This window comes from Miscanthus floridulus, chromosome 2 (genome assembly GCF_019320115.1).
Source record: "Miscanthus floridulus cultivar M001 chromosome 2, ASM1932011v1, whole genome shotgun sequence".
Classification (NCBI taxonomy): domain Eukaryota; kingdom Viridiplantae; phylum Streptophyta; class Magnoliopsida; order Poales; family Poaceae; genus Miscanthus; species Miscanthus floridulus.
Genome location: NC_089581.1, coordinates 13,952,343 through 14,022,407, shown reverse-complemented (window position 1 = coordinate 14,022,407; position 70,065 = coordinate 13,952,343). Strand labels below are relative to the sequence as shown.

General features: G+C 44.3%; 4 protein-coding genes and 1 pseudogene across 7 annotated transcripts; 3 read left to right on the top strand and 2 right to left on the bottom strand.

Moving 5' to 3' along the window:
* Nucleotides 1-4,053, bottom strand: part of LOC136536117 (COBRA-like protein 3) — a 5,077-nt pseudogene extending 1,024 nt beyond the window's left edge.
* A 3,784-nt stretch (nt 4,054-7,837) lies between these two features.
* On the bottom strand, nt 7,838-8,563 carry LOC136536116 (uncharacterized). The gene has a single exon (XM_066528516.1). The coding sequence runs from the start codon at nt 8,561-8,563 to the stop codon at nt 7,838-7,840; it is 726 nt and encodes a 241-aa protein (XP_066384613.1).
* Nucleotides 8,564-37,678: 29,115 nt separating this feature from the next.
* LOC136517621 (cleavage stimulation factor subunit 50-like) lies at nt 37,679-47,549 on the top strand. Its single transcript, XM_066511248.1, has 17 exons — nt 37,679-37,942; nt 38,225-38,606; nt 38,735-38,931; nt 40,686-40,827; nt 41,493-41,602; nt 43,425-43,451; nt 44,203-44,299; nt 44,512-44,595; nt 44,678-44,764; nt 45,171-45,241; nt 45,401-45,452; nt 45,545-45,602; nt 45,991-46,085; nt 46,194-46,348; nt 46,847-46,955; nt 47,214-47,270; nt 47,352-47,549. The coding sequence occupies exons 1-17, from the start codon at nt 37,878-37,880 to the stop codon at nt 47,505-47,507; spliced, it is 1,944 nt and encodes a 647-aa protein (XP_066367345.1). The 5' UTR covers nt 37,679-37,877; the 3' UTR covers nt 47,508-47,549.
* Nucleotides 47,550-48,284: 735 nt separating this feature from the next.
* On the top strand, nt 48,285-57,473 carry LOC136517590 (serine/threonine-protein kinase 1-like). Of its 2 annotated transcripts, XM_066511204.1 has the most exons (18): nt 48,285-49,195; nt 49,306-49,394; nt 49,600-49,707; nt 49,843-49,950; nt 50,050-50,140; nt 50,255-50,307; nt 52,147-52,209; nt 52,633-52,677; nt 52,783-52,818; nt 53,071-53,126; nt 54,720-54,801; nt 54,909-55,025; nt 55,108-55,210; nt 55,797-55,947; nt 56,059-56,293; nt 56,431-56,631; nt 56,732-56,817; nt 56,919-57,473. In XM_066511204.1, exons 1-18 carry the CDS (start codon nt 48,352-48,354, stop codon nt 57,016-57,018), a joined length of 2,568 nt encoding a protein of 855 aa, XP_066367301.1. In that variant the 5' UTR covers nt 48,285-48,351; the 3' UTR covers nt 57,019-57,473. The 2 variants fall into 2 exon arrangements, with proteins under 2 accessions (XP_066367301.1, XP_066367308.1); XM_066511211.1 differs by lacking the exons at nt 56,732-56,817; nt 56,919-57,473 and having other exon boundaries at nt 56,059-56,349; nt 56,431-56,627.
* A 6,095-nt stretch (nt 57,474-63,568) lies between these two features.
* Nucleotides 63,569-69,671, top strand: LOC136517603 (ABC transporter B family member 25-like). Of its 3 annotated transcripts, XM_066511221.1 has the most exons (17): nt 63,570-63,816; nt 63,903-63,950; nt 64,082-64,117; nt 64,204-64,278; nt 64,681-64,805; nt 65,092-65,191; nt 65,278-65,449; nt 65,679-65,797; nt 65,992-66,102; nt 66,181-66,325; nt 66,501-66,633; nt 66,732-66,807; nt 67,565-67,630; nt 67,732-67,839; nt 68,688-68,795; nt 68,872-69,069; nt 69,228-69,671. In XM_066511221.1, exons 1-17 carry the CDS (start codon nt 63,751-63,753, stop codon nt 69,495-69,497), a joined length of 1,956 nt encoding a protein of 651 aa, XP_066367318.1. In that variant the 5' UTR covers nt 63,570-63,750; the 3' UTR covers nt 69,498-69,671. The 3 variants fall into 3 exon arrangements, with proteins under 3 accessions (XP_066367329.1, XP_066367318.1, XP_066367336.1); XM_066511232.1 differs by lacking the exon at nt 64,681-64,805 and having other exon boundaries at nt 63,569-63,816; nt 64,204-64,282; nt 65,097-65,191; XM_066511239.1 differs by lacking the exon at nt 64,681-64,805 and having other exon boundaries at nt 63,769-63,816.
* Nucleotides 69,672-70,065: the final 394 nt, after the last annotated feature.

The following is a 70,065-nucleotide window of genomic DNA, read 5'->3' as shown; positions in this document are numbered from 1 at the left end:
GTCTTGGGCTGCGTCGGCGCGGGTAGGGAGAGGGAAGCGAGGAGAGTGGAGGAGGAGTAAAGGGAGAGAAGGAGAAGGAGGACAGAGGAGAGCACAGCGTATAGTAGAGGAAGATGGAGCTCAGTGAGGCACTCCTAGATGCTGGCTTTATAGCTGCGGAAGGTCGGTGCATCGGAGATTTTTACCGACCGCCATGGCAGGTCCTCTTCCACGAACTTCGGCAGCGGGCGGAGGCGAAGGCGTGGGAGGAGGGAACAGCTGGCGGGACAGCGCGGCGGTGAAGTGGACGTTGTCGAGCCCAGCATCCGCGGTGGGCGCGGGCCCCACATGTCGCTGAGATGCAGGCCAGCGTCCTACGTGGCGGTCAACGCCAGTGTGGCGTGGTCAAAACCGCTCAACGTTGGTCAAAACAGCCTTGCCCCCGTCCAGGTGTTAAAAGTGAACGGTTTTGACAGTTGGGTTACCGATACTAGACGGTTTTATAGCTGAGGGTTAAAATTAGACCAACACAAAAGTTGAGGGCCCAAAAGTGAACGTAATCCTTGTTTAAACGTCTGCGTGGCTGAATGTATCAGGAGATGGCGTGTGCCATGGCTACGTAGGGAGGCAATTAGTTTGTAATTATATAGTAGTTTCTCAAGGAAAGAATAGATCATGATTGAAGGGCTTCGTGTCCAATACATGAAACTGAAAAATAATAGAATTCTCTTAGCAATACCCAGCACCAAATTTATTTTTATTTTCTGCTGCAAAGCTAAAAGAGTGAGTGAGCTCAGCTGTGTACAATCCCCGGATAGTAGAGGCAGGAATTTTGTTCTTTTATCTTAAAATGAAAAGAGCGAGTGAATTAACATCGGTGAATTTCATGTACCACCGCTAAGAGAAACACGCCGAATATCTTCCGTTTGTCACCGGTACTCGCTGGATGTAAAATAATTGGATGTAATAAACGCTCAATGATTTGGGACAAGAGAATGAGTTCCATAAGTCCCCTGTGGACGTTCTTTTTTTCAATATATAGAATTAGTCTTGTCCAACCCAATACATTCTTCTTTTCTCTGACTGAAGGGCACCTTTACCTGAGCAACCAGAGCCACAGCCACCCTTGTGATGAGCGTGGAACATATTGAGCCACCCTTTACGCAAGCACGTGTGTGAAAACGTACTGAATCTGAATGCACACGTCGGTATATAATTTTGGGTAATTTGTTGATACGAGATGCTGAGAAAAGAAGCCAAAAGGTAGGAAATGGTGGCGCGGATATGTTTTCTTACGGAGATGTATCTGTATTTTAAGCAGAGGAAGACTTGAAAGGTTTAATAACTCGTACAGTCGTACTATTGAAATAAAGCAATCAGCAATTCTTCAGTGTGGGAAAACACTAACAGAGTAACACTAACGCCATATTGTTAGTGTGACACGACACAAGTAACACCGACAGAAAAAATGACAACATATCAGATGCAAACCAATCAATATGTGTAAACTTAGAAACTATCAATCAGTGGTGAGAGGGTTTAAGCGCCAAAAAAGACCTATGGGTGAGGGGCTTAAACGTAAAAAAATCCCACCTCTCATCCCATCCATTGGATCAGCATCTAGTGGTTCTAATTGGTAATTTCTAAGTTTACGCAGGTTGATTGGTTTACACCTGATACGTTGCAAAAAAAAAAATGGCAACGGTACGTTCCAAAGATCCTAGGACAATTTTGATAACACGGCTGCCATTCTCTCAAACCATGATGTGCATTCGCACGGCATGATGCTATTCGTGAGGCTACCCCAAGATTAGCACTAGTAGTATTAATTTTACCAATACCAAGAAGTTTGCTAATCATAGGTTGTTGCCTCTCTCATCTTTCAGAGGAGCTAACCTGCATTTCACGTCACGCCAAAGGAAAACGAGTACGTGACGAAGACCACATGGCCACATGGGCCATTCGCCAGAAACAAGCGAGCGGGCTTCCCAACTGAGCCCAATAACGACCACGCGTTTCGGCCTAATCCGGGGTATCAATGGTGCATTGTTCCAACCAAACAAATTCACATCATTTTAACTGGGTACCTGATGAACGCATCGCAATTCATAATCATTATTAAATTCATAGGCAGGCAGAAGCAGCCCTTTGGCCTACATACAAACGGTCTTAGTTAGCAAAAGTGGAGCTCCAGGCCAAAAGTAGTACGACTTAATATTTTTTATTTATATTAAGAGAGAGATTATATAAAATTCTTGTCATATATGTCTATTAATATCTTTTAGATAATATAATCATACAAAATACAACTAGATAATAAAATTATCGTAATAAAAAAGACCGAGCCGGTCCCCCTAAGTATAATTTCTGACGGCCGGCCCCCCTAAATATAAATCCTGGCTCCGCCACTGCCTGGCATGACATAGTTATCACCATTGAAGTACACTCGGCGTGGGAAGGCCCATCCCTTTTAGAAGATGAAAGTCCTCGAGTCTTTACGGAGAAGGAGCTCTGACTGCACCGTCCCAAGCTTACCGTCTTGCATCAGCACATCGTTGTAGGACTTCACACCCCAGAACATTGCCGTGTTATCTGTAATGGCACCAGAAAACAACATCAGAGATTCAGAGAGGGAGACTCCATTTCCCCATATGTAAAGAGACGCAAGTTTACTCACTTATGTCACCCCCATATGGAGTAAGTGGTTTGTAGTTGACACCAAACAACTGAGTGATGTTATCGAAGTTTGGATGCTGAACAACTAGGTTCCACTCCGTGTAGTTCATTCGGAAGTTGAGGTTTGTGATGGTGATCTTCACTCTCCAGTAATCCTTGTTGTTCTGCTTCACATGCCAGTTGATTTTTATGGGACACATGTGGGAAGTGCACTCCACAAGAGGCCCTCTACTCCATTTGCCAGGGCCATCAATCACAGATCGTAAACGAGGCGAACCCTTACTGTCAAATGCACCAAGCTTATTACAATGTATATATGCAGGGGAAAGAATATATAGCTAGATCAATGGAATCCTAACGTGAAGAGTGTTTCTACTCACTTCACACAGTTTGACCCACTTGGGTTCTGGCAGCCACAGGAGCATGTCGGGCAGTTCACAGTAATTATAAAACGATGAGAGAGATACACGACAGGACGGAGTCTTCGGAGCAAGAAATTGGGAATACGTGCAGGTCACATTCCATGTCACTGCAGAAATCAAACGACATTTCATTAAACCTAGCACACTCGACAACAATAAATAAATTCTAGGTGAACAAATCTCTCTTGCATTTTAACTATACTGACAAGTAATGTAACCTTATATTTTAAAAACATGATTAAGTAGTAGGGGCATGTTGAATAATACAATGATTTTAGTGATAGAATAAAACAAGATCACTAGCCATAGATCTAGCATGTATACTTATATTTAGAATAAACACCGAGTCCTAGAAGGTATACTAGTACGGGATTAACATATATATATATATATATATATATATATATATATATATATATATATATATATATATATATATATATATATATATATATATATATATATATATATATATATATATAGAACTACTATCCTGTAGCTGGCTACAGAATAACTTATTCTGTAGCCACTTTGAGTTATGATAATTACTATGTTAATTTATGAGATTATAGTAACTCCTTACTAAGTGGTTTAATATAACGTTATGGTAAATATCCCCATGTGTTATAGTAACCCAACTATCGTAAATATGTATTGACATTATGGTAAATTAGTATATAAAATTATAGTAAATGGAGGTGGCTACAGAATAACTTATTTTGTAGCCGGCTACTGAATAGCCTCTCCCTATATATATATATATGTGTATATATATATATATATATAGCCTCTCCCTATATATATATATGTGTATATATATATATATATATGTGTGTGTATATATATATATATATATATATATATATATATGTATATATATATATATGTATATATATATAGAGAGAGAGAGAGAGGGGGGGGGGGGTTTGAGGAGGTGCAAACCATCGGCCGCCTTCGTAGAAGACGAGCTGGCCATGGGGTTGCTGACGGTGATGCGGGGAAGCCCAGCGGCGTAGGCGCTGTCACAGTGGTGACGGTGCAGAGGCGGCGGTGGCTGGTGGCGGAGCTTCTTGTCGCTGACAACGCCCCCTCTCTAGATCAGCTAGGGTTTAAGGACTGTAGGTGGGGCGTCGGGCGGCTCAGGTGAACCTCGTGTCTTATGCCCCGGCCCCCACCTCACTTTTTATGGCACTGGGCAACGGGAGCCCACCAATCATAGAACGGTTGGGCGCCCCCGATCAGGGCGCGAATCCAAGGGCCCAAGTTGGGCCAATTGGAAGAGACCAATCTAACATTCTCCCCGTTGATCTCACCTTATGACTTAAACTTAACTTACTTTATCTTGTTCCCATTCCATCACAGATCAGTGCATAGAGCGTGCCTCATCGTCATGGTCAGTTGCCATTAGATTAAACAGTTACAATGCACCTCTCTGTTTTGAAACAGATTCTCAACTAGGCCCTTATTGTCCATGAATCATATTCTTTCCCTTAAACCTATGCCGGCTAAGTGTTCTCTGAACACGCTGGGTGGTAAGCCTTTTGTAAGCGGATCCGCGAGCATCTTTTCCGTTCTTATATGCTCAAGACTAATTATATGATCCTGAACTTTGTCTTTCGCAATATAATACTTTATGTCAATGTGTTTGGCAGCACCACTTGACTTATTGGTGTGAGCATAACATAATGTTGGATTATTATCGTAGTATAAATTGAGTGGTTTATGTACGTCGTCTACCACTTTCAACCCGGGCATGAATTTCTTCAGCCAATTCACCAGCTCTGTGGCCTCATAACATGCTACAAACTCGGCATACATTGTGGACGATGTAGTGACGGTTTGTTTCGAGCTTTTCCACTATATAGCTCCTCCTACGAGAGTGAATATGTATCCTGACGTGGATTTTCTGTCATCTCCCGCATAATCAGAATCTGTATACCCCTTTATGTGCAGGGACTAAGATCTTATGTACGTTAGAATGAGACCCTTCGTACCTTGCAGGTAACGCAAAACTTTCTTTACTAATTTGCAGTGTTCTATTACTGGATTACTCTGATATCTGCCAAGTAACCCGATAACAAATGCTAAGTCAGGGCGAGTACACACTTGAGCATACTGTAAACTTCCGATAGCTGAACTATATGGAACCGCTTTTATTTGATCGATCTCATATTGGTTCCTGGGACATTGAAATTCCCCATATCTGTCGCCCTTGACTATAGGAGCAGGTAAAGACTTACAATTTTGCATACAATATTTCTTTAGAACTTTTTCTAAGTATGCCTTTTGTGATAATCTTAAACCCCCCATTTCTCTATCTCGGTGAATCTCTATTCCTAGAACGAACGAAACTTCACCGAGATCCTTCATATCAAACTTTGAGAACAAGAACTTCTTTGTTTCTAATAGTAGATTAACATCACTGCTAGCGAGCAAGATATCATCCACATACAAGACTAGAAAAATGTATTTTCCATTCTTGAACTTTGCATAAATGCAATTGTCCTCTATATTTTCTTGAAACCCAAACTTTCTTATTGTACTATCAAACTTTAAATACCACTGTCTTGAAGCTTGTTTTAATCCGTAAATGGATTTCTTCAGGCGGCATCCCATATGTTCTTTTTCTTCCACAACAAGACCTTTCAGTTGTGCCATGTAAACATTTTCCTCTAGATCCTCATTTAGGAACATCGTCTTTACATCCATCTGATGTAATTCTAAATCGTAATGTGCTACAAGCGACATTATGATTCTAAAAGAATCCTTACATGAGACTGGAGAAAATGTCTCATTGTAATCTATGCCTTCTCTTTACGTGAAACCTTTCACCACAAGTCGTCCTTTAAACCTTTCTATATTCTCTTTGGAGTCATGTTTAGTTTTGTAGTCCCATTTATAGCCTACCATCTTGGCTCCTTTAGGAATTGTTTCTAAGTTCTAAATACCGTTGGTTTTCATTGATTTCATTTCATCTTCCATGGCTTCAAGCCACTTGGATGAGTGAGCGATTCTCATAGCTTCTTCAAATGAGGTGGGATCACCCTTCATTTGAAATTCCTCACATTCATAAACTTCGTAGTCATCAAGAATGGCTGATCTCCTAACTCTTTGAGACCTTCTAAGGGCCTCATTAGATGATGCTTGTTCTATATGAGGCTGTTGTTGCTCTCCCTCATATGTGACAACGGGTTCTAGAGGGTCCTAAAGGATAGGTTCCTCATGTTCATTCATTGTTGCCATAGGAGAACTAACAACAGGTACTGTTACTATAGTGCCTTGTACTGTTGGTACAACAACAACAGGTAGCGTGAAGAATGGCTCCTGAACCATAAGAGTGGGCACGTATATCTGCTCACCTTCAAAACTAATTTCTCGCGCTACCATGCTCTCCCTGATCATATCATCCTCCAAGAAGACAGCATGTCTTGTTTCTACAAACTTTGTTTGTCTGTTAGGACAATAGAAATGATAACCTTTTGACTTTTCTGGATAGCCAATGAAATGGTAACTAACTATCTTGGAGTCTAGCTTCCCTATGTTTGGGTTAAATCCTTTTGCCTCAGCTGGACAACCCCACACACGTAAATAGTTAAGTGAGGGTTCCTTTCTTGTCCATAACTTATACGGTGTTTTGGGCACCGACTTACTTGGCACTCGACGCCTCCATCCATAAATTTATCGGTAAGGTACAGTAACTTATCATGCTTCTCACCATATCTATTACAGTACGGTTGCATCTTTCAGATACTCCATTCTGCTGAGGCTCGCCCGATGTAGAATACTAGGCTACTATGCCATTTTCCTATAAGAACCTTGCAAAAGGTCTAGGAACTTAGCCATATGAGGTGTGTCGACCGTAGTACTCTCCCCCATGGTCAAACCTTATTACCTTAATCTTTTGGTTGTGCTGATTTTCTACTTGAGCCTTAAATGTTTTAAATTTATCTAATGCTTCCGATCTTTCCTTAATTGGATAAATATAGCCAAAACAAGAATAGTCATCTGTGAATGTTATAAATGAATCATAACCATTCAAACACTTCATAGGAAAAGGACCATAGATGTCTGTGTGAACTATTTCTAAAATTCCTATGCTTCGTTTGGCATCTTTCTTTATTTTCTTAATATACTTTCTTTTTATGCAATCTATGCATTGTTCTAAATCTAAAAGTTCTAAAGGCGGAAGAATTGATTTCTTAATCGATCACTCTATTCTTCCCCTTGAAATATGGCCTAAACGACAGTGCCATAATTTCAAAGATACATCATGCACTTTCTTCTGCTTATTTGTTGCATTCATAGACGAGGAAACATTCTCATTCTCAGTGCTCACAGTATTCACATTCTCAGAAAGTGATATTAAATAAAGCTTGTCTTGTCGGAAGGCAAGACCAACATACTTATTATTATACACAATCCGACATTTGCCATTACCAAAATGGCAATCATAACCATCATCGTCAAGTCATGAGACACTTATTAAGTTTTTATGCAAAGAGGGTACATAAAGAATATCTGTAAGCTGAAGTCTAAATCCATCATCTAATTCTAGAGAGAGATCTCCAATGGCTTCAACTCCATTTGCTACTTTAATCCTTCTTTCTCCTTTTTGTAGGGTTCTCCTTGTACGGAATCTCTCTCTTTAGAAGGCTCTTCAGGAAGTTTGGATAGTTCCTCTAGTAATGTCCATGCTTCTTGCACCATTTACACTGATCCTTTTCAACTTGAGCGTTGTTGTTCTTCTGATGGTGGTTATTTTAAGGGGCTTTCCCTTGAGGTTTGACATTCTTATTGAAATTCTTCCTTTTGTTGTCCTTCACAAGGTTAGTAGATTCACCCTGTAAGAATTTCAGCCTCTCCTCTTCTTGAACACATATTGCGATGAACTTCTCTATATCCCACTTATCGGGCTGCATATTGTAATTTACAATAAAAGTTTTATATTCCTTTGGTAAGGAAGCAAAAACCAAATGAATCAGAAACTTATTCTTGAGCCCCAAATCCATTGGCTTCAGCTTCGAAGCCGTGTTGCTCATCTTTAGTATGTGCTCTCTGATACCGCCACCAGTATATTTCTCATTGAACAATTTCTTAATCAAAGTACTGGCATAAGCTTTTGAAGAGTTAGTGAACTGACTCTTCACCTTCTTAAGATACTCTATGGCGGTGTCACAATCTAGGATAGACCCTCTTATTGCATCTGAAATTGTGGACTTAACCACCATCAAGCACTTGCGGTTTGAAATGTCCCATTTCTTGTGTTTGAAATCATACTTCATCCGCACTTCTGCATGATCTCGCTGCCGAGCAGTGAAATCAGCATTAGTCTCATTATCTTCCCTCACCGGGTCCGCTGTCTCAGTCAGACATGGGGAGGTAAGCGCTAGGTCATTTTTAGACAGCGCAAGTGCTAGTTTATACTTCTCTTGCCATACCCTGTAGTTGCCCCATTCAAGAGGCGGTATGTGCGAGATAAAAGCCATTGGGTTGAGTCCTGAAAAACACCGTCAGAGATAGTGAGAAAATATGATATCATAATTGCATGCTTTAATTTAACGTTGGTCAAAATTAAAACATACAACATTCTTATACACTAATTCTACATCACTGTTGAGAAGAAATAGAATTAATGCACGAAAAACTTATGAATAAATATTATAATATTGCTATTATCAACGTTGGTCAGAAAAATAATAATATTATAATTTACTGACTAAAAATGACTACTCTTCAAATTAAATTCTTCTGTTGGTTTGAATTTAATTAGAAGATGATAAACTTTAACTTATAGCGGAAACATGAAAAAATTATGTATCTACTTTTCAGAAGCATTTAACTATGCTAATCTACTCTCTGAAAAAATTATCCTGTTGGTTCAAATTTTGACGGAGATTAAAACTGGACAAAAAATCATCAAAATTTGCTTCTAAAAATAAATAAAACAATAACTCAGTGTTTACTATTCATATAGCCCAGCCCGTTGAAACAACGAAATCCGGCCCGGCTTGCACTGTTCTCGCGCGCACTGCGCCTTCCCAAGCCACAACCTAGACCTAGGCCAGCACAGTCGCCCACTGCGCGCGCTCGCCTAGACCAAATCTAGGTCCAGCAAATCGTAGCCGTTCACTGAGATCCGATGGCCAGGCATTGATGTCGCGTGATCAAAACCTCGGCCACGGCCTCGACCGAGAAACCCTAGCTCATTCATGTTTTCCCTTTCCCTCTCTTCACTGCGCCCCTCTCTTCTCCTCAGCGCAGCAGCCGGTAGAGAAATGGAGTAGCGGAGCGGCGCCGCCGCTGGTCCCCTCATCGGCGTGCGCGCCCTAGACTAAGTGCACCGTAGTCGAGCAGATTGGGCGATGGTGCCCTAAACCCCACACGTGCTATGGTGGGCTCACCCGCAACCCTAGATCCATCTGGCACCGCCATGGGTCCCCTCGTCGACACGCGTGCTTGCCCAGTGGGTGAGCACGCCATCGTCGAGCGGTCCTGTGATGGTAGGTACTTCCCCTCTATTTCGATAACCTTGAATGGGAACTGCGTCCCACCAATATGTCTTCTTTGGACACTATGTAACATTAAAAGGAGAAACATTAGAAAGTGATATGTGTGACTAGAAAATAATAGGTTATTAGGATCGCTTACTAATCTAGCACTGCCACCAGTGCATCCAAATGATAAAATGTTTTTTTTCTTTGAGTCCCACACCTCGATAAGATTTTTAGCAAGATTGACACAAATGAAGACGAAATGGTTGCTGCAATCACAGAATCCTAATTATCAAATAATCTTAACGAAAAAAGCATAAAATTAAAAGCCGAGAACACATACTCACAGTTGTAGGCTAGAAGTATGTGGGTTTTGTTCTTCATCTTGAATTCATCGAAAACAACAATCAATCTCTCTTTCAAGTCTTCCATGTCACATCCATGGACGCCTAAACATGTCTTCTCATTGACTCGCAAGGGGTCCAAGAAGCCTATGTTATCCCATTTGCTTTTTAGTATGCAAAATTTTGCTATACACCTACATAAAATCATGGGAATTGGTCAAAAGTTAACAATTTGTGTCTCGAGAGAGTAGTTAATTATAATATCGTGCGTGTAGGATGCTTACATAGTCCACAGCGTCAACATTTGTGAATTGAGATAGCATTTCTGGTATAGCTAGAACAAGCACTCCCACTCGACATCGAACTTCTCTTCTTCAGGATAATGAAAAACATGTGGCGAATAGATAATAACCTCAAAACCAAAGTCATCCATCTTTGTTGCTTGAGCCATGTAATATTCATGCATCTGACGCATATATGTTGTCAAATTTTTATACTCGTCATCGAGAACCAAAAGATTGCCTATTTCATACTTCATTGCCGGTGTTCCCATCCCTTGTACATCATCGATGTTCACGGCTGAAAGGATCAAGATACCCAAGAGGAGGGTGAAATGGGCTAATTCGAAATTTATTTGCAATAATTAAGTCCTATGGTTAGCCCAATTAACCCCTTGTGCCTAGAAAGTGTTTCTATTGATCTACCGCATAAAAGTTTAGCAACCTATGTTCTAATCCTACTCTAGCATGGCAATTCTATGAATGTAAATGACAAGAATTGAATTGCTCAAAGTAAATGCTCAAAGTAAATAGAGAAGGAAGAACACGACGATGTTTTGCTGAGGTATCAGAGAGTCACCACTCCCCACTAGTCCTCGTTGGGGCACCCGCGCAAGGGTATAGCTCCCCCTTGATCCACGTAAGGATCAAGTGCTCTCTATAGGTTGATTCTTTGATACTCCGTCGTGGTGAATCACCTACAACCGCTCACAACTTGAGTTGGGTCATCCATAAGCTTCGCCAGATGATCACCAAGCTCTCAATCACCACCAAGCCATATAGGTGATGGCGATCACCAAAAGTAACAAGCACAAACTCTCACTTGACCACGACAAGCCTAATGAGAAGGGTGGATGCACACTTTGCTACTCTTGCTTTCACTAATGAGGGCTCTCTTTGGGATTCTCAAATCTCAATCACCTCACTAGGACCTTGCTCTTCTTGGCACTCTCAAAGGTGTTTTTTAGCTATTGGAATGAGCAAAAGTACCTCCACACACGAATGGAGGAAGTATTTATAACCATGGCTAAAAAATGAACTGTTATGTGCCTCTGTGGGGTGACCGGACGCTCCGGTCAGTTCTCTCTGAACTCTAGTGTTAAAGTGGTGACCGGACGCATCCGATCATGATTTTCCCTCTCTAGAACCTTACTGGAGTCGATCGGACGTTAGGACTCAGCGTCCGGTTACTTCACCTCTCAGCGTCTGGTCGTACTAGATGATTTCATCTTGATCAAATGAACTGATTGGACTCTGAGCCAGCATCCGGTCACCCTAGAGCTAGCATCCAGTCAGTATTTGACCCTCCATTCACTTCCAACTCTTGATCATATGTGAATGAAGTTTGCTCCAATGGATCTAAGGGCTTTTTAGGAGCTACCTAGTGTAAGATTTAGCAAGTGTGCACCACACCTAACTCACTAAACTCACCTAGGTCAAGCTACCCGTCCATACCCCCCTTAATAGTACGGTCAAAGGAAAAACAAAGTCCTAAACTACTCTAAGTGTCTCTTCCACTCCAATTGACACTTAGAACTAGTCCATCCTTAACCTTATCGTCCATCCTTTGAAAACCGAAATGATTTCCATTGTAGGAGCATGACCATAATGATAGCCCAATCGATCTCCATTACCATGACCTAACTTAATTGCCTCTGCAAAACACATGTTAGTCATAGTAATCACGTATTGTCATTAATCACCGAAACCCAACTAGGGGCCTAGATGCTTTCAGTGGCCTCTTCCATGGTTAATTTAGGGTTGTCTTCGACGTACTTCTGTATCTTCCTTAAATCTTCATTATGTATTTCATCGGCTCTTATTGTAGCGTACTAATTCTATGTTTGCCTTTTGAATTCAGACTTCAACAAACATGAAGGCAGTGAGGCATAGAGATTGAAGAAACTAACACAATCTTCCTTTGAGATATGTGCTTTTAATTTTTCTTCCATCAAGTTTGTAACGCTGCCACTGAACGATCTTTTTCTTTTTTATTGGTCCACTTTAGGAGCATCAGCAACCGAATCCAAGGACCTTTTCTGTGACTATGAGGATGCCTTTGATCTTAGTTTGGGCTGAGGTGGAGGAGGATGACGATAAGAATTCTATTTTTCTGGGGCTGATGAAGATGGAGGAGGAGGAGGATGAGTCTTCTCTTTTCTTGGGGCTGATGAAGATGGAGTCGGACGAGGAGGAATAGAAGGAGACCTCTATCTTCTCGGGGGTGATGGTAAGGGATGAGGAGGGGAGTGATCTCTATTGGGAGATGGTGAGTGATCATCGTGGGTGGTGTGAAGGCTTGCAGTCGTCCTCATCATCAGTGGACAATTGATGGTCAAGCTTAATGAAGCGCTTGCGCTAGGCCACTTGAGAGCCATTGTTATGACCAAGTTTCAACTTGTCTTCCACTATGGGGTACTCAATGTGTATCTTGTTATACTTCTTATCAAGTATTATATCAATGGTGACGCGAGCATACCCCTATGGAATTAGGTGGCCATTAATGGTCCCATCTCCTGCAGGCTAAGCCTGGCCGAGTGCCACCTTGTCCTTTGTCCTTTCCTGACGGATGTACAACTTCACATTGATGGGTTCAGTGATGCTGTCCACTAGATGAGACACATTCGCATCTTTTTCATCGAGCGGGGTCGATCTACAGCTGCTGTGACCCCTAAACTATGGGCTAAAGGCAGTAGGAGTAGGGTTTTGTAGTACTCCTAATGCCTTGGACAACAAAATTTGCTAGACTCATGCTTCAATAGTTGCGTCAATCCGTGCGTCCATTCTATCTTCTATCTCTTTTAGTCGCCTCAAATACTCTACCTCCTGATCCACTCTACCCCTCGAGCAGCTCCGATAAGTGTTAGATTCTTGGAGGAATACTAGTTTCGAAGGAACAACACCGGTTCCTCTAGTGCGACTAGGGTGCTCCTTGGTTCTGAGTGCTTGGGTGAGCATGTCTTTCTACCTATTAGAAGTGCGAGTCCCTTGCCTCACCTCCTTAGTTACCTAGGAGATCCTCTGGATGAGTTCGCTGATGGGTTGATTTGTGGAGCTAAAGCTCCCGTCCTTGGCGTGACGTACATTCCTCCCCATATAGTATATTACCGATTTGGGCTCCTAAATGACGGTCTCAACTTGAACACCTTCCTCAGCAAGGCAATCCATCTTTTCAAGTTTTGCTTCAAATTCTGGCATCTTTTTGGCGTAGCCACGAGAGCCAAGATGATGAGGATTCATCGCTTTCTGCGAGTTCTCCTTATTCTTCCTGCTCAGTTCTAAGTACTCCTTAGATAACCTATATTCCTTGAAATCCTGCCAGAAGTCCTTTTGCTTGCTAAACTGTCCACCGTCAAAATCTAGCTCTTTATTTTGGAGGACAAAATTCTTGCACAATGTCCCCTTGAAATTCTTGAAGCATGTCCCCATGGGAAAGTAAAATTCTTGACTAACTCCTTGTCATACTCCATTGGGAAAGTAAAATACTTTAGGATCTTGATATCCCATATGTAAGCCTTCTCACTTTTGAGAACCCTCCATGGGTCATTATCTTTCCTAATCCACTTCCTGTACCTAATCGGGATGAAGTCCCTTACAAGTAACCCGAGGATAGTCTTGTATTTGGTCAAAGCTATAGGCGGTGAGAGTGGATCCTTGAATTCATTGAACTCGGTGATATGCCAGTGTGCATTCCTACCAACAGGAATCTTTAACACGCCTCACTTGAATCTAGCCTTCCTGCTACCTGACCCTCTGCCTCCTTGGTCAGCGGAGGCTCCCACTGGAGACACCAAGTAAGCTATGACCCTCTCAATTGATTAGCGTGTGTGGCTACATAGTCACATGATACCAAAGTTACCTGGCCATCTTGGTCATTTTGACCCAGATCGAGTAGGCCGGACAGGGTCCATGGCTGCTCATTCTCACTATCTTGATTGACACCATCACCGTTTGTTGGATCATGCGGCTCTCCTATCCCAGCGATATCAGCCGCTTCTTGTTGCTGATCTGTTCTTCGATGATGGGGTAACAGGCAACGACGAGTCATGGCTGTGACACGATCGTGGTTAGTTTTGGTTGTGGACAACTACTAATAGCATATGTGTCGGTGCAGAAAGTGACCAACTAGTGAATATTTATAGTTTTGTTGTGCGTTGTGATCAGAGGTGGCCTAGCACTCAATGACATAGGATTTATACTAGTTCAGGCAATGTGCCCTATGTCCAGTCAGGGTCGGTCGGTGACTTTATTCCTGAGCCTAGGTGAAAGGTCCTTGTTTGGTTTTGGTAATTGAGTGACAACTTAGGTGGACTAATTGTGTTTATGTGAGATACACAGGTGATTAGTCCACAGGTACATGTGTGTGAGCAACATATGCCATGAAGGTGAAAATGGCTTGGAGATGTTGCAAAGCTCACACATGTGATGATGAAGGAGCTTATTGCACATGAGACATGACATTGAGTCATGTGATCAAGGTGGAGAAGATCAAGACAACACTTGGCTTGATGGACTGGTTGCAAGCGTGAAGGGCAAGTCGAAGGCTTTGGAGTGATGGACTGCGTGGCGGTGAAGCTTGAGCAAGACTTGGCACCGATGGACGATGGCAACGGTGAAGAGCAAGTAGAGTCAAGATCGATGAACCAATATGATCATATGATGATATGAAGTGGATCATATCATTGTTGATCGTGTTGGTGCATGTGTTGCATCAACATTGAAGGAGATGGAATGGAATACGCAAGGCAAAAGTATAACCTAGGGCATTTCATTTCACCGGTCATAGGTGTGTAGAGAAGTTTATAACCAGGTTTAGGATAGATGGCCGTACTATCAAGAGGGGCAAACTTGTTTGCATATCGGTCATCTAGTGCCACTCGAGTGATCTAACTTTGCATTATCGCTAGGATCGAGTGGCGTGGCAAGTTGAGTGGCTAACATCCTTTGGGAAATGATTGTGAAAATGCTAACACACATACACATGGATTCGGCGCTTTCGGGAAAATGGAATACCTATTTTCTATTGCGCCGGATGCAAATTCTGGTGGTTAGCACATTAGTGCAAGGGTGAAGAAGTTAGAAGTGAAAACGAGTTGGTCGCGAAGACGCTGGCATCGGTCAACTAATCGGACGCTGGGTCTGAAAGCACCGGACACTGGCTGGCTGCGTTCGGTCAGGCTGACGTACGGTGACGTAGTAGTTGGAGTGTGACCGGACGCTGGCTGCATCCGATTGCGTTCAACCGGACGCGTCCGGTCATGCTTGGGAGCTTACTGGAAATGACCGGACGCTGGGGGTTGAGCGTCCGGTCAGTTGAAGCTACTGCGTCCGGTCAAGTCAAGTGACCGTTGGAACCGGGACATGTGGTCGTCTGCGAGTGACCGGATGCTGAGGTCCAGCATCCGGTCAACACGACCGGAGCGTCCGGTCGGCCCGACTGTTGCCCAGTGAAGGGGTAACAGCTAGTTTAGCCCTTGGGGCTATAAATAGAAGTGGCCCTCGGCCATGGCTGGTGTGGAGCACCTTGGGGGACTTTGTGTCCATGCTTAAGAGTGCTTAGGAGCCCTCCATCTCACACATACTTGATAGTGATCATCTGATTGTGTGAGTGAGCGATTCTAGTGCGATTGCATCGTGAGGTTGCATCGAGTGGCACTAGGTGATCGAGTTGCAAGCCGGTGGTGCTTGTTACTCTTAGAGGTTGCCACCTCCTAGATGGCTTGGTGGTGGTCTCCGTCGAAGCGCGCAAGAAGCTTGTGCTGCGCTCCGGAGAAGTGCTTGTGAGGGGCATTGTGCTCGCCCCGCGGGAGCCGCGAAGAGCAACTCTAGTAAAGTGTGTCATTGAGCTACCCTCACTCAAGGGGTAGGTTCTTGCGGCGCCCGACGTGCGGGCTTAGCGGGTGATGCTAATTAGCCGCCGAACCACCAAGTGAGCGGTCGACACAACGGGGACTAGCGTGTTGGCAAACACGTGAACCTCGAGAGAAAAATCATCGTGTCAACCTTGTTCTTCCTATTGGTTTGCATCCCCATTACACAAGCTTGTGTTTACATTCATATACATTAAGCTTGTGTTGTTGCTCTTGTAATTGGATAGCTTGTGTAGCTTGCTAATTACCTTCTTGCTTGTGTAGCATAGAAGTAGCTCCCTTGCGTGGCTAATTTGGTTTTAGTAACCTTGTTAGTCACATTGCTTAGTTTGTGTAGCTAAGTATTTGCGCTCTCTAATTAGGCATTAGTTGCCTTGTTATTGAGCATTGCTAGTGAGCTTAGTTAGCTTTGTGCTTTTGCTTACTAGCATGTGTAGGAGCTCCCTTGTTGCTTAAAGTACTAGTGGCATAGGTTTGTGTAACCTTGCTCCTAGAATTGTTTAGGAGAGCTCTAACTAGCCCGGCACCTTTGTTGTATAATTGTTATCTTTGCAAGGTGCTAGTGAACATATATAGTGGGGTATAATCTTGGCTAGACCGATAGTTTTAATTCCGCATTTATATCGGTTAGCCGATGTGATTAAGTTTTAGAAAAGACTATTCACCCCCCCTCTAGTCGCCATCTCGACCCTTCACTAGGTGCTTAAAGTTTGCAGTGGGGTTACAAATAGGAAGGAGAAAGAGGGGTGTACAAGAGGTTTGGTCGGCTCCGGTCGGAAGGGTAGAGAGTGACTGGAACTTCGCTATGAGCTAAGTGTTCAAGCGGGTGTTTGAGGTCCGAACCTGGTGATTCTGTGGTTGTGAGCTATTGATCTAAGGAACTCTCGCCTACTGGAATTGGTCCTCCATGTTGGAGGAAGCGCCCCCCATTTTATAGATGAATGGGATAGCTTTACAAGTGAGAGGGTGAGGGTATGTATGCTGTCGAGCCTTATTGCCCATGCCTTTTGAGCCTTGTTGCCCACACCGGTAGGTACAAGATAGTGGTTGGTGCCTACAACACTATTACTATCACTGTAGAATGTCAGATGCACATAGGAGGTCGTGCTGCCTTTTTTCAAGGATGGTGGACATTGGTACCTGCAAATACTATTTGATGCCTAGAGGCATGTGAGGAGTCTCGCTATGTTCATCTAGTACGGTAAATCCTAGTGCCCATACCACTATCGATGCCTAGAGACACGTGGGGCGCCTTTCCAAACAGGAGGTTTAGCGACCCTACAATACCATAGAGGGAGATGTAGGTGCCTATAATACTGTTTGTGTCAGGATAGTTGCAGAGTACTATTTCATGCAGGGTATGGTCCTTGGTACAGTGGTTTTGATGTGTGAGCCTTGTCTTTGCCTTTCTCCACATGTCTTCTAGTTCCTACCGAGCGAGCATCCCTGGTTGGATGGCTCTAGTCGGCTCTAAGTGCGCCAGTCGGAGAAGAGCGGTGAGTAGGGTTCCTGCGACCCCTGGTCGGAGACGCGAGGTTAGAGCCAGAAGTAGTGTTTTAGGCTAGGCCTTCCGATCAGAGATGCTATCTAGTGGCGGCTGGAGTCGAAGCGAATGCTCCGGTCAGAGAGGTGGGCCAAAGTAGCTGATGAGAGGGCATTGTTCCTCTTCAGCTAGTCCTTTCGATCGGTGACTAGGCCACCCTTCTAGCCTGTTGTTCTAGACTCATGGGTTGAGCCTTGGTGTGGAAGCCGGTCCCTAAGGGACCCTGGGTTTATGAACCCGACAGGAGCCCCCAAGCTCCTGGGTGATTCGGGTAGAATCATCCGGGGGATTTTTGCCTTGCCTGCGGGTGTGCGCGAGCGCACCCGTGGGTGTAGCCCCCCGAGCCCTTGGGTGGTTTAGGCAGAACCGTTGGGGGATTTCTGTGTTGTTAGTGGGGGAGTTTTTTCGTTTTTGAGATAGAGTTTTGTCGACCAAGGCGTCGTTGTGCAGCTAAGGCGGTTTTTAGTTATTTTGAGAGATTGGGCGAGAGGGAGATTATGGATCCTAGCGTTGGTGCATGCCATGGATCGAGCGAGGGAGTTAGTCAAGGGTTTTGGACAAGACGAAGCTTCACTGATCCTGGCGTCGATGCGCGCCGTGGGATCGAGTGAAGCAGATAGTTTTAGACAAGACAGAGCTCACTGACCCTAGCGTCGATGTGCATCGTGGGATTGAACGAGGGAGTCATTTTTGGATGAGTCAGAGCTCACTGATGCTGGCGTCGATGTGCACCGTGGGATCGAGCGAGTCAGAGTCATGTTTTCGATGAGACAGTGCTCACTGATCCTAGCGTCGATGCGTGCCATGGGATCGAGTGAGGGAGTCAATCTTGGACAAGACAGAGCTCACTGATGCTGGCGTTGATGCACGCCATGGGATCAAGTGAGTCAGAGTCATTGTTTTGGACAAGATAGAGCTCACTGATGCTGGCGTTGATGCACGTCGTGGGATTGAGTGAGAGAGTCAGTCTTGGATGAGACAGAGCTCACTAATGCTAGTGTCGATGCGCGCCGTGGGATCGAGTGAGTCGAAGTCGTGTTTTGGACAAGACAGTGCTCACTGATCCTAATATCGATGTGCACCATGGGATCGAGCGAGGGAGTCAGTCTTGGACGAGACAGAGCTCACTGATGCTAGCGTCGATGCATGTCGTGGGATCGAGTGAGTCGGAGTCATTGTTTTGGACGAGATAGAGCTCATTGATGCTGGCGTCGATGCATGTCGTGGGATCGAGTGAGTCAGAGTCGTTGTTTTGGATGAGACAGAGCTCACTGATGCTAGCGTCGATGTGCACCATGGGATCGAGTGAGTCAGAGTCATGTGGCGAGATCAGGGTCACAGACCCGGATGTTTGGAGTGCAGTCGAAAGCGTAGCCAGATGACGTGAGTTCAGAGTCGATGTGAGTTCATAGTCACGGTCCCTAGTTTTTTGGAGCACAGTCGGAAGTGTAGTTAGTTAGTTAGTTTACAGATCGGACAAGGCGGTGCTCATGGATCCTAGCGTCGGTGCATGCCGTGGGACTGGGTGAGTCGGAGTCGTGGATCCTAGCAAGTTCGGGGTCATAGTCCTTGGTGTTTGTCTTAAGCCCTTGAGCCCTGTTGGGCTTTAGTAGGGGTCAGTGTGAGTTGTGTGCGTTACCCCATCCTTGGTTCCTCACAACCGGAGGGGCTGAGTCTTGTCGCCAGTCCCGATCGCTTGGGCTCGAACGACATCGCTCGGTGAGTTCGCTAATGGGTATGATCGAGTGGAATCTGGGTCCATCATTCATGATGTGGTCGGCATAGCCCTCTTGTGACATTCCACTACTCCTTTACCTGCAACCCGATAGATACCTGGGTCGTTCCAGAGACCAACCCAAGTGGCCTAACAGCCTCCCCTCAATGGAGATTCTATGGGCTTGGCGAGAGGTTCAAGATCAAATGAGAAGGTTGAGATGACCCGGTCTGCCTGATCGAGCAAGGGCCGCACGGGGCTCATCTATGTTTTTCTCCCCTGGCTCTGTTGGTTGCTCATGTCGAATGAGGCAACCATCGCTTTGTGACGCAACATGGAACATTGTGATGCATTTCACTACACGTGCGATGCTTAGTTCCTGAGCCCTCGGGCGGTTCAGGGCCCGAATTGTCCAGGAGGTTTGGGCATATGGAATGAATGTGCATATGGATGTATGAAATGATTGTAAGGAAATAGAGGGGGTTGGTAGTGCTCACCTTGATGGCTTGAGTGATGGGGTTTGGAGAGCTTTTAGTTAGAAATGTCCGATCGGGACCTACGCTCGTCGATCGGGGATGAGCCTTTGTGTGAACAGTTTTTGTATTAATGAACACATGCTCACCTTGATGACCTAAGTGATGGGGTTTGGAGAACTTTCAGTCAGGAATGTCCGACTGGGACCTTGATGACCTGAGTGACGGGGTTCGGAGAGCTTCAATCGGAAATGTCTGATCGGGACCTGTGGTCATCGTTCGTGATGGAGTCGGCATGGCCTACATGGGGCGCCCCTTCGCTTCCTTACCTATCATTCAATGTCTATCCTAAGTGATTCGATTGACTCAGGGGGTCGGATGGTTTCTTCCAGCGAAAGATTTCACTTTGGGTTCTTCTAGGTCTGGCTTGGGGAAGCAGGGAGCCACCCACGTGCGGTGGCGCTTCAGTTCCTATGTCCATCGTGCGGTAGTGGTTGGTCGTGCGGTAGTGGTGGGCCATGGCTAGGCCACATCCCTTCTGATCAGGAGCCATCCCATCACACAGGGCACGTCTCATTGGTCAGGGCGTGTCTTATCTGCATTAAATGGGAAAGAGAGAGAATTCCTCGCTCTGCCGTTCTGTCTTTCCCGATCGGCGCGCCCTTCCCTGACTGCTGTTTTCTTTTCCTTAAGTAGGAGAAGGGAGAGGGTTTTTTTGCCCTGTTCTTTTGCCTGTTCCTCATCTGCCACCTCTTTCCCTCTTCCTTCTTGCCGTGAGCGTTCCTGAGAGCTGTGGAGGTTTCTAGGAAAGAAAGGGGAGACAGTGAGGGGAAGAGAAGAACTCACTAATCCTCTTGCAATCCCAGAGCAAAATGTCAGACCGAAGGTCATCCACCGTGAGGAAGTCAGTGCTGGAGGCCTTCATCAAGAAGGGGTTTCTACCATCGTAGGAGGTGGCGCATTAGAGGGTTTCCGAGAGGGAGGAGTTTCCATATCCTCAACCTGATGAGGTGGTGTCCTTCCTCACCTTCCATGAGCATGGGTTGGGATACCCCATGCACTAGTTTTTGCGCGGGCTCCTTAATGAGTGGGGTCTAGAGCTGCAGCACCTTAATTCGATGGGGGTGCTGCATATTGCTAGCTTCATCACTGTCTGTGAGGCTTTCCTTGGGATGGAGCCACACGTGGATTTCTTCTAGTGGCTATTCTCTGGGAGGACCCTGACGACAGAGAATTTAGCTGAGACCGCGCTGGTGGGAGGTTTTGCCTTATAGAGGAAGCCGAGCATGGGAGGTTCATACCCTGTGTACACCCCCTATGATTCCAACCGAGGGTGGCACAGGGAGTGGTTTTACATTAGGAATCCGGTGGCGGCGCTGTTCCCGACATTCACCGGTGGGAGGCCAGAGAAGCGGGATAGCTGGTCATGGGGTTGCTCCTGCACAAAGAAGCACAAGGTGGGAGTCATTGAGGAGGAGCTCTACGAACTCGTAAAGTGGGGCCTTGATAGGGTGCGGGTGTTCCACACCCTCTACCGCTACCGGATTGTGTCGTTGGTGGAGAGGATGCGGCTGATGTGGAGGTATAGTGGTCAGTCGGACCTGGATCATGTGTCACCGGAGGACCTACCAGACGATGAGGTCTAGAGTCACCTAGGCCAGGTGCTGTAGCTGAGGCCCAAGGAGACGGTTGTGGGGAAACCCATACCGTTCAATGCCTCGATTGTTTCCCAACTAGTATGATCCCTTCTTTTTCGTTCGTGTCCCTTCCTCTGCTTTTCCTATTTCCTGATTTTGGGTCATCCATTTCATAGGGGCTTGAAAAGTACAAGTCCTAACTGCACCTTCCTAAGGGACCGGAGGGCGCGGCCCGACAGGCCGCCCAGAAGGAGGCAACAGATGCTAGGAAGAAGAAGAGGACTAGGGAGGTTCAGTGGAAGCAGGAGAAGGAGCAGGAGGTCTCCCGATGCATGAAGGCCGGGGAATGTAGGAGCGATGTCGAGTCAGAACTTGCATCGGAGGATTCTATGGATGTGGATAGCATGGTCTTCTCTAATGAGGAGGAGAGTCAGGAGGTCATGGTGACCTTGGTGGAGCGTTGTGACCCTACAGCAACATCCGCTAGTGAGGAGCATGAGGAAGTGCAGCGTGCGGTGGTTCCTGCGCCGAGGAAGCGTGCGGCGAGCGCGAACACCGTTGGCGGGCGGGTGGCAAAACAGACGCGGTCACCATGCCCCTTAGCGGTGTCGCCGGTCCTATCATCGCCTGTGGCGGACGCGGTTGAGCAAGTCAGGTGGTCCAAGGAGCAGACTGGTGCCCGTACATCATGTGACTTGCAACCAGCGGACGCTCCGCCCGTTGCTTCGGTCGAGGAGTCCTGAGCCAGAGGTCGTAGCGACCCGGAGGCTAAGCAGGAGCCGGTCAGGACGACTCCACCCCCGTCTGAAGTGAGGGGGCATGGGTCATAGCCTAGGAGCGATCTTCATCCGTACGTCCATCATCATTGGGGTCTGCCTTCAGAGTCATGCCGCTCACCTCTCGGTGTGTTTCCCTTTGTTGCTCTTCTAACTTTTGCTGGTTGAGTCTTTTTGGAGTGCGACTTACCTACAATTTTTGTTAGCGTTCGAGGGATGACGGGGCTGAGCATCACCTCGACTCCTATGCAGGAGACCTAGAGGCCCACCCTGTGGCGTGCTGCGGTGAGCGATGGGGGGAGCAGGGTGGTGGTGGCGAGCCCTTCCCTTTTAGGGGCGGTTGCTGCCATAGTGACGGTGGTGGTGCCGACTTTGGTCGTGATTCCGATGCTAATGGCGGGGGCTGCATCAGAAGTAACCCTCGTGGCCCCTCCTCCACCGATCATGGTGGAAGAGGAGAGAGAGACCAAGCTCCTGGCCTCACCGAATGGAGGGCCACCTGGCTCATCTTTGCCACTGGGGCTGAAGGTGCTAGAGGAAAGTGCGATTGGGATGGAGTTGGGACGCCTGGTGGCGGTCCACACAGATGAAGTGGTGGACACTCCATCTGATGACAAGGCGGATATCATGGCGGGGCCATTGGTGTCACCGTGGGAGCTAGCGGTGGTCTAATCAGAGGCTGGGCCCTTCGGTGAGCTGCTGGAGGGTGACCTAGAGTGGGCCTACCCTGAGGACCAAACAGAGGCACAGTTTGTCCTTTGAGATTCCCAAGAGCGTTAGCTCTGGGAGATCCTTGGGAAGCAAGGGCATGCCACGGTGTCTGAGCTCACCAACCTATCCAAGAAGCTTAGAAATGCCCAAAGGCAGGTTAGGTTTACTCAGCAGTTGGTGGAGGTCGACCTATAGCTTGCCACGGCAGTGAGTTTTCCATACTTTGTCCTTGATCTCTGAACCTTTTGATGGTTGCCTTAGCGTGCCTATTTTTTTGTAAAGTCTAAAGGAGGTGTCATCCCGCAAGTCTCACTTCCTCTAGACGGAACATGCCCGGATGGCTGAGCTTGAGCATCGGGTGGAGTCCACCCGCTGTGAGTCCTAGGACCGGGTGGCTGAGGCAGCCATGGTGTGGGCAGAGGGGCAGCGTGCAGTGGAGCAGGCGACTGCCGTCGAGCAAGGGCTCAAGGCGGCGAAGGCTCGCTAGGTGGAGACTGAGGCGGGGTTGTGGGCATCCTTGGTGAACACCGAGGCTATGCTTCAAGAGGTCTTAGCAGCCCTTGATCCAGAGCGGAGCGCTTTGGCGTTGGAGCGGGCTGCCGTAGAGTCAGCATGGAAAGCCCTGGAGGTAGAGCGGAGGTCCTAGTCAGATGCGGACCAGAAGGTGCTCGCACTTCAGGGCCGGGTGATGGAGACGGAGGACGCGAGTGCCCAGCTACGCGAGCAGGCGGCCTAGCAGGCGGAGGATCTCTCCATCCTTGAGAACTTCCACATTGGTATGTGCTTTTTCTGTTCTTTGTTGTTGGTTTTTTCCTTCAACCTGTTTCTGAGCTTATCGCTCTTCTCTCAAAGCTGGGTGGAAAGGTGAAGACGCTGGAGCGGGACCTAGAAACGATCAAGGTGACCGTCAGCTGGAATGTGGAGGAACTGGCCAGGCCCTATGAAGAGTGATGTGCTCTCGAGGGGGATCTTGACCAGATCCACAATGTTGCCTAGCTTGTCGTCTCGGACATCTTCGGGTCGGTGCCCAGCACTAGCGCACTTATGGTCCAGCTGGTGGAGGTCTCGGATGCGGTTCAGGACTTTATCAGGAGTGGGCTATTCTACGGGGCATCAGGGGTGCTGACATCGGTGGCGACGCACCATCTGAACCTGGACTTCGCCGCCATCTATAGCGGGTATGCTAAAGGCTTGAGCATGGAGGACATCTAGTCGATCGGGGAGGGCTTGCTGCCACATGCAAGGTCGGTGGCGGAGCAAGTCTCTGCCCAGTGGGTGATGGACGTTCGCTGTGAAGACATGGCCAGAAGCATGCGCGGAGAAGACGCTGCCTAGTCTGTAGATGGCGTGGAGCCTGGGTCAGAGGTGAACGTTGCCTCAGCCCCAACCAAGCCGAATGTCATGCCACCGAGGAGTGAGCAGCCTGCTCCTTGGTCGGTTGCTCCGATAGCAGATGCTGCCAGGCTGGTGCAATAGCTTGCAAAATATAAGTAGTTTAGTGAAGGTAGAAGTTTAAGTTTGTGGGGAGCCCCCATGTAAATATTACTGTGTGCTTAATGACTATAGTTGGTTTTGTTTTTTTGTGATGGAATTGCTCCATTCAGGGGAGCCTATTCCCTTTCATTCCTTAGTTTTCCCTTAGCATAATTTTGTTTTTTATTCTTTCTTTCTCGTACCTGCCCATTTGTCCTGTTGGCCGCGACCTTGGGAGCCCAGGGCGTGGCCCACGAGGCTCGGCTGCTCGTAACCGTAGGGAAAGGCGGGGTGCGATCGGTTAGGATGTTTTTAAAGCAAATCTACGTAAAGCAAAACTAAGGAACAAACTATCCCATTAGTTGGGTAGAAAGGAATTCAACCATATGTAAACAAAACAGGAAGGTAGTCATTTATGCACAATGATAGTAGTGTACCCTAGTGGAGCCCCTGAGTGCCCCAGGCCAAAAAGTGTTTGGGTCAGGGTGCTTTTGTAGGAGCATATACTAAGTAAACAATGGTAAGATTGAGGCTTAGGAAAAATGACATAGCTGTTCTAGTAGTTCAGGGAGATGGGCGTCGTTGTCGTCCTTCGGTCGGTACATGTCCTAGCCCGCTACGCCCCTTTCTTGGTTGCTGCCTCCTTGCCTTTGCCGGCCTGCCGTAGAAGGTGCTTGAGGAGCTGGCAGTCCTTGTAGAGGTGTTTTACAAGGTAGTCATGGTTGGTGCATGGCTCTCCATGAGCTCGTGGAAGTGGCCGAAAGGGCCCTGCTAGGGCTGCGTGCCCGAATGATCAGCCATGGCGACCAATGTGGAGTTGGCCGGTCGGCGGTGATTCTTTCTATTCTTTTTCCCCCTCTGCGTGGAGGGGCCTTCGTCCTGATCCCAGCGCTTGGCCTTGCCCTTGCCCCAGCCTTCGTCGTAGCGTGGTGGGAGCGGCGTTTGTTGGGGGGTTTTGGACAAATGTCTGCGGTCCCGGGCCATTAGGGCTAGGATTCCGGTCGCTGCTACATGTGTCTCGGTTCGGTCCGAGCCATGCGAATATAGGCAGTCGGTGCAGAGCGGTCGCTGGGTCAAGATGAGGTGCCAGTGTGGCCTCCTATGCCGCACTTGGTGATTGTAGCGGCTATCAGGTGGAGTGACCCATCTGCCATGTTCTCGTTCCCCTAGCGGAGAGCGAGGATGCGTATTGGCATCACGATATGGAGCACTCCGCTTGTTGAATGGCGGTGGTTGTAACATCCCGGCCCAGGGCTTAACAGGATTAATAGGATACTCATACCAACAAGTTATAACTTCTTTTCTGGAAGCCCATCTCTAAAGAACTCTGAGGTTAAGCGTGCTTGGCCTAGAGCAATTTCAAGATGGGTGACTGATCGACAAATCTTTCCTGGGTGCGCACGAGTGAGGATAAAGTGTGCAGAAAAGACTTGTGTGTGTTTGTGAGTGCAGTCTATGTCCTATAAAAGCAGCCAGATGTAAGCGGGCCTGACCTTGTAGAGGCGGGACATTACAGAATGATATTAGAGCCGACTCTCGTAGTTTCATAGGCATGTGTGTCATAGTTGCGTAGGCATGGTGCATATGGCTAGAGTGGTCCTAGAGTGGTCATACAGCATGACACATGTGCTGGCACTGGACACACGGATGTGGCCAAGAGGGGACGTTCCTGGCTTGGGATTGACCAACAAGGACGTCGGTCTCTTAAGGGGGTGAGGATGTAACATCCTGGCCCAGGGCTTAACATGATTAATAGGATACCCATACCAATAAGTTGCAACTTCTTTTCCAAAAGCCCATCTTTAAAGAACTCTGAGGTTAAGCGTGCTTGGCCTAGAGCAATTTCAAGATGGGTGACCGATCGGGAAATCTTTCCCGAGTGCGCACGAGCGAGGACAAAGTGTGTAGAAAAGACTTATGTAGGTCTATGAGGGCAGTCTATATCCTAGAAAAGCAGCCAGATATAAGCGGGCTCGGCCTTGTAGAGGCAGGATGTGACAACGATCTCCACTAGAGCCCGAAGGTTCTGGTGGATCGCCTGCTCATGAGGGCCGTTTGGCTCGGACAGGCCACGCTGAAGCATTGCCGCGGCGGCGATGTTTTGGTTCACCTGAGTGAAGTGCGGGGGATTGTTCCCCCTATCCATGGTGTTGTGCTAGACCTAATGGGTGCACCCCCGGGCACTGCTTGTCGGTCTATGTGCGTGGGGCATAGTGTGGAGCGCCGGGCGTGCGTGCACGAGCGAGGACAAAGTGTGTAGAAAAGACTTATGTGGGTCTGTGAGGACAGTCTATGTCCTAGAAAAGTAGCCAGATGTAAGCGGGCCCGACCTTGTAGAGGCGGGATGTTACAGCGGCCTCCACTAGAGCCCAGAGGTTCTGGTGGATCACCTGCTCATGAGAGTCGTTTGGCTCGGACAGGCCACACAGAAGCATTGCCACGGCAGTGATGTTCTGGTTCGCTCGAGCGAAGTGCGGGGGATCGTCCCCCCTATCCATGGTGTTGTGCTGGACCTAATGGGTGCACCCCCGGACGCTGTTTGTCAGTCTATGTGCGTGGGGCACAGTGTGGCGCGCCAGACGTGTCGGCGCAGTTGGTGGCTGATGTAGCCACCATTGTCATAGTTCCTCCCCATGCTCAAGTGTGAGCTCGGGGGTCTCCGCATGAGGGTCCAGAGAGGTGTGAGTCCGTGAGGACTCTGCTTCCACCGATGGGTGTCCCGGAGGGTCCGCTATGGCACACTCCTAGGACAGATAGTGGCTAGGTGCCATGTCACCGATGCTGGAGCCGTCACTCTCGCCATCGTCATCCATGAGGTCATGGAAACAGGTGGGAGCATAGCTCGCCATTCCCATGAATTCAGATGTGAGAGGGGGCGACACAGGCATCCTTCGAAGCCCCTAGGCGTATGCATCCATGGAAGACGCAAGGCTATAGGGGAACTAGTCATATAGTGCTTGTGGTGTGGGTGATACAGTCCATCTAGGTGATCGGTGGGAGATAGTAAGCAAAGAGTAAATAATAGTATGCATATTGCTTACAACGGGGTTTGAGCAGAGAGTTTGCTTAGAAAGAAGCACAGATGCCACGTCGTCGAAACCATGCGTCCCGGAGTTGATGGAGGGCGCTCCTTCGACGGGTGCTGGGACACGAGCCTCCTCATGGAGATGTAGCACGCCGAGCTGGTCGGCGATGAAGTTTAGGCTTCCAAAGAGGAAGGCCTAGGATGGCTCAAAGACAGGTGGAACCCGCATCCCAGCGGGTGAGAGTGCGGGAAATTTTAGCGAGCCAAAGCGAATCGTATTGCTCGAGCCCGCCACGGCGAGGGTGGCGGAAAAGTGGGCCATCTGATGATCAAAAAGTGTTGAACATACAGCATCCTCCCCATGGATGGCGCCAATTGCCGATGCAAAAAGTGACCAACTAGTGAATATTTATAGTTTTACTGTACGTTGTGATCGGAGGTGGTCTAACACTCAATGACATTGGATTTATATTGGTTTAGGCAACATGCCCTACGTCCAGTCGGGGTCGGTCGGTGACTTTATTCCTGAGCCTAGGTGCTCGAAGTTTGCAGTGGGGTTACAAATGGGAAGGAGAAAGAGGGGGTGTACAAGAGGTCCGGTCGGCTCTAGTCGGAAGGGCCAAGAGTGATAGGAACTTTGCTATGAGCTAAGTGTTCAAGCGGGTGCTTGAGGTCTGAACCTGGTGGTTCTGTGGTTGTGAGCTATCGATCTAAGGAACTCTCGCCTACTAGAATTGGTCCTCCTTGTTGGAGCAAGCACCCCCCTTTATAGATTAAGGGGACGGCTTTACAAGTGAGAGGGTGAGGGTACGTATGCTACCGAGCCTTATTGCCCACGCCTTCCGAGCCTTGTTGCCCACACCGACGGGTATAAGATAGTGGTTGGCGCCTACAACACTGTTGCTGTCACTGTAAAATGTCAGATGCACATGGGAGGTCATGCTGCCTTTTTTAGGGATGGTGGACATCGGTACCTACAAATACTATTTGATGCCTAAAGGCATGTGAGGAGTCTCGCTATGTTCACCCGGTATGGTAAATCCTGGTGCCCATACCGCTATCGATGCCTAGAGACACATGGGGGGCCTTACCAAACGAGAGGTTTAGCAGCCCCTACAATATCGTAGAGGGAGATGTCGGCGCCTATAATACTATTTGTGTCAGGGTGGCTGCAGAGTACTATTTCGTGTAGGGTATAGTCCTTGGTACAGTGGTTTTGACGTGTGAGCCTTGTCTTTGCCTTTCTCCGCAAGTCTTCTGGTTCCTACCGAGCGGGCGTCCCCGGTCGGATGGCTCTAGTCGGCTCTGAGTGCGCTGGTCAGAGAAGAGCGGTGAGCAGGGTTCCTGCGATCCCTGGTCGGAGACGTAGGGTCAAAGCTAGAAGTAGTGTTTTGGGCCAGGCCTTCTGATCAGAGAGGCTATCCGGTGGTGGCTGGAGTCAAAGCGAACGCTCCAGTCGGAGAGGTGGGCCAAAGCAGTCGATGAGAGTGCGCTATTCCTCTTTGGCCAGTCCTTCCAGTCGGTGATTGGGCCACCCTTCTGGCCTATCGTTCTAGACTCATGAACCGAGCCTTGGCGTGGAAGCTAGTCCCCGAGGGACCCCAGGTTTATGAACCCGATAATATGTTCATATTATATATATATATAATATGTTTAATGCAAAGTCTAATAATAAGTCCACACACAACAAAGTCAAATAATAGCATATGTTCACCTAGAACAAATTCATTGTTTGATTGACCACATACAACAAAGTCCATCTACTGTTCTACGAATCTAAGCCTACATCAACTTCCAAATAAGAAAAGCAATGACCACAACCATAAATAAAAGCATGACATCTTTCCAAGACTAAGGAGCAATTCTCCTAATCTTCACATCTTCGACGGGTGGCTTCTCTTCAATCTCTAGTGCTAGCGGATGGCCATGGTTTGTATTCATTGGACCATAGTAGGCCGGTTGCCCATGGTTTGCAAGGTAGGCCGGATGACTATAGTAGGCCCTCAAAGCTTCAACTTCTGTGTTGTATTTTTTGTGCAAATTACCAGAGTAGCGATTGACTTGAGCATAGCAATCTTCCTAGGTTTGATAAATCCTAGGCATGTGACCAACATGCACTACATACCATGCCATGGTTGCCTATACATTTAAGTAAATTAGGTTGCCCTTCAAACATGATGTATTCTTATAAAGTTTAATATATTTATAAATAATACACAACCATTGCATAGATAGGAGTGTTTGGAAAACAACTATTACTTACACCCTGTTCCAAAAGAGGGACCAAAAGTTTTTACAGTGGTTCAAGCCTAAGACATGAACTTGAGCACCTTTCAGGCTTGGGAAGCACTATCTAGTTATGGGCATCCTTTTAGATATGAATTGCATAGACTTGTTGAGGCTAGGCTAGTGAACTCCAATTTATAGTCTTTTGGCATGTGGTAAGTGGTAATGGTAACTCACTGAACAAGAGTTATTATTCAAGTTATATGGCCAAACTAAATCTATATAATGTTCTTTATCCTTGACATGATAAAAATTACCTCAATAATGAAACTATTTATTATTCGGAGATCAATGTGGTTTAATAATCATACTTGCTAGCATGCAACATCATATGTCATTACTTTTTACTGTGCACACGTAATATTTTAAGGAGGACCAACATTGTAATCAACTCTGATGCTATCAAAGTCAGTTGAACAGTATCTAGCCATTTCCAATAAATACATGGGCATTTCTAATAGATTAAGACAATTAATAACAACTTGGAAACATGGTCATGTGCCAAGTTCTCTCTGTATCATAAAAAGACAAACACCTATTTTCATGATTTTGATCCCCAGTTATCAGAATGGGTTATATAATTGGTGAGAACTTTGAATCATCATAAGTGTTCGTGATTTGGAACAACAACTACAATGAAAAACCTAGTTCCGCTGTCTGCTAACCCACCAAGCAGTTGGTGCATTCCCAAAGCATGCTCATGGATGGAGCAGGTTGTGGCATCACAGGACCACTGTGTGGTGCTCCTTCTTAACTACTGGGCTGCAACGCACACTCACTCACTAATCGTGACTGTGGAATCTGCAACAACTGATTAACTGCAGAGAACACAGAGAAAAGGAAGGAACTCCCTCGAGCACAGCAATTTTGGTGATTATAGCGAACATTGAAACAAAGCTGGAACAACATTGTGTATATACTGAATTCTAGAGCCCTGTCATGCATGACCTTGAGAGCGAGACTCAGTCCACCTTTGTTGTTGTTGCCGAGCCAATTTTAAAAGTTATTTTTAACTTTTTTTTTCTGAAACAAATATCTATAGATGCCTTTTTTAAGCATTCTGTATATTCCATCAAAATCAATTGACACTCTACCTATAGCGATTATTTTTCCTACAAATGAAATTCAGCAACATCATTTCTAGATATAGTCCCTTTTTACTAATGTACATTGTTAAGCAATGTACATGTTGAGCTCAGCTTCCCAAATGTAGTTCTTTGTACAAGCAGGCTTAAAGCCTTTGCTGTAGATTAAAAAATAGAGGGGAACAAAATAATTTATAAAAGAAAGCTTAAAAAATAACCAAAAAGATAACAACACATGACCATAGCACACATGTCTGTAGCCTCAGTAATAGTTACTACAACTTATGGTTTTATCATCATTGCACATGATCGTAGCCTCAGTCCAATTAATATATTAAGTCATCATAACCTTAGTCTAAGTGCCATCATAGATGAGAGAAAACACTCAGATTAAATATAGTTATCATCGACACTGACATCATAGGAAATGGATAGTGCTAAGAAGTAAGAAGACACCATTGGCAATGGATCAATGCTCAGATTAAAAACAACCATCATAAGCATAGACATGTGCTTGGTATAGAGAAATCCTCATAATATAATCAATCGTCATTGGCATGGACATGTGCTTAGATTTATATAACAAACATATTTCAACAATGGGCATGTGGTCAGTATAACCATTTTCATTAACAAATTCAACTCGAGCTTGAGCAATCACTGAGAGGCCTCACAAAGACGGTGGGGCATTTCATTAAACTGGTCAGTGGTACGTACCTTTGCTGCTAGTTTCATGCTACTTATGTAGTTACCTCAATCATATTTATTTTAACTAGGAGCATTTCCATTCAACATATTTGAGTATTGCTGCACAGGTATCCTTAGAGTTTAGGTACTACACACATGAATGATGTTAATTAGAAAGATTAAATTTATTGCCATGCTACTTGTGTAGTTAGAGTTAGACTACTTTTTATAGTAGCATTACCTTTTTAAAGTTTTAGTTTATTGTCTTCATGTGAAGTAGTATGTGACTGTTATTTCAATCAGTTGAAGCCTCAAGTACCTCTTATTTGTCTGCATTTTGTACACCAATTTACAGTTGAGTTTTACCGCATTCTAGATATGTGATGCCATCTTTTTCTGTTATAGAAGGATTATGACAATGCACATTGGAGTGACCAAAACATATACTATTTCTGTGAACTTTTTATTGAGCGAATGAGAAAAGGGAATTGAAATAATGGGACAATGACCACTAGAGGTTACAACGAATTTCGAAAAAAAATATTACCACATCACTAATGTCTGGCATGACACCAAATGCATGAAGAACCGAGTAAAAAATTGCAAGACAATATACCAGTTCTGGTTGAAGCTTAATCAAAACACAGGGTTAGGCCGAAAACCTAATGGTACAATTGATGCATCGCCTGAATGGTGGACCAACAACACAAAGGTACTTACTGCTTTGGTTTCACCTAGACCATGCACCTTGCTCGCTGTGATGTGATCTAATCATTTGTGTTCTTCATCTGTGCATTTTAGGGACAAGCAAAGTGTAAGAAATTTCAGTCGGGCAATCCTGCTTACTTGCACCTTCTAATTGAGATGTTACAAGGTGTGACAGTAGATGGGTCATCTTCATGCATCCCTGGACAGCAAGCATATGATGTTGTAGGGGATGACGCGATTGAGGTTTCTAGGGCTGCTGCTTGGAGTCCTGCAGGAAGTGATGCAGATGTGTTTGGGAACAGTCCAGTGAGTAGTTCCAACCGCAAGAGGGCAAGCAGCAGTGCCACTACAGCCAAGAGTCCATCCAAGAAATGCAAGTCAGGCGACCGTCCACCCAGGAAAAGCAAGACACCTTTGCTGAACATGATGAGTGGAATCATGGACAAGTTTGATCAGGACAACAAGCTTTACTTATTGCTGTTTATTAGGGAACTTGAACACATTTCTTATTGCCTTTGCTAACTACTCCTATGCCTTTTAATGAGCTATAGACCAGCTATTCAGTTTTATGTCCACTCTCCAGTTTCTTATATATGCCACCTTGCCAGCATTCTAGTATGCTTGATGTCAGATAACTGTTAATAATTTTTATTTTATCTTATATATATTGGTGGGTGCTTCAGGTACTTGTGCACGTCAATTTTCATGCTGCAAGTCTGCAACTGCATTTATGTCTTAATTCCATGTTATATAGGGAAGTTTTATCTCGTAGACTCAGGTTACCCAAACCGAACAAGTTATCTTGCACCGTACAAGGGAACAAAGTATCATCTCTAGGAGTTTCGACAAGGACCAATGCCAAGAGGTAAAAAGGAGCTCTTTAATTATTCACATTCTTCACTTTGAAATGTCATTGAGCGGTCTTTTGGAGTTTTGAAGATGAAGTGGAGGATATTGTTAGATTTGCCGAGTTATCCAATGGCAAAGCAAAGCCAAATAATTATGGCTTGCATGGCCGTTCATAATTTCATTCGAGAGAGTGCTTTAGCGGATATAGACTTTGATATGTGTGACCAAGATGAAAACTACGTTCCAATGGCTAAAGCATCATCTTCTTCTCAAGGAAATAGACGACATATACGTCAAGGGGATGAAGATCAAAATATGAATCAGTTTCGGGATTGGATAGCTAATGGTTTATTTAGGAGATCGTAGGTCTGATGATTTGTAATATTGAATATTTATGAACTGCATGAACACTATTTTGAATATATGAATGATTTGGGGAAAGAAAAGCCTATCGGCAACGCGGCAAGGAAAAGCAAAGCAGCGTGCCAAGGCAAAGCAAGCAACGCGGCCAGAAAAAGTAGCACAGGAACAGGGGTACAGTCCCCAGCTGATTTGTGTATTGAATAGGGGTATCATGGTCTTTGTGCAGCAGATTAATCCCTTAAACCAAATAGCATGAGGGACTACAATTTAGTCCCTGTGTAGTCCCTAGTCTCTAGTCCTAAGGAACCAAACAGGCCCTAGATCTACCAAGGGCAGATTGCAGGGGGGTTGTATGGCATTGGGTGTCGCACATGGATCCTGACCATGGCATGATGGGTCCCGTCCATGGCTAGCCCTCGATGGGAGAGAGAGTCGCTCAATGTTGTGGGGAGTGGCAATGGGTGTCCCACTCATATAGGAGTGTTCTAGTAGGTCCCGACCGTCCAAATATGCAAGGATGACAGCATCTAGGCTCTCCAGGTAGGCGGCAAAACATAGGCGAATGAGGGGAGAGGGGGGGGGGGGGGTTCTTGGGCGACAAAGTTGAGGTTAGCATTCATGAGGTGGGCAGCGGTGGCTCATGGGGTGGGGTAGGGTGGGGGGTTTTGAGAGAGAAAGAGAGACCAAGTGTAGTAGAAACCATGTTATACTAGATACCTTGTGGAAAATTATTAGAACTGCTTAAGCGCTAGGGTCTGTTCGGCTGGTATTAAAGCCGGTTGGTAAGCCGGCTGAAGCTATTTTGTTGTGAGAGAAAAATACTGTAGATTCTAGCTGATAAGCCAGCTGATAAGTTCAAGCGAACAGGCCCCTAGGCTGCTAGCTATGTTCGTTATATAAAGCGGCTTAAGTTTACTCACGGTGGAATATTAGAACTAAACCTATTATATTTCTAGGATTCTATGTTTATCTCAAGAAAATTGCTATTATAGGACACGAAACAATGGGCTTCGCTATTATAGGACTCCAATCGTCGACTTCGCTAAAACAACACTTGAAACGTTGGCACTTTGTTTTAGATGACATTTGGTGTATTTCTTGACTTTGGTAATCAAAATATATGTATTTTGCTCCTTAATTGACTCTTTTACCCTTCTGACCTTACGTATCCTTTTGCATGAGTCCGATGTTTCATTTCATCTTCCGATGTTTCATCTGACCGCCGTCGCCCGCCCAATCCTCCTTGACGCGCCACCCATGGAGGAGACGAACTCGCCCCCACTAGATCCAGAAGGGCCATTGGCCACCTCTGCCCTTACCTCACTGCCCTCAGGCGTGGCCACGTTGGCCGGCCCTAGTCTAGCCGCCTGTGCCTCGGTCCGTCCGCCGTTGCGTGCGTTTGCACTTGGCTCCCCGATTTAGTCGTTCCCTTCTCTCTCTTCTGTCTCACGTGCAAAGATTCTTTGATCCCATCACCTAAACATTTTGTTGCAGATACAGATCCGTTAAGACAAGCTGCTGGGGATCTGTTGGATTACAGAGCTGATGTGGATATTCCTATCCACATGTGTACACGTATGTGTCTTCCGTTATGTTTTTGTTTTCACACTGAGCATTGGTACCCCCAACATCATGTACAAAAGTAAGCATTGGGTAAATAGTTTGACTTTGATCTGATTGAGCCATGTCTGCAATTGCAACCCTCCATAATTTTGGGAGAACAATTAATTTGTTAATAAATCAGTTACATCTAAATGGCTTCTCATTGTAATACAAGGTAATAGTACTTGTCGCCTTTAGCAATCAGGTGTTAGAACTTTATTCTTTTAGCAAACATCCTGACTCATAGTGGAGCATTACCAACGGTAATAAATTAGAACTATAAGGGAATGATAAATTCATGTTCTAAAAAGATTCTTGATGACATCATTTTGCGTATTCAGTTGATACACATGTTGAGATGATGTCTTATGTTGCAAGCTCTCCAAATTAAGTCTGTGATTTTTGCATGCACTGTTTTCTTCATATTTCTATCTGGTGGGTTATATTAATGTTGTTTCCAAGTTGGAATAAAAAGTTGTTAGCTATGTGGAGGCATTACTCTAGGATGGTTTGCTACAATTGCTCAAAACACCCGCGTTTGGTGCTTCTGCATTTGCCTCCTGCTAAATAAAAATATGCACGCACTGCTACTATCTAATTAATTTATGCCTCATTTTTGCAAGTAGAAGGTCCAGCAAAAGGTCTGGACGAGCCGGCAAAAGGCATGTCCACTGCTCTAGCCCTAGCGAGATCGCTGCTTCCAACTACTCCTCTTCCGGTAGTAGAGTGCAACATTATTGTTCTTGAAGTGTAAAGGTATATATGCTTGTATGCTTTCTGTTTGTTTTTTACCACGAAAGTAGTACATATTAGTTAAAGTTGATTTCACTTGTTTAGGTCCCAAGTAGATAATGTGGAAAATATGAAAAGAGTTGATTGGGATATGATACAAATAGTGGAGACACATGATGACGAAGGTCGTATTGCACTTATGAGTGAGTCACAGATTTGTGAGCTTTTAGGCTTGACAGAGAAGGGCACAACAAATATACCTGCACAAGACTTTCATTGCCGAATGGATGAAAAGGGGAATGATAATGAGATTGGGCAAGATACTAATGGTGCTGCCATTCCTACTAGTGATGTCGTACCAGGTGAGATGGTTATTTCATATGATAAGAACAACACATCAATGGAGGTAGGAACACTGTACCTAACAATGGAGGAGTTCAAGCTGGCAGTGCGGCAATTTGCCATCAATAAGGAGTTCGATTTAGGAGTAGAGAAGTCATATAAGACGAGATATAGGGTTTTTGCAAGTCCGGTGATGAAGATTGCCCTTGTCCTTGGAGGGTAAATGGCACTAAACAAAAAGGCCCAGCCACTGTGGAGGTGAATAATTTTTTTATTATTTTATTAATTCAACTTGTTATGTAAATTAATATCAATCTCATTGATTTTTTGCTTTGTTTTGAAGGGTCACAAGAAGGTAAGGAATATTAACACATTTATCGTACACTAATTCTTTCCATACAATCTAATTGTGGTATCGTATTTATGTGCAGCAAGCTTGCGATGTTATTAGGAGAGGGCACATCTTCACAAACCGACAACACTTGTCCCGTGAGGATACCTACAGCGACAGCACCAAAAAAGATGACTCCGAAGAGAAAGCTGCACATTAGATGAATTATTTTAGCTGTGATAAAATGTAAACTCATGATTTATTTGATATGACTTGAATCTTATTTGGAACAATATTATGATATGACATGAATTCATGTGTACTTAATATTGTGTTATATGCCTAGAATTTTACTCTAATTTTCTTGAAATTTTTACTATATTTTTATGAATTTTAATAATGTGTGACATACCCGGCGGCGGCGGCAAGCGTGCCAGCCAGCTAGGCCAGGCGGCGGCGGGAGCAGCCAGCCAGCCTGCCCAAGCCAGGCGGCGGCGGCAGCCACCAGGCAGCCCACACACCTGTCAGACGAAACATCGGAAGATGAAGATGAAACGAAACGTGGTGACGAGCATTGGTCGTAGTGACGAGGATGACTAAATGTATTTATGTATTTTTGGTTTTATATTTCAAGAGAAAAAAGGAAGTATATAACATAGGCACGATGTCATGATGCCGTTATCAAGATAACAGCAGGGCAGGGCACGGAGCACGCGGCGGCTGCGGCTCAGCCGCGCTCAGGCTCTCGGCCAGAGCTTGCTGGCGCTATGCGGCGAGCTGTACCGCCACCTCCTCCTCGTCGCAGTCACCATCGAAAGCATCGTCGTCGGAGTCAAGCGAGACGAGCTTGTGGCTACAGTGAGGAGGAAGAGCGCGTACCACCATGGGTGCTCGTCGTGCTCTCCGACATGGCGCGCTCGGCGCCACCTCGCTAGCGCGCAGGCCGCCGCGGCTGCTCTTCACGCTCAGCCTTCCCCGGCCAGGCGGCGGCAGGCAGGCAACCCACGCACAAGGGTAATATGGTCCTTCCATCACAAAATACATGTATTTGAAATAAGAAAAGTGATTAAAAAGGTTAAATATCATATAAAAACAAAATATCAATATCGTTTTAGCGAAGTCATCGATCTATTCTTTCACGTCCTATTATAGTAATTTTCTCGTTTATCTCTAGTTGGTAAGTATTCAGATATGCTTGCCGGCTGGCGTGACGCCATCGACGCGGCGACGCCCTCCAACAAAACGGAAGAGGCGAGGAGCACATGCTCTGACCGCCATTCTTGCTTGAGTTGTTGTGGACAAAAAGAGCACGAAAAGTGGGGAGGGAAAACGGGGGGGAGGGAAGCCAGCCACAGCAGCACGCCCGGCCGCCCGGCCGCCATTCTTGCCGAGTCGAGTCCGCGCCACGCCTCCGGCGCCGCCTTCGGTTCTCACCTCGGGGTCGCGGATTGGTGGAGGGAAGGATTTGAGCGGCGCGGCCATGGATACAACCTCTAGGGCCGTCAAGATCCCGTCGCTCCACCAGACGGAGATCAACTGGGACAAGTAAGCAACCGCCCGTCTTGTAATTCCTTAGGTTTCCATTTCGTGCCGATTTCCCCCTTTCTCGCGGTCCTAGTCTCCTAGAGATTTAGCTCCGATCGTTGAACTGTGTCCTCCGCCCTATTCCGAATTGGCTTTACCGCCTTATAGGATTAGGAATTGTGGTTTGAGGATTTGACATGGCTGTTCATCCTCCTGGACGAGGCGCAATTTGGGGATTCATAGCTTATTCCGTTGTTTCTGATTGTGTTACCGTTCTCAAATCGTGGTGCTGAAATGTTGCAGCCTCGACAAGACCAAACTCTATGTGGTGGGCGCAGGCATGTTCAGCGGCGTCACCGTGGCGCTGTACCCTGTCTCGGTGGTCAAGACCCGGATGCAGGTTGCCTCTGGGGATGCCATGAGCAGGAACGCGCTGGCTACCTTCAAGAACATCCTCAAGGTGGACGGCGTGCCAGGGCTGTACCGGGGGTTTGCTACCGTTATCATTGGGGCTGTACCAACTAGGATCATCTTCCTCACGGCGCTTGAGACAACCAAAGCAGCCTCACTCAAGCTTGTTGAGCCCTTCAAGCTGTCGGAGCCGGTGCGGGCCGCCTTTGCCAATGGCCTTGCCGGTCTGTTGGCGTCTACATGTTCACAGGCTATTTTTGTTCCAATTGATGTGGTATGCCTCTCATGTGCCTTCTATGTGATGTTGTATAGAGAAAAAATATCTTAGAATATGTTGCTGTTAAATGTTAATTACAACACTAGACTACTGTGTTCATTGTGTTGTGCATTGGAATGTTTCAGATTAGCCAGAAATTGATGGTTCAAGGATATTCTGGTAATGCCAGATACAAAGGTGGAATAGATGTTGCTCGAAAGGTCATAAAGGCTGATGGTATTAGGGGGCTGTACAGAGGATTTGGACTGTCTGTTATGACCTACGCACCATCCAGTGCTGTGTGGTGGGCGAGTTATGGTTCCAGCCAGCGCATAATTTGGAGGTTAGCTTATCTGATTGGTTCATCGTTATGTTCCTCTCAGCCCTGTGCACTATGTAATGTTTACGAGAAAAAGACCAGTAATACATTTCTACTTAATAGTTATTTGAATTGGTATTTCCCATCTGTCCCATTTTGATGCCCAAACTGTAGTATAATTGCAATTTTGTTTTCTGATACTTGTTCTTCCATGTCAATATGTATATATTTTTTTAGAAAACAAGAATGCATCTGTGCTGTGTTGGTCTGATTAGATTTATCGTAGCGATCAATTCACATTTTCTTTACAGATAAAAATAAAAATAATCAGAAGGATAAGTTGGATAACTGACCAAAAGTGGAAATATAATCTTACATATTTCTAGTCTCTGACATCCTTAGTGGCGCGCCACATCGGCGCCCGGGTGTGGTGCAAAATGAGCAAGGGTCTTCACACCAACCTCGGCGGGTGCGAAGGGTAAGGAAGCTAGTCGAGCCAACTAGGATCTGTTTAGGTAGCTGGAATGTAGGGTCCCTTACGGGTAAGTTAAGAGAGTTAGTGGACACAGCGGTTAGGAGGCGTGTAAATATCTTAGTAGCGGCTAGTGCTCTAGTCAAATCGACTTTGTCCTTACAAGGAGGGATAAACGAACATGCGTGGACTGTAAGGTGATACCTGGAGAATATGTGGTCGCTTAACACAAGCTGGTGGTGGCTGACTTTCCGCTTTTTGGTGCAAGCTCGTGGGAACAAACAAGCTAGGGTTGTTAGAACGAAGTGGTGGAAATTAGAAGGGGAGGCATCAAAGGTCTTTAAGGAAAAGGTCATTAAAGAGGGCCCTTGGAAGGATGAAGGCGATGCAAACAGCATGTGGGAGAAGATGGCGACATGCGTTCGGAAGGTTGCTTCAGAGGTGCTTGGAGTAACCAAAGGGAGTGGATGCGACTCGAAAGACACTTGGTGGTAGAATAAAGATGTGCAAAAGGCTATTAAGGAAAAGGCAAGTTTTATAGACCGGCGATTGGACCGGCTATGTTGTATAGAGTAGAATGTTGGCCTACAAAGATTCGACGTGTTCAACGACTGAGTGTTGCAGAAATGCGTATGTTGCGATGGATTTGGGGTCACACAAGAATGGACCGAGTTCGGAACGATGATATACGTGATCGCCTAGGGGTAGCGTCAATTGAAGAAAAGCTTGTTCAACATCGGTTGAGGTGGTTTGGCCATGTCCAAAGGAGACCTCCAGAGGCACCAGTGCACTGTGGAGTCCTAAACCAAGTTAATAATTTGGGGAGAGGTAGAGGTAGACCGAAATTGATATGAGGGAGGCAATAAAAAGAGATTTGAAAGCTTGGAATATACCTAGAGATCTATGTTTGAATAAGAGTGCTTGGAAAGCAGCTATTGAAGTGCATGAACCATGACTTGGGCTCTTGGTGGGTTTCAATTTTAGCCTACCGCAACTTGCTTGGGACTGAAAGGCTATGTTGTTGTTGTATTTCTAGTCTCTGGCAGCTTAGAGAACTTAATTACCAACTTGAAGCAATATGATGAAGTAACTACACAAAACCACATATAGTTCCATGCACTCTGCAAAACTAAATTGAAACTCTTAGTGTGTTGTTAATGCTGTTAAGAGCATGTATGAAAGTTTACTGGAATCAGTACCTTTTGTTAGTTTATTTCTTTGTGGTTGATGGTTGAAAGATAATATTTCTTGTGTTGTTAACTTAGCCAAAATAGTTAACTATTATGCTCTTTACATATTGGAGCAGTGCTCTTGGCCATTTGCATGACAAAGAAGAGGCTCCTAGCCAATTGAAACTAGTTGGTGTTCAAGCATCAGGGGGAGTTTTTGCTGGTGCCGTGACCTCTTTTGTTACGACTCCCATAGATACAATCAAGACCAGGCTACAGGTACTGTGTGGCATTCTGTTTTCTGATTACTCTTGTAATTTGAGTTGTGTGGGTATATTTTGTGAGGCTTACCCTTGTGACTAATGATTCTTGTCTTTACATTTATGCTGCTCATTTGCTATAATTTGATTCCTTACCAATGCAATGCCACTAAGTTTAGGGGAATGGATATTTTGTTTTGGAAGTATATTCGATGTCGGACTTGAATACCTAAATGTTTTTTTCATACTGATATATTTCCTCCAATGGCGGGCTATTGAGGTGCTAAGACTGGAATGCTGTCTATATTAAATAATATATACTTCTATGTTTACAGCTGACATACTATGATAATTTGTCATGGTTTCTGTTATGAGGTCAAAAAAAGGGAACTTCCATTGGGAAAACTTGATATCTATGACCTCATTATTTATATTGAGTAACAAAAGTTAGCACTTTCAAACTGACTAAAGTATGCCAGGGATGTGTCATGCATTTTTACAACATGCTTCACATATCTCCAAATATCACATGTTAAGTTTGTAGTGGTAAACTGATATTACAACTACCAACACTGAAAGTTCTCACAAGCCACAACCCTATATTTTGACAGTTGTGCTCTCCCTCCCTCCCTCTGCATTTGTTGCTACAGATGATTACACTGAGTTTTGTTTCTTGTCATTTAGGTTATGGATAATGAAAATAAGCCAAAAGCCGGGGAAGTTGTTAAAAGGTTGATTGCTGAAGATGGATGGAAAGGTTTGTACAGAGGGTTGGGTCCAAGATTTTTCAGCTCATCAGCTTGGGGTACCTCAATGATAGTATGCTACGAGTACCTGAGTATGTTTCGTCTTCCCTCGTCAAATGTATACTTATGCTCCTGGTTCGCAAATCACTGTATCGAATGCACATGCATATGTAGTGTCATATATTACCGCATCCCATGCAGGTTAATTTTAAGTACCCTGGTACTTCTCATTTAGAATTTAGTTAAAATGGCGTCATTCAGGTCAGTTGGCATCTCCAGTACACTGCTTTTGTAAGTTGTATCATAAATCCCATGTGCAATGAAAATTTTGACTCAAGTTGCAGCCTGTAACTTTTCTATATTTTCCGAGTAAAGCTATCACCATACAAGAAACCTGCTTCTGTTAATGCCAAGGAGCGCACATTATTTCCTGTAGACTGGCTGGATGTTGAACAATTGGCACATGCAAGTAGCAAATAGCAGCCTTGTGCTTGCAACAATCTGGTCCACCTGTGGATATGACCGTTGTGAAAGAAACCAATTAGTCCTTTGTAAACATGGCATTAGCGTGTCGTGAATAAAACCACTGATTCTGATTTCTTATTTTTAATGAATGGATGGGCATTACCAAAGTTGTCATGATTAAAGATCTATTTCATATAAGTTTATTTTTGTACATTAAAATTTATTTAGAGAACAAGGTATAATTAGTTTTGGTAATTTTGTGACCTGCACTCAGACGATTTTGTTGTTCTTACTGTAATTTCTTTTGTTTTCCCACAGAGCGCTTGTGTGCTAAAGTTGAAGAGGTCTGACTGTTGAGCTGCCTTAAACTCGAATGCAATTCCTACAATTCTGGAAGTTTTGTATTAGAAGTGAAATAATGCTGTACTGTATGTCGATAACAGTGACACCACTGGAAGCTTCAGTTCTTGCTGACATAGGTGAAAGCATTAAACATGGATGTTTGATGGTGTTAAAGACTTCATTTGATGCTAGACAATAGTCCTTACAAACTTTTGCCTCTTATGCTGAATATGGATTAGGCAGATTATTTTAGATGAGTATAAACGAGATCAGATGTACACACTTCTCATTCTTTTATACGTGAAGGCTTTTTGCGAGGCTGGATGATTGAGACCAGTTGTAATGACATGGAACAATGTTTCCAGGAGATGCTGTTTTGACTTCTCTTTTCATGCGGTTTCAATTATCTTTTTGCCCTTGGAATGCAAAAATGTCAAACACGTTGCTGCTCCCATATTCACTGAGAAGCAAATCATAGTATCATGCTTAAGCAAACTGGGAAACCCTTTCTGAGAGAGGATAACCCATTCGTTTGATCCTTTATTATGTTCATTGCTATCTTGCTGGTATGATGCCGTTTGGGTGTCCTGGGCATTTATGCATCTATGCGTTTAGAGCCTGTTCGGATCTCATGGACCAATTAGTTGGCTAAAGTTTAGCATTTGAGGATCCAAACAGGTGTGGTTGGTCTAACAATTAGCCAAAACCTCTAACTAGTTGTTAGTTCACTGTCCATAGAACCTAGCTAGTTGGACTAATCACTAGTCCTAGTTAGTTTGGTGCTCGAACTACGCTCAAATGGGCGTTCATTTATGCGTTTAGTATGGTGCTCAAACTACACTCAACTGAGCGTTCAGGTGAGCGAAGTCGCTGATTTTGGGAAATGGGTTTGCGATTGCGGTGGAGGCAACAAACGCATTTTCTTCGAATCAAAATAAGATCACTTCTCCTATATTTTAGGATAAATGTTTTAGCACTATATAAGTTTCACATGATGAATATAAATTTTGTAATTTCTTCAAAGCCATCCATTTTAAATTGTTCTTTTATTGGGATTTTCCACTATAAATATTGGCTCAGTTCACTTTAGGTTATTCAGAACTACTTTTCATTTATGAAATAATATTTTTTTCTTATAATATTTTAGCATAAGCGTCAGTATAAGCTAAATTTTAGCGTCAGCGAACAGGTTGATTGTCATTTCCTGAGACGTCGACGGGATCCACATGTAAGAGGATCGACATTTTTTTTTTACAACAGGATCGACATCCTTGAATACTCGAAGAAATGACAGGAGCTTGCTACTAGTCTTCTTCAGCTTCCGTCCAGCCACAACTGAATCCGCCGCCATCCAAGGATTTGTTCGGCCTTCGGAGGGTGGCGAATCGAAGCGACGAGAACGAAGCAATGAACGAGGCGGTGCAGGAGGTGAAGCTGCTGCGGCAGGTGAACGCGCTCATCGTGGCGCACCTCCGTAGCCAGAACCTCGGGCAGGCCGCAGCAGCCGTCGCCGCCGCCACCATGACCCCCATCTCCGCCGCGGAATCCGTCCCCGCCAATCAACTCCTACGTCTCGTGGCCAAGGTTCCCCCACTCTCCCCTTCCTCCTGCCTAGGATTTGTTCTGCACGGGCCTAAACCCTCACTGTTGGTTCGCAGGGCCTCGCGGCGGAGCGCGGAGGAGGAGCCGCCGCTTCCGCATTCGACTCCGCCGGGTTCGGTGGGGTGGTGCAGCCGCTCGGCTCCAGTGCCGTGGATTTCAGGTAAACCCCAACCTTGCGCGCCCGTGGCGTTGCCTAGTGGCAGTGTTTTTTCTGGTGCTGAACCGTGATTGGTGAGGAGTGTTGACGCCGGTGCTGTGCTGTGCAGTATGCAGGATGTCAAGGGCTCATCCAAGAGCGTCCCCAAGCACGAGGTGAAGCATGTCTCTGACCATAAGGTGCGTATGATTCCAATTTTCCCTTGCTAATTTACCACTTGAAACAACTTCTGTGTCAGTCTCCTGCTTATCTGGATATTTACTACTATTCTTGCACATTTTGCACTTGTCACAGTACCATGATTATGTATATAACTTGAGATTGACCCAGCCATATATTTCACTGATGTTCATTGGCTTATTATCAAGTTACCATTGTACTTTTTCTGTAGAGCGCTGCCCGGTGCGCGAAATTTAGTCCTGATGGAAAGTATTTTGCAACTGGGAGTGCTGATACATCCATTAAGTTTTTTGAGGTAAACTTGTCGAGTGCTAGGTGGGCTTGTGCTGTTTTGTACTTAGTTGCAACTTGCAACTCACTATTGCTCTCTCTTGCAGGTTGCTAAAATTAAGCAGACTATGGTAGGGGACTCCAAAGATGGTCCTGCCAGGCCTGTGATTCGCACATTTTATGATCACACACAGGTGAGCATGTATTGTTCATATATGCCAGTTTATTTACTGTTCAAGGTCATGAGACTCTTTTCAACACTTCCACAAGATTGCTCCTGAGTTAGGTCTCCTGCAATATTTTTTTCCTTGAATATGCGGAGAGCTGCATATCATTGCATTATATAAAGACTGAAATGCATGGGTAGATCAAATCCACCTGCCACCACACTTATATACACATGCTCAACTCACATTTAGCACACTGGATGCACACCTAGCACATGCAGTTTATAGTTAGATATTTGCTTACTGAGCTGTTTGGAGCATTGACATGGTATTCAATTTTTTAGTAAACAACTCCATTTTTCACTAGTTGCTTACTTTATTTCCCATCGCTCGAATTACCACTGTGCTCATAAATATGATTGATTTCTTGCAGGCCATCAATGGTCTGGATTTTCATCCTGAGAGTCCAATACTGATATCAGCTGCAAAAGACAATACAATAAAGTATGCTTATCCTTAATGTCTACACTCCTTTCTGTTAAATTGTCTATTTGAAATGCTCATACTGGGATTAAGCATGATTCTTATTTTTTAGGATTTTTTTTGTGGTATTAATTGCTATCTGTGTTATTGTTTTGTACATGAAAAAAAATTGCTCAACAGATTCTTTGATTTCTCAAAAACCAATGCGAGGAAAGCATTCAGAGTTATTCAGGTTGTAAATTTTAGCAACCTAATCTATCTATATATCATGTAAAATGGTGTGTTCATTGCATTTAACCAGGCTCAATTGTTAATGCTTGGCAGGATACTCATAATGTTAGATCTGTATGTTTTCATCCTTGTGGGGATTACCTTTTAGCAGGTACTATGATCGTTTCACTAAATTTAAATTTAATTTCTACTTCTGCTGTTATTAACTGATTCTTGATTTCTGACATCATTTTGTTTTGCTCTGATTTTTATGCATTATAAGTTGTTAACATGCTTTCAGTTGTTATCTGTAAAGTAATTTAATTATTTCACCAAAACAATTTGATATTCAGGCCCATGAATTTGGATTTCGTTCCTGGATCATCAGTTCCTATCTCTTGGGCATTTGAAAAATACTGCAAGCATATCTTATGGAATTTTCTTCTTTCTTATAGTCAAATATTTTCATCCACATATGATTTTTTTAAAAAAAAATAACTCATTTTTCATATATTGATGAATATCGTGGAAGCAAGTGACACTGATAAAGTTATTTGCAGGGACTGATCACCCAGTTGCTCATTTATATGATATAAATACTTTTACATGCTACTTATCAGCAAATGCACAGGATTCTAGTTCTCCCATTAACCAGGTAGCTTTTCTCTTTCCTTCTGATTCACAAGCATTATATTGCATTGGTTATATTCTCATCAAAGGTTAATTTTACTCCGCTAGCCGTGCTTACTGATGTCGCTGCCAGGTACGCTACTCTTGTACTGGGAGCTTGTATGTTACTGCTTCTAAAGATGGTTCTTTGCGCATTTGGGATGGAGTATCTGCTGAATGTGTTCGACCTATTATTGGAGCACATGGATCCGCAGAAGCTACTAGCGCAATTTTCACCAAAGATGAGAGGTAAGCGAGCTACCAGTCTGTCTAAGGTGCTCTTCCCTCAAGATAAGATCCAGTTATTGTTTGGTTTGAAGAACAGAGAGACAGGCATATGCTGTATGTTTGACTCAAGACAGTAACTACCTCAAACCCTGTTTGGAATGTGAGAATCTTGTAGTAATTCTGAATGATTTGTAGCATGTCCTGGTGAATTTCCTGTGTTTCAGACAGGTCTTAACTTTATCACACGAATAGCAACTAACAGCTCTTTCTCCTTAGCCCTAATGTTTCACCACTAAACAACTAACCTGCCTATAAGCACTTTTGAGACTTCTTCTGAAAGGCCTAGTGTTTATGTGGTTATATACAGTGTGAATGTACTTGCATATAAAATTGATCTAAAGAATCTGATGTAGTGCACTTTGACTACCCGAACTACATGTTTAGATAATGTTCATGGATTTGATAAAACTGCGCACTGTATTTTGGTTATCTGTTATGAAGTTTACTGTATTCTTTCAGGTACGTCCTATCTTGTGGGAAAGATTCTTGTGTCAAGTTATGGGAAGTTGGCACTGGACGACTTGTGAAGCAATATGCAGGAGCCATTCGCAGACAATTTCGTTGTCAGGTTAGTTTTTTTCTGATTTAAATTTACTCGTGTGTCATATATACACGATTTTTGCTGTACCGGGGAATCTGAGACCCAGATTCCGTTTTTTTTTTTGTGTGTCAATGTATACACAGTGTGAAATAATTTAGGAAACAAAATATTGCAATATTTTTAATTCGACAATAGGCTGGTTTGAGCTTGCAGCTAAGGATAACAACATACCTAACTTTGCTATGATAAACAATAAATATGATAATAACTGTTCTTACTATCCAGGCTGTCTTCAATGAAACCGAGGAATACGTGCTATCAGTTGATGAACAAAACAATGAGGTACATTCCAATTTGAGAACAGTATATGTATTTGTATTTCAGCAGGGAAATATAGCTTAACTATGATACTTCACTCTTCAGGTTGTCGTCTGGGATGCACTTACTGCTGAAAAGGTTGCAAGATTGCCCTCTGGCAGCACTGGTGCTCCTAGATGGCTCGACCACTCCCCAGTTGAGCCAGTTTTTGTTATTTGTGGAAACGATAGATCGATCAGATTCTGGAAACAAACTGTATAACTTGTAGATTCAACCATTCAAATAAAAAGTTTGTTTTCAGCATTACTGTTTCAGAAGGAATGTGCTTATGCAACTTTAGTTGTATATGGGAGAAATTTGCATACTCAATTTATTGACCTGGTAGCAAACCCTAAAGAGATGTTTTTTTGGCTCTGCATAGCAGATGACAGTTATATGAACCCTTGACAGGATTCTTATTGATCAGCCCTTTCTCGATGATTTGCTATTTTTATTACATTGTGGATTGCGGAATATATTTCTTCTTCGAATATAATGATGGTCTCTTCCTACCACATGTGTGATAGGGTATATGGTAATAAAAGTTCTACAATAGTATTGCATTTCAGTTTGTTTGTTTCTTTTCAAAATGATCTCTGGCGCTAAGGCCATTCTTAACGGGAGTTTCATGGCTCTGTTTCCAAGACACTCTGGTATTGCAAACAGTGTAAATAAGTTTCATCCCCATGCATGAAACTATTTTCATCTCTCTTTATTTAAACTATGTCATATTAGCTTATTTAATGCACATGAAATTCCCATGAAACTCTCATTGAGTCTCATTGAGACTGGCCTAAGTGCAATTGAGAGGAGAAAAAAAGAGAAGTTCTGTATTTCCTAGTTTCCTTTTCGAGGACAAGCTGTCTGTGGGTGACTGGGTGTGGCCGTGTGGGCCTAGCGGGAAGGAAGAATTTGACCGGATTTTCTATGTCACGTGGCTCATCTGAGCCCGACCCATATTTGCCAGATTCGAGTGAACTGGCTCCAACTAAACAATTTCCCCCATTTGCCATTCCCGACGAGCACCTTCACCGTCTCCTCCCACCTCGCGTTCGCGTGGCACGCCATGGCTTTCTCCCCGCGCTCGCCGTGGTCGCGTACCAAGAGAACCGACGTCTACTCAACCTTCGTCGTCCACGGCGATGACGACGAAGACGACGCCCGCGGCAGCAGGGGCGGCAGGGGCCCCTCCACGCGGGCGGAGGAAGACGAGGAGGAAGACCCCTCCTCTCTGCCTCCGCTTCTCCAGCGGCTCCCCAAGGACTTCGGCGGCCCCTCCTTTGACGACGACGAGGACCCCTACTCCTCCGACCCCGACGATGCTTCCCTCTCCGCTACGGTGGTCTTCAAGAGCGGCGCCCGGGCCTCCGCTCGATCTCCGTTCCTGGATCTGCGGCGCTCCAGCCCCCGCGCTACCGATGACGACCCATACTCTACCTTCGTCGTCCACTCCACTGCACGCTCGGGGGGAACCTCCTCCAGCCCTCGTGAGTCCGCCTCGGGCACATTCATCCGTCGCTTGGGGGGCTCGTCCAGCCCTCACGAGTCCGTCTCTGGCACATTCATCCACCGGACCAGCAGCCCGTCGAGCCCCCGGGAGTCGGTCTCCGGCACATTCATCCGCCGACCAGGGAGCCCGTCGAGCCCCCGCGGGTCGTTCTCTGGCACCTTCATTCGCCACACCAGCGGGGGTTCCAGTTCCCATGAATCTGCTTCTGGCGGCGGCGGGGGTTTTGGGTCCTCTTTCTGGAGTCCAGCGGTGGAGCAGACGGAGGAGCTCCGGCAACCGTCGCCTCTGATGCAGCAACAACAGCAGCAGCATTCAAGGCGGAAGCCATCAGTGAGCTCGGCACCAGACAGTGTTACCAGAGAGGATCCTTCCACCAAGTACGAGCTGCTCCATGAGCTTGGTGCGACTCTTGCTCTGGAATTATTGTTTCATTAGTTCTATATGTCTACTTGTAGAATGGCTGAAGCTTTGAGCTGTTTTGCGAAATGCAAAATTCAATTGGGAATGCAGGGAAAGGTTCATATGGTGCAGTGTACAAAGCAAGGGATCTCAGAACGCAGGAGCTTGTGGCTATCAAGATTATCTCATTAACAGAAGGGGTTAGTTTCTAACTTTCTATGACAGTTCTGTGAATATTCTGAAAGGCCACCCGAGACATATCTTATTTGGCAACCATATTGCTTTTGTTGTGAGCATTTTGTTTGCATGGGCTTAATTGTGAGAGAATCTCATAAATGTGGTTGCTGTCTGTTTTCTGAGTCCTTGCATTTTTCCAAAATATTAGTATGTATCTCTGGTTTTCAGGAAGAAGGATATGAAGACATACGGGGTGAAATTGAGATGCTCCAGCAATGTAGCCATCCAAACGTTGTCCGCTACTTTGGAAGCTACCAAGGAGAGGACTACCTATGGGTACAATCAAATAGCCTGATAGTATCCATTTTATTAACATTAAGAAATAACAAAAGTATTCTATCATTGTGAGATTTCTCTACTTGTCAAGTCATTTAACATGGGCTTGATGCAAATGTGATTCTCAACTTACAGATAGTTATGGAGTACTGTGGTGGTGGAAGTGTTGCCGACTTGATAGGCATCACAGAGGAGCCTCTTGATGAATCCCAAATAGCTTATATATGTAGAGAAGCACTAAAGGTTCTAACATAGTTGCATCAGATTTGAAGTATTTGCTGCCTTGTGGGCAACTAAATGTCTTTGGATATTGAACTTTTGTGTGCTTATTTTCTTCTCCAGGGCCTTGCTTACCTGCACTCCATTTTTAAAGTTCATAGAGATATTAAGGGTGGCAACATTCTTCTAACTGAGCAAGGCGAGGTGAAGTTGGGTAAGCGCATTTGTTTTCTTCAAAATTTTTAGTTTACATTCTTAGCACTCTTATTTCTGCATGTCCTGACTCTGTGGCCGGCATGCTGTGTCACCACACCAATGTGCAAAACAGGTGATTTTGGTGTAGCTGCCCAGCTGACAAGAACCATGTCAAAGCGCAACACGGTATTCTGAATAGTGTTTGTTTTGCCATTCAAATCCATAGTTCAAGAAACTTCACATCGATGTAACAAACAAAATAAAGTGGCGATGAAACTTGTCCATGCCAGTTTACCATAAGCGGCCCCATTTGGGTTGTGCATAGTTCTTCAATATGATGGTACTTTTATGGGAACTTGAAGCAAGTTTGTATTGGAAAATGATTGCTGTGAAGTCCTAACTATTTCTTTTAAGTGTCATACTGCATTATGTTCTATTAGGTTTAAAATTAAAAATAAGACAATATATATTTGTTATCTAGTAGTCGTGGTCTCCTCGCATTGCACAGGCGAGGGTAAGGCTTGCCACTGACACCCTTCCCCAGACCCCGCACAGAGCGGGAGCTCTCTGCACTGGGTACGCCCTTTATATATTTGTTATCTAGTGAAGGGCGGGCCTGGTGCAAGCGGTAGAGTCTTACCGCCTGTGACCGGAAGGTCTCGGGTTCGAGTCGCGGTCTCCTAGCATTGCACAGGCGAGGGTAAGGCTTGCCACTGACACCCTTCCCTAGACCCCGCACAGAGCGGGAGCTCTCTGCACTGGGTACGCCCTTTATATATTTGTTATCTTGTATGTCTCGCCTAATTCCTTGGCATTTCTTCCGTTCTTTGAAACCCATACTGGTGGACCCAGTCGAAGTGGTTCCTGTACAAATACTCTCTGCACTGCTTCTTCTCCCTTATTTATCGTGACAACCTCTAGTCCCCATATATCCCATTATGAATCTGCTCACTCCCCCTTTTGGCTTCTTCCTTGGCCACCACTCAACAATTCTTCTGTTCTTGATGACTACGATGCTCCATTCGATTTGGCAAATCGCTGCCTTGCTGGAGCTATTCAAGAACGTAGAGGGTTACTGCGACAGTAGCATATCAAACCAATAGGTCTGTGGAAATTATAATCGCAATGAACCTAAGTGGGAAATATTATCCAGGGCGTCATCTTACCTCCAAGTTATGGACTCTGCTTGACACTAGAGGAAGAGTTGGTGCACAGGGAGTTCAAATCAGGTAGGATAGTTGATAGTTCATAGTTGGCTAGATCTGGGAGGAGGTACGTGAGTGAGAGTTTGGAAAATCAGGTAAGAATACAAGTTCAGGTTCCCTAGGACGATGATATAATGTAGTACTATACTACAAGAATTGACTATGGAATTTATTAATATCTAGCTAGAAACCAATATAAAAAAAAACAATCTACTCCCTTTCTACTGCTGCTGATACTTCTACATTTTTTTTCTCTTCTACACATTCTTGGCTGCTACACTTCTCTAGTTTCCAACCATGGCAATACATAAATGCTTGAGGAACCCATAACGAATAGTTCTACACTGCGCCCCCCCCCCCCCCCCCCCCCCCCCCCAACACACACACACCATTTTGTAGTAAAGTGTTCCGGCAACAGCTGGTGCCCTCTTCTTGATGGTATCCATTGCTTTTCTACACGCACACACAAACAGACACTTCTAAATACATATACTGACTTGTCGTATTGGCATGCAGCCATGCATTCAGACCAAATCCATCATGACCGCACAACACAAATCCCACCATACATGCATAGTGTCTTGGATTTTTCTGTTGTTGGGGCACTAATATGTACTTCAATCAAAATGCAAGGATAAAACTATCCCAATTTTACAGTAAAATAACTGTATCATTGTGAAACAGACTGTCAGCATCACTCTCTAAGCTCAGTCTGTATGGCTTTTACCAAATAAAAATAGTGCAATGGTTTTTGGAAAGAATAAAGATTTTAGTGGCACACTAATTTCCATAATTTGACCCTTCATGTTTATGCTTTCAGTTCATTGGTACTCCACATTGGATGGCACCAGAGGTCATTCAAGAAAGTCGTTATGATGGAAAGGTATCATGCTATCATCTCTACAGTGTACAGCTACGGAATTGTTCATTTTAGCAGCTTTTGTGGATGTTGCCATTTTTGCTCTAAAGACTTGGTTGCCGTAAATTTATGATCGGGTTTTCAGTGAGCAGGATTTCTTTAATATTTTGTTTCTTTGGGTGTGGAATGTCTTTACATATGGCAGAACAAGGTTACACGTAAAGTCATAAAAGCCAGTAAATAATTGTTATGGAACCCCTGCCAGTGCCAAAACATGTTATTTCTTTTCCTTGTCTCTTGATGGTTCCTCAAGCAAAAAAAATTATTACCTACTACTAAGCCTCCAAAACAAGTCTACTGGTTGCAATGTTGAGAAAATCATTTTGGCAGTTGAATTCTTTCTTTAGTTTGTCTTACCAAAACATGTGTTCTTGTTTTCTGCACCAGGTAGATGTTTGGGCATTAGGTGTATCTGCAATTGAGATGGCAGAGGTAGACATTGTTCTTTGCTTCTTTCTTTTGTGACTGTACACTTTTGTTTTTAATTTTGTGTCGTCACAATGCATTTTAATATTTATTTTGTATCTCTGACTGTAGGGCATGCCACCAAGATCCACTGTGCATCCAATGAGAGTAAGCGATGCTTCTCAATGCCTGTTAGTATCTGCAGTTAATGAGGCTAATAGGCTATAACAGAATAAAAAAAGCTGCTCTATCTTTGGTGCACTGTACTTTTTATCTCTTTACTTTCTTTCTGATGCATTTGCTTCTTTACTTTGCCTTGGTAAATATTTGGTATCCATATCAATATATTGTTTCATCTTCATTTAGCTTGAATGCTTGATAGACCGACTAATGTCTCTCTTCCCACTTCCCTTATCTCAGGTTATCTTCATGATATCTAGTGAACCAGCACCAATGCTGGAGGATAAGGAGAAATGGTAAGTGGTTTCTAGTAACCATGCAATTGTTTTGCTTATTTTGAATAGTGGATGGTCTCATCAGATCTAATATTTGCAATATCAGATTTTTAAGTGCCTAGACATAGGGATCTGGCCAAGGTTTCTTTTGACCTGCAACGAAATCAATATAAATACTATAAACAACTATTGAAACTTAAGGCACTCATCCAAACAAAGCCATTACTGGGATTGAAAACTGAGGATTTAATCAGTTAGTTGTCTGTACTATTTTCCCAGTATACTCCTTTCTATTTGTGTGGATTTGGGGCATATTGTAGCTTGAAGATATAGTAAATACTAAATAATATAGAAAGTGAAAAAATTAATGAGCAGAAATAAATGCTGCCTTTCTATTAATTGAGTTCTTGTACTATCTCCATCCTCTTGTGATTGGCTTCTACAATCGACCGAACCTTTTACCTATGATCAGAGTATTTATGTTGCCTGCTTAAATTTACCTTGTTGGTCTGAATTGTATGAGAGAGTAGCTAATTCTAGGCACAGCTTGATGGAAGTTCCAGCTAGTTATTTTTTTTCTTGGGCTACGCAGGAGAGCTGCATGTCACTTCATTAATTAAGAGAGAAAAAAGAGTACAAGAGCGAGGCGAAAACAGCCCCACCTAAACCCGGTTATATACAAAACCCACACCACTGACTATAGAACACGACGAAGGGAGATCAAACCGCCAACCGGAAACTATAAGGTTCTGTGGCAATCAACCTTAGGACCATGTCCTGGAGGTTAGAAGCACTTGCCATGCACCAAGAGCTACATTCATCAGCAACCTTTTGTAGAAGGCTCTGAATATCAGGAGAAAGTCCCTAAACACACAGACACCCTAAATTTCCATACTTTCCAGGCCACCAAAACAATTAAGGGAATTCAGCCCCTTGCGTATCTCCTTAGGTGTATTTCTAATGGTGTTTCCCCACCATCCGAAGAAACGAGTTGCATGGATCAGAGGTGTCAAAGTCGCCATGGAAAGTTTGTGAAAAAATGAAGTGTAAACACAGGAGACAAGGATGTGCTGGATTGTCTCCTCAGCCTGATCACAAATAGGGCAAGCAGGATGGTGGGGCAGCCCACGCTTGGCGAGGCGATCAGCCATCCAACACCAATTATTGATGGCTAACCAAAGGAAGAATTTCCATTTGAGAGGGGCCCAGCTTTTTCAAATCCTTTTCCAGGGACCAAATGTTACAGTCATACAGTTCTCTTTATAATTGCTCAGTGTTTGGTTTAAGAAGCTGCCAAATTTTGTCCTTCGCTTTAAGATTTCATAGGCTTTGAAAACATCAGTCTCCTCGACATATATGAAACACCATATTCAGGACCCCTAACTTATCTAGAGCATAAATATCTTCTCTGAAAGAGGGAATTGCACAACTATTGGCTACTAAATTTGTTTTTAGCATTTTGCTTAGACACGTATGTCTTTGTGATGACACTGGTGTGTGTGTTGGAACTCTCTTAATGCAATGATACTGCTCTCCTGAATGTCCGAAAAAAATATAAGGCAATAGAAGTTTTAAGCATGAGTTGGCCTAAGTTCTTGTTATCCTGACCTTCAGGTCTCTACTCTTCCATGATTTTATTGCAAAGTGTCTAACAAAAGATCCAAGACTTCGGCCTGCTGCAAGTGAGATGGTGAAGGTACTTAATTTTTTTCTCAAAGATGATGTTTATGGTGCATTTTCGTGATCTCTTATTTACATATGTACTTGTCATTGTTTCTGTTTTCTTCCAAATTCCCTATGCAGCACAAATTTATTGAGAAGTGCAATAGTGGAGCTTCAAAAATGTTGGCGAAGATCAAGGAAGCGAAGAAGATTAGAGCCACACTTGCTGTGCAAAATGAACTGTCTGACCCTGACAACGTATGCCACATAGTTGTTACTGTTATGTGTGGGTTGGTTATGCTATTTCACTCGACATTAATATTTACTTTGGTATCTGCAGACAATGCAAGATGTGCCTGTTCGAATAAATGAAGACTATGGGGAAACTGTTCCTACAAATTCTCAGCAACACATGAATGGGACATATAATGATTGTCAGGCAGGTAAATTTCCTTCTTGTGAGTTCTTTGTTTAACTAATACACGAGTCTTTGCATTCCTTTTGAATGCCACCAATACATGTAAGATTAAAACTGCCTTTTCTTCTGAGTCTTTTGTCTAGCAACTGTGATGTCCAACTCAATATTACATATTTCTATGGCTTGCTCATAACACTTTGTATGGATTTTATTCAAATAGCTACTTAGGAGTTTTTATGGATATCTTGGTTGGCAGGTTATCCTGTTGTTCCTTGAATGGGACGCTTCTAAATATAGTGCTGTTTCATACTGACTCTAATCCCTTATATAAGTCCATTAGGACATCAATAGAGTCTCCAATATGGCACTTTGACTAACAATATTTATAGAAATCTATATTATGAAGTATTTTTTACAATCAATCTATTAGCATCAGTCTTATGTTGTATCTATACTTTTAAAAAAAAAATTACAAACTGATGGTCCAAGTTAAAAAGTTTGACTTAGGAGTTAAGACAAACCTATATATATTTGGGATCAGAGATAGTATGTTATTATGTTCTTGACTTTTGCTATTTGCTTTGAAACGGCTGTTATTATTTTCCATATAGGTGATTTTGGTACTATGATAGTTCATACTGAAGATGGCGACGAAGTGGCAGAATCACCCATTTTCCCAAGAACAGAGTTCATACCTGGCCTTGGTAGCATCAATTCTTTCACACATGATCCAAAGAGAGCGGAACTTATTTCAAGTTTTTGGTATGAGAAACATACATTTATCTCATTGTTTGTGTTTTCAGTCATACAAAGCAGCTTAATGTGAAGTTTTTATTTATCCCATCACAAATCTTATGCACAGTTTCTTGATAGGGCGGAGAACACAGGTGATAGTGATGCCAATAAAGATCGGGATTTAGATGATCGTCCTGACATACAGGAATCAAAAGCAATCCCACCTTTAACTGGAACAGTGAAGAAGCACATTGGTGCAGAAGGGACTATAAGACGCCATGATAATCAAGTTAATTTGTCACCAGGACTTGCAAACACAACAACTAAATTGAACAGCAGCCCGAGCCGTAAAGCGTTTTCGGTTCAGGATAAGGTATATGGTTCATGGTTTAGACATCAGCTATTTGTTCCCTTGTCTGAGGCTATAAGGTATTTTAGATTTAGCTATTGCATGCATTCCCCTTTGAGCCCCATGTCTAATTCGCCAGCATTTATATGACTTCATTGTAGCTCTGGTCAATTTATGCTGCTGGCAACACTGTACCAATACCATTTCTTAAGGCAATCGACATTTCACCACTAGCTCTAGTATCAGAAAATGAAGCAGGAAATGGCCTGGCTGGGTCAAGTACAAATGATGCCTTGGAGGCAGTTAGGGAGCTGTTCAGTGGTGATGGGCAGGCAAAGAAAGGACGGAAAGGTCAAAACGAAGTATGTGGTAGATTCTTTTCTTTAGCTTTTGCAGAGTGACATAACTTTTAAAGCTTGCAGAGGGGGGATACTTAGTCTAATACTGCATTTGGTGCATTAGGTCCCTCTTCCTCCAGGTGTGCACCACAGGCTGATGACAAGCCCCACACTGATGAACCTGGCCCAAGCGCTAGCGTATCATAAAACGTGAGTTCATTTGAGCTACTCTGTGCTGCTAGTGTTTTTATTTTCTCGCAATATGACTGCAGTAAATAGCTTTTCTCTGTTGTCTTCTTTAAATGTTTTAGGTGCTATGAGGACATGCCTCTACAAGATTCACAAGCGATGCAAGAGCAGCAGACGATACAAAATCTTTGTGATACACTTCGAACCATACTGAGGTTGTAGATCTGCAAGAGTGAAGGTTACAACCTTTGGAGTTCTGAAGCGCTGCATGGAGCCAAGGGTGAACATGGCTTCTCATGGTGGACACTGAACCTGCTCGGGGTGGAGACCCAAGGATCGAAGGATGGCATGACATGTGTGTACCGTGGAGCAGGCCTAATGACAACTGCATTTGAGCTTGTGGACGGCTGGACGCTTTGGTGACTGGAAGCTGATTGACACAGGGATTTCTGTGGGAAGTGGAAATTGGTCTCTGTTAATAGCCTCTAGGGGTTTCAGCGGTCGGTGTATGTAGAGACTGTGCATCGACATTTCGCTCATCAAATTTTGTGGCAGTAATGCCTATTGTAGTCTGGTTTTGTATCATTGACAATGCAATTGTCTTTCTCCAAATAAAGAGAAATAGTTAAGCAGAAATAAACAAAAAGTGATTTATGTTGGCTATTCGAAATCATGGGCGGCGTGACTTATGCTGCCATGGCCGCGTATTCCTTGTGCCTGGTCATTGTACGCCATGCTTCGTATTGTTACAAGTGCCAGTTCTTTAGCGTGTGAATGGCGTGGTTCTTGTTAATGGTTGCTTAACGCCTGCCCCAGTTGAGGCCGGGAACATGGAAATATTCAGGCTGTTACTGAGCATCCATCTGGAGTTGCCAGGTATAAAGATGGCAATGGAGCCCCGATACCCGATACCTGACGGGTATTTGATCCATTAGGGGACGGGGATGGGATCATATCTTTACCCGCGGACATCTAAATAGGCAAGAATCCATACCCGACGGGTATAGCGGGTACGGGAACGTTCTCTGTTTACCCGTCCCCGTTACCCGTTGGGGAACCCGACTATTTGAGCTGTCATGCGAGTATTAGGCCCAAAGAAGCTCAACATAGGTATTTTGGTCCAAATCTGAACAGTCATATATATAGTTTGTGTGTTCTAGGAAGCCTCGTTCAATTTTTCCTCACCATCTCCGTCAGCAGCACAAGCACGTCTGTCTCACGAGCGCTCGTGCCCCTCGCTTCCTCAGTTTGGTCTCTCTGCCACCTTTGCTCGTCCTCCTCGCAACCTCGCTCCTTCTCCTCGGCATCTCCGAGACTCTGACACTTATACCCGGATGAAGAAGAAACGTCTCCGATTGCAAAGCTGCGACCCCAAGTGTCCTTGTTTATTGGGTATGCAGTACCTGTTGGGTATCTATTATCCGACCGATACCCGACGGGTACGGGGATGGACAAGAATCTATATCCGAGACAGTTAATGGGGATGGGGATGGGATGAATTCTCCGTAGCGGGGAAGAGAACGTTCTGACGATACCCGACGGGTATATACCCGTTGCCATCCTTAGCCAGGTACGCCATGTTCTGTGAACAAAACACGTTCCGCGTAGACAAATTTTCTGGTTGTTGCTAGCCCAACCTGATGCTTCATACTTGGATAACCAGCACAACCGCACAAGTATGCTGGATTTTGCTCGGAAATAACCAAATCCGGCGGGACAGCTGAAAGGTAGACGGGACAACCTGGGTCGGATGCGCATCCTACTAAACAACCGTGGCAGTGACTACTTACACTTAGCACCCAATACCCAATGCAGATGGCAAGTTGCCAAATTGCCAATCACCAAAATTTGGGGGAAGAGGAGGGCCGGCCAGTGATGTGCATTTGTAGTGGTGCTACTTAATTAGGTATCCCTGAAGATAGTAGTTGTATGGTTTGTTTGTGTCAGTGCATGTGTCTTATTAGGTAAAAAAAAAAAGATAGACCTAGTGACGGAGGCTCCCACATGAGTGGAGTTTGGGAAAGGAAAAAGCCGAGGCAAGCCTTTCACCCGTAAATCTACGAAGAGGCTGCTTCGAACCCATGACCTAACGACTCAGTGAGACAGCTTTCACCACTGCACCAGGCCTGTCCTTCTATGGCCCCGTTTGGCTTACCACATATTCGACTTGTTCAGCTTCTTTTTTCAGCCGGAACAATGTTTTTCTCTCATAATAATTCAGCTAGAACATTATTTTTCAGCCAGTTTCAACCAAAATTCTGTCAGCCGAATGTGTCTTATTAGGTATCCTCTTTAAAAAAGTTGCATAGAAAGAGAAAGCATGCAACATAGGATGTACAATCTCGGGTCAGTTCCTTGGGTTCATTTCTTTTTTTTCCTTTCTTCCTTTGAAATAAAGATTATTTCATTTGATGTATTTTCGGCTGATCCATCTATCTAAATAAAAGTAAACTTGTATCACTATGTACCAGGTAATTGGACTACGAGTGTTTTTCGAAGGGATGACGAGAGCTTTTTCTTTGCCACAAATAGTATAAAGATAATATGATCCAGCTTATAAGGGAAACTAGACATGAAAACCATACATCTAGGAGTACAAAGCCCCGTACAACTCGGGATCTATACATACTAATTTTGTGACTGTGGAAACCGTCTCAGACACATCTACACCCCCTACTATTTTATTACATGAATATATGGGGTTTCTTGAGGTAACTTGAATAGGAATTCTAATCAAATAGAGTTCTTCTGACGAGGTTTTTTTTGCCTAGAATAGCCTGATCGAATAGGAATCCTACTCGAAATAGAAATTAAAAAAAAAAAGAAGTAGAAAGTAAGCAAATATAAATTAGACGAAGCTATTTTTTTATGATCATGGGAATTGATCTTCGTCATCGCGTGCATCAGCTCATGGTTCAGCTTTTGCGGCTAGTTCCACGCCTGTTAATTAAGAGTAAAAAAAATTCTTCGTCTTCTGTTGTCCGTCTAATTCGACTCCGACGATTTTCCCCTTTGTATTTTTCTAAGTCTACATGGACGGTTTTTATGAGTGTTAACTTATGCCGTCCTTTTTCTTCATCTGGGCAGAATCCTGAACGGACTCATGTTCGATTTACTCTCACCAGGCCATTTTTCGATCGAACTCATGTTCATTTTACTCTCCCGTTATCGTTTTCCAGGCCAATTTTTTTTATTTTGTTTCTTATGGTCATGCATGTCAATTTTTTAGTTTTGTTTATCACGATTTTTTGAACCATTTTTATCCCGTTCCAACAAAAATAATAAGTGCCAAAAACAAAGACCTTGATTCTTTCCTAAGAAGCAAAGATTCCTATCACTAAGTGATGTATTTTCATCTGATTAAGAATAAAACTTCTCGTAGTGAAACTTGGTTCAGTCGATGGTCCAACTTATCAAACAAGTTAAGGTCTTACAATATTTGTTATCCAATCCGGCCTAAATAAATTCATCTCTATACAGCGCAATATCCAAAATAGTCACCACATATAAAGAAAGAACAATTCTTGATACGTCGATAAACAGCTAACTTGATACGAGTTAGAACAACTCGCATCTAGCGATGATATGGAGTCCTATTATTATACGTATTGGCTTCCGTTGCAACGCATAAGCACATTTGCTAGTAATAGATAACACATAAATTTAATCCGCGGATCATGGAAAGTAGGATTGACACAGGGTCCTTTTTAGATGCCTCGGTGGTGGTTAGGGAAGGATTCAGTGGTCCGGAGATCTTGGAAGCAATGGCCTTTAGAGCATCTTCAAGAGTTCCTAAAACATCTTCTTAATCCTTATTTTTTTAGAAAGATAAGAAAAAAAAACCCTCTCCAATAACTCATAATCTTTTAGGACTTAGAAATTTCTTCCCCTTTCGTGTAACTTTACACGGACAAAGCCACACGCGGAAGCCTCCTCGTCGTCGTACCCACCCTCTCCAGCGTCGACGAGCCCCGCCACCCCGCGCGCCCTGACGCGTGGCAGGATCCGCACCGTCAGGTTCTCGATCTCGGACGCCGCTCCGCCGCCGGCCGCTGGCAGGCCCGTGACGTCCTCGAGCAGGAGCACGCCGAAGCCGTAGATGTCGGACTTGCTGGACACGATGCTCATGCGGAGGAAGAAAGGGTCGGCGTCGGCGGGGACGCGGATGTCCGCTTCGTCGAACCCGAAGCGCTCGACGAGGCAGCGGCGCATGCGCGTCACGTCGTTGAAGCAGCCCTTCAGCTCGTCGTCCCGGCCAGGGTAGTTGATGCCCACCAGCACCGCGCGCTTCCGCCCCATCGCTGCCGTCACGCCGCGCATGCACCTGCAAGCGACGCGCTTAGCTAGGCTTCCTTGCTTGAGGTGGTGGGCTGGTGGTGGCCGGAATGGAACTCGATCGGGCTGGTGCGTGCAGCAACAAGTTGTCGATTGGCCTTTCTTTGGCGCCGATCTGGCAGCTCGTGCAGAGTTGGTGGAGCTCGAGTGCCGGTGCCCTCGTGCGAGGTGCAGTGCAGAGTTCATTCCCCTGCTATTTTCTATTCGCTGGAGACGCGGGTCACCGTGTACGAGTACATTAATTCATTCATACCCCACGGCCACGGCTGCGCGCGCCAGCGCCACCGCCGCCGAGAAGCCCTCGCAGGCGGAGCCCAGGTCGTAGAGCTGCGCGCCGCCGCCGGTGGCGCCGTCGAGGAGCACATTGGACGCCGTCGTGCAGGTGCTCCAGCGCGCACGCCACGTCGTGGAGGATGCGCATGCGCTGCGCCCACGACAGCGGGGCGGTGCCCGTCGCCGAGCCATGGAGTGCGTCCGCTAGCGTGCCGCCAGTGAGGTACTCCAGCACCAGCGCGCCCTCTTGGCTCTTGCTTTTTAGAAACTATCGGAGATGAACTTCTTTTTTCTCCTAAAATCTTTTTAGAAGTTGATAAACATAGACTTTTTATGAGGAATATTTAAGAAACTCTTGAAGATGTTCTTAGAGAGGGTTTAGCTCTGACCATCGATCTTTATCTATGGTGTTCAAGGCAGTGAGTGGTTACTTAAATGTTGTGCCATGAAAGAACTAGGATGGAACCACACGGGCACATCAACAAAAGAGGATAATGGGGTGTTTGGGACTGCTCTACTCTACGTTTTTGAGCTCTGCTCTAGTTTTTAGCCAAAAAAAAAGTTCACCTCCATGGATTCTGCTCGAGAAAAAAGGTGAAGTTATAAAAACACCTAAAGGGGTGCTCCACAAACTTCGGTTTTTTTTAAGCTGCTCCACGGTGAAGTTTATAGAGTAGAGTTCGTAGAGCAATTCCAATCAGGCTCTAAAGCGACATTAGTTGGCTTTTAATGTATTGAATTTGTGCCTCAAGGAAGAACGTCAAACGGTGATGCTCATCATTTAACAAGACAATCAATTTTATGATGCTATAGGTAGGCATGTATGATTGTCTCTACCGTCTAAGAACATATGTACAGCCTGTTCGTTTCGGCTTATTTGCTAGTATCTGGCTTATAATTTATGGCTTGAACAATGTTTTTCTCTCACACCAAACCAGCTCACAGTACTTTCGACCATGGCTTATAAGCCAATTTAGCCGAAACGAACAGGCTGGTAATTTTTATTCACCTACCAATCAATTAATAGGTTGTAGTCTTATAAAAAAAACTCAAGTCCAAAGACCAAACAACTAGGCTGACAATCTAATCACTCGGCACAGCCCGCCTAAGAGAGCAACATTATAAGCGTGATGTGTGTCTATAGTGTACTTAATTGAGTTTGCGTGCATATATCCCTGTTTGGTTGGGTTTTTAGCTGTAGCTTTTTCGCCCAAAAGTTAAAAGCTCAACCAAAAGGTTGAAAAGCCACATCTGCTTTTGTCCAAAAGCAGCTTTCACTATAGTACAAATGCAAAAGCACCTCTCCTCCTCCTTTCAGCTACTTTTGGGGTAAAAAATTGGGGGAATTTCTAGTGTGCCATTAAAGAAGATCGCAATGCTCTGTGTGCCTCTTGAATTCCGTAAAAAAATATGATTTTTCTAATATATATTAATCATATCAAATCATATTTTTTTACGAAATTAAATGAAGATAATTTTTATATGAAAATTTTTATATCAAATCATATTTCTAGTTTTGAGTTTTTTCATTTGAAGTCGTTAAGATGCTCAAAAAAAATAATGACATATTATTTTCGACTTTTCACATCTACAGTTTGACGACGTTAGAGTCCAAATTGACGACAGTGGCATGGAGGGCACAAAAAAGTTGAAGCAGTGGCGCTGAAGACCGCTGAATTTTTACAGCGACACATACAACATTACGATCTTTTTTTTTAATGGCCACAGCTTTTCTAGAAGCCTACGTCCAACCAAGCAGGGCCATAAATGCTTACGTCTCTGTTATCACAAAAGAAAACATCAAAATAGATTCCCATGTGACATGGGTCATCAGCATCACACAATGATCAAGCCGCAGATCCCTAATCAGTCGTCATTCTCATAAATAAAGCTGAAAAACAGATCCAAGTGGGCACGCGCTTGGACTTGGCCTCTTGGAGTGGGCGACACGCCGGATCGGCACCTAGTACTCGACCGCTGCCGGGGACGGTACGGTGGAAGCAGCGCCTGTCCCAGTCGCGTCCGTCCCCCGGCTTGTTGGCCTTGGCCGTACGTGCCCCTCTGTCCCTCCCCCCTCTCCCCGTGCCATGTCCCATACTCCCATGTGAATGTGAATTGTGATCACCCCGCATTCATCAGTCATTTTCCCGCACCCGCACAGCGCTACGCAACAACAAAGCAGGTCCGCTCGTCTCGCTCGTCTCGTCTCCCTCCCTCCCTCCCTCCCGCGGCTCGGCTCGGCTCACCTCACCTCACTCCCCCTTGTGCGTCGCCTCGCTGCCGCGTCGGGCCAGCGCGTGAGGCGTGACTGGGCTCTCTTCGGCGCGCGACCGAGGGGCGGCGGCGATGGGGAAGAATATGCGCATCAAGACGGTGCCCAAGGCGAACCGTGTCCCCCTCCTCGGCGACGGGGTAGGCTCCTCTTCGAATTTGGTTTCAGACGATTGCGCTTGGAATTTGGTTTCTGATGATCGAGCTGGTGCTTGCGGTGCGTGCAGGAGACGTCAAGGGCGCTCACCGACCTGGAAGAGGGCAGCAACGTCCAGGTTAGACGCCCAGCCTCTGCCCTCCTATCCCTTCCTTTCTCCATCTGCCGCACAAGGACAAACCTCCGAATTACAACCGCCGGCTGCATAATAACTAATCCTCGCCTTTTTTATTTTATTTTGTACCTCAGCCAGCGAACGTCGGGTTCTGTCGGGTCATCAAACTTGTGAGTGCGCGCTTCTCTCTTCGATTTTTAGCTCTTTCTCTTGTGGTGATGCTGGTCATGCTGAACTGATGAGCACGGGTTTGCAGGCCAAGCATGACGCCGGGAAGCTGGTCCTCGCCACTATGGCGCTGCTCGTCGCCTCCCTCAGCAACCTTCTCGTTGTAGGTACCTGCCACTTGTTGGAAAGAAAACTATCGATGCTAATGTTTTTTTTTTTGGGTAACCTTTTCACTTTTTGGAACAAGGATAGCGGTAAGCCTTTCCTGTCTTCATGAGGGCTTGAGCACAGCATGCAGAAATCTGGTTCCTCTGTTAGCAATTAGCATGTATGTTGAATTAAATTCAGCTAGCACCACAAGTCTTGGTGGAATTGAAATAAGTCGAGTCTCTAGATATTTAGAGGCTTTTGTTCAAACTGTTGCTAGTATGAATCAGTGTCCAATGATGAGTAGAATACAACCACTTTCAGGATAAATTGTTATTTTCTTTCTTGAAGAGGTCATGACTCATGAAACATTTGTTTTCATGTTGTAATGCATGGATCATCTTGTGATGTCCTACAGCCGAAATATGGTGGCAAGATAATTGACATTGTGTCAAGAGATGTTCGGCGACCAGAAGATAAGGCGCAAGCCCTGGAGGATGTGAAGGGCACAATTTTGTACATTGTGACAATCGTTTTAGTCGGGTATCTTTCTTTCTCTGAAAAATTGACTATGAGAAATCATCAGGATGCTGTATACTGAAACTTTACAATCTTCTGTTTATTCACTTTATGTTTACTGGATCTGAGTTATGCCACAATCTTATTTTGTACTAATTAAACCATATTCACTAAATACTTTTTCAAATTTTTTTCTTGAACAGATACTTTCTCATTTAGAAAACAGGGTTCTGCTTATATAATATACCGAGTTGGTTTTTTTTTGGCGGATGCTTTGAATCAATAAAAACCATGTCTTACCTTGTTTCAGTTCAGTTTGCACGGCTCTTCGGGCATGGCTATTCAATTCTGCTAGTGAGAGAGTAGTCGCTCGACTAAGGAAGGACTTGTTCAGTCATCTCATAAACCAGGCAAGCAAGTTTCTTCTATCCAAAGTTTATCACGTATAGTTCTCCATACAGCAACATTCTTACTAGTAAGAATTGTGCCACCGCAGGAAATAGCGTTTTTTGATGTGACTAGAACAGGAGAGCTCTTAAGCAGGCTTTCTGAAGATACACAAATAATAAAGAATGCTGCTACAACCAACCTATCAGAGGCACTGCGCAATGTCACTACTACAGCTATTGGTCTTGGTTTTATGTTTTCAACTTCATGGAAGTTAACATGTAAGTAATATGTTTGTACTCTATATATAGAACTCAGTTGGCATTTTATTCTTATTTGGAAGGCTATTGTGCACAGAAGCTTTATATGCTTAGCTGAACTTCACAAAGGAACATGGCTGAGCATGTGATAATTGTCAAACCATCAACATTTATTTGAGCATTTTTCTTTAATTTTGTGTAAACCCTCTGCATATGATCAAGTCAATCTCATTGGTTGCTATCTGCACAGTGCTGGCACTTGTAATTGTCCCCGTTATATCAGTTGCTGTGCGTAAATTTGGACGCTTTCTTCGTGAGCTTTCACATCAGACACAAGCTGCTGCAGCTGTAGCTTCATCCATAGCTGAGGTTTGTACACCAGAGCATCTTGTGGCTTGTGATTGACTAATGGACATGTGAGGAGGTTTCCGCGAACCCTTTATTTGGTTACTGTCACCAAAAAGAAGCAAATTGATGTTTTGACTTTGGATTGCATGCATATAACAGAATCGTTTTTTCCTTTCTATTTATGCCTTGATATAAGTCTATCTACTACCATTCAGGAATCGTTTGGTGCCATCCGCACAGTAAGATCCTTTGCTCAGGAATCTCATGAGATTTCACGCTATGGTGGAAAAGTAGAGGAGACACTTAAACTTGGTCTGAAACAAGCTGTGAGTGCCCTACCATTCATGTAAAATAGCACCACATTCCATAAATTAATGGTCTGATTCAATGCAAATCATTTGTAGAAAGTTGTTGGCTTATTTTCTGGAGGGCTTAATGCAGCATCAACCTTGTCAGTGGTTATTGTTGTTATTTATGGCGCCAACTTAACCATCAATGGCTACATGACAACTGGTTCTCTTACATCATTCATCTTATACAGCCTTACAGGTACTTTCCAGCTTAACAGTATTTATACTGAACCTAGCATCATGCCTTATTTTGTCACTGTAAATTTTAAAGGAAGCATATAAGCGTTGTTTACACAGGTTGGCACATTGTTTTTTAAATGTATAGTTTATGGTTTATTGATATTTATGAACAATTCAATTTCTTGTGTATGCAGTTGGTTCGTCAGTATCTGCCTTGTCAGGACTATACACAACTGTAATGAAAGCCTCTGGTGCAAGCCGTAGAGTTTTTCAACTTCTGGACCGTGTTTCCTCAATGACGAACTCTGGGGACAAATGTCCAATAAAGTTAGTTTCTTTGTCTATCAGCTTTCTAGAGTGGTTCTGCTTACTCAATAGCAGTGCACAGTACCTTTAATTAATGACCATTCATTTTTTCTTTTTAGTGAAAAGGATGGGGAAGTTGAGCTTGATGATGTCTGGTTCGCATATCCTTCTCGCCCTTCTCATATGATTCTTAAGGTACCTCCCAGAATACTGTGCAACTGACATGGCCATTTACCAGATTTGTCATTTTCCTTCCTTATATATAAACAGTGTATATGTAAAGAGAAACTAGGAGCCTAGCTTGCTCCAGCTTCCATCCATATTCTTGTGGGCTCTTGGTCTTCGGACCACGGTGTTTTGGCACCTTAGGTGTCATGTGTACATAAACCTCTTTTCACTACTTAATTGAGCGGCAGAGCTCCTGCCTTTTACTTTCAAAAAAAATTCTTGTGGGCTCTTCTGGGTTACCTGATTAGTGGGCTCTCTTTTTTAAAGGAATAACAATCCATTCCATTGTGTTTTTCCACGTTTTGTTTTATTGTAGTTCATTCCTCTGTGATCCCAGGTGAGAAGGCCATTGCAATTTTGTGAACGCAGTTGGGGCTGTCGAGTGCCAACTCTGTTTACTCTTATATTAGTCTGTGTACTTTAATGTAGGGCTGTAGGCAGAGCTCTAGCCCTTTTCACTCTACAAGGAAAAAAAATATAACGGCATACATGAGTTCACATTACAACATTAACAAAAGTTCTAACTTAGCTTTTGTTTCAAAAACATTGTGTTTTGACTGGTTCATATGGAACTTTTTAGGATGACATATATGGGAACTTCATCATTAGCTTGATTTTTTTTTTGTGAGGACATTTGCTTGAATAATATTTGTTGTGCTAGTGGCTAGTTTTCGTCATGGGAGCATTGTAGTTATGCTTATGCTTGCTATCAACAATATTGCAGGGAATAACGCTAAAGTTAGCTCCAGGTTCAAAGGTTGCACTTGTTGGGCCAAGTGGTGGTGGTAAAGTAAGTTTTTTTTTTGCCCATACTAATTACATGACACACTTTATCTTAAAGTAGAAAGTGTCTTCAAACTGCAGCCTCAATTATAGCATTAACTTTTGCAGACCACAATAGCAAATTTGATTGAGCGGTTTTATGACCCTCTAAAGGGAAGGATATTGCTTAATGGAGTACCATTGGTACAAATTTCGCATCAATATCTTCACAGCAAGGTATGTCATGCAACTATTTTCTAGTTATATTGTGGAAAAAATATTATCTAAGCTAGGGTAGTGTTGCAAGGTTCACAATTCTGGTGGATGATGAATTGATGATACGTTATTGTCCTGAACTGACTATAGCTAGTTCGATCCTTTCATTTGTGCCAAAATTTCATTTCATTGTTCCACCTAATAATCTGGATTCTGGTGAATCCAGTAATTTTGGCTACTTTAAGGCCTTGTTTGGATGCTATTCACATCAATCCACATGTGTTGAGGTGGATTAGAGTGGAAATTAGTTTAGTTTCCACCTCAACACAAACAAGCCCTAAACAGTAATTTGGAGTAGCACTGGTATGAAATTTGGTGAATTGGGGAATGTGAAAGTATTTTGGTTGGTAACTCAAACCAGCATTATCATCATCTGTTCAAAATTCAACTAGTAATGAGCACTTATAATTCTATAGTCTGTACTATGCAATGCTGAGTCCTGAGTGTTGAAAAAAAGAAGCAACCACCCATCTAAATCTGTAGCTTGAACAAGAACCTATAGGTTTCTATTTCCAGTCGATTTTAATCATGACATGCCTATTTTAAACAGCCATGTGTCCTTTTTCCGAAAAAATAATATTTCTTTCATGGTTTTTCAGATTATTAGTTGGAAAAAAATCCAAATTGTAATTATGCTCAACATTCAGTTCACAAACCAACAAGCAAATCCAGAATTTGCTAGAGTTAAATGGAAGTCCTTGAAAAAGTTGTGCTATATGAGCTCTACAATAGTGCAGTTTACCATGAGATTATTGTTCTGGCAAGTAGAATATCCTTATTTTTTCCAAATGTTTATGGACTGATTTCAGGTAAGCATAGTCAGTCAGGAGCCTACACTCTTTAACTGCACCATCGAAGAGAATATTGCTTATGGATTAGAGGGCAAAACGGACTTTGCTGACGTTGAGAGTGCAGCTGTAAGTATCTGCATTCAGAAACACTAGTGCACGACTGCAGGATTGTACATCCTTATCAACTATCTCTCTGATGCAGAAAATGGCGAATGCACACAACTTCATATGCAGTTTTCCCGACCAATATAAGACTGTTGTTGGCGAGCGAGGGATCAGGTTATCCGGCGGGCAGAAGCAGAGGATCGCCATTGCGAGAGCTTTGCTTATGAACCCACGAGTGCTTCTCCTGGATGAAGCTACCAGTGCCCTGGATGCTGAAAGCGAGTATCTTGTCCAGGTAAGCACGAACGGCCATCTCCTAAACTGCTGGTGCCAGCAAGAAACAAACAACACTCTTAACTGCAACCCATCTGTGATAGTATCAGTCAAATGTGCTTTGTTTCTTGCTTGGCGAGCTGGAACGTGACGTTGTTTTTTCCCCTACATGTGCCACAGGATGCAATGGACTCCTTGATGAAAGGGAGGACTGTCCTTGTGATAGCTCACCGGCTGTCGACCGTCAAGAGTGCTGACACCGTCGCCGTCATCTCTGACGGCCTAATCGTGGAGAGCGGCACACACGACGAACTCCTGGACCACAACGGCATATACACAGCCTTGGTGAAGAGGCAGCTGCAAGGGCCGAAGTTTGAGGCCACCAGCAGCATCAACGAGGCCAGCGAAATTGAAGCCGAACCCAAGCAGTACCCCCGCTCCTTATATTAGGCAGACCACAGTTCATTTGAATCCACTGAAGTTGTATGTAACCTTGATCTTGATGTATGCCACTGCGAATCACGCGAAACCATTGATATCACACGATGCTACAGTTGGGGGCAGGAGTGCCTAGCTAATTGGCTAGTCCTACACATATGGCTAATTGGCAGGAGTTTGTGTTTATGCTGTGATAATTTCTTGCTGGTGCACTAAGCGGATCCGAGTTGCATCACTTCGTTACACAACGACGTTGTGTACCTGAATGACATTCGTTGTTGTTTCTATCTAAAACATCTCTTCAAAACATGAAACGAAAGCATGATGTGCCTTGAGATTTCGATTATATATGACTAGCTGCCGGCCCCTAAAAAGCGTTAAACGTGTTGAAACAAACTCCTCCTTCCGTTCTCAAGTAGATGAGGGATCGATGTGTATAGTAAAACTTTATAGAGTTTGACCACTAATAACATTACAAATATATTAAGATTTGTAATATGAAATTATTAGTTCATCTCGAAATAATGCTTCCATTTTCATAGATAATCTATTTTTTCCTTTAGAATGACAATAGGTCTTT

What these genes read in the sequence shown, in the direction of transcription:
- LOC136536116 (XM_066528516.1), bottom strand. Translation starts at nt 8,563, where the DNA reads ATGGCTTTTATCTCGCACATACCGCCTCTTGAATGGGGCAACTACAGG.
- LOC136517621 (XM_066511248.1), top strand. Translation starts at nt 37,878, where the DNA reads ATGGATACAACCTCTAGGGCCGTCAAGATCCCGTCGCTCCACCAGACG. An exon ending in AAGCATTCAGAGTTATTCAG is followed by an intron (nt 45,453 to 45,544) that starts GTTGTAAATTTT and finishes AATGCTTGGCAG; the next exon opens with GATACTCATAATGTTAGATC. An exon ending in TGGGGATTACCTTTTAGCAG is followed by an intron (nt 45,603 to 45,990) that starts GTACTATGATCG and finishes AGTTATTTGCAG; the next exon opens with GGACTGATCACCCAGTTGCT.
- LOC136517590 (XM_066511204.1), top strand. Translation starts at nt 48,352, where the DNA reads ATGGCTTTCTCCCCGCGCTCGCCGTGGTCGCGTACCAAGAGAACCGAC. An exon ending in ATATAATGATTGTCAGGCAG is followed by an intron (nt 55,211 to 55,796) that starts GTAAATTTCCTT and finishes TTTTCCATATAG; the next exon opens with GTGATTTTGGTACTATGATA. An exon ending in GCGCTAGCGTATCATAAAAC is followed by an intron (nt 56,818 to 56,918) that starts GTGAGTTCATTT and finishes TAAATGTTTTAG; the next exon opens with GTGCTATGAGGACATGCCTC.
- LOC136517603 (XM_066511221.1), top strand. Translation starts at nt 63,751, where the DNA reads ATGGGGAAGAATATGCGCATCAAGACGGTGCCCAAGGCGAACCGTGTC. An exon ending in AAGAGGGCAGCAACGTCCAG is followed by an intron (nt 63,951 to 64,081) that starts GTTAGACGCCCA and finishes TTTGTACCTCAG; the next exon opens with CCAGCGAACGTCGGGTTCTG. An exon ending in GTGACAATCGTTTTAGTCGG is followed by an intron (nt 64,806 to 65,091) that starts GTATCTTTCTTT and finishes ACCTTGTTTCAG; the next exon opens with TTCAGTTTGCACGGCTCTTC.